Genomic DNA, 61,112 nt, shown 5'->3' with positions numbered 1-61,112 from the left:
GTCACATATAAATATATAATTTATATAAAAAATAAATTAAAAATTTTAATATATATATATATATATATATATTTATATAAAGAAATTTTAAAAATGATAATATTTATTTTTCATCCTTGATATTATTAAAATTAAATAACGAATAAATATAAATGTATTGATATTTTAAATTTTATAAATAAAAATACGTATAATATTCAAATATGAATAAATATATTAAAATAGAAGAAATTTTTTTTATTTATGTTTTATTTTACTTATATTACATTATTTTGTTTATATTAAAAAAGATTAAAATAATTATATTAATTTAACTTTGGTTTACAATTTTAAATTATTACAATCAATAATAAAGCGATCATGCCCTTAACATATGAGTTGAGGTTCCATGGTTCGAATCCACTCCCTCAGTTTTAGAGGTTTTTTAAAAATCATCCTTAATTCTCATCCCACATTGGAAGATGATAATGTCTAAATTTGCATTTCATAATTGGAAGTGCACGCAAGTGGGCCAAGGTTGGACCCTTTACTTGGGCTCAACAGTTGGGCTGGGCTTCTTCCCAACCTTTTGAGGTAAAAAAAAGGTGAATTGGTAGACCGACCTATCGGCTCAACGGTCCAGGTAAGGGCTCAACAGTGGGGCTAGGCTTCCTCCCAGCCTTTTGAGTTAAAAAAAAAAACCGGTTTAGGCTCCGGTTGACGGTGGCTATGGTCAATGGTTTGACTGATTTGACCGGTCGGTCTCATTCGATTTTCAAAACATTGCTAGGAACTAAAGAGAAAGAATTCATATCACTCCCCATTTATAATCATAGGCGGTGGGTTTGGTATATGATTAAGGCCACACTAATTCCTCCTTTGTGATTTAGAATAACTATTTTTTCATTGGAATGATACAAAATCCATTATTTCTCAGTAAAGGAGTATAAAGAATCTATTTGGCAACCAAACATAAGAAATATTTTTTTAAAATAACTTTTATATGTAATTTATTATTTTCAATTATTTTTTATATTTATATAATCATTTTTTAAAATAATCATATAAAATAATTGTAAACAGTTAAAATATATTATAAAAAATACTCTATTTTCAAAATAATTCTAAAAAATTTAGAGTATGTTTGGTCATGTGGTTTGAAAACAATTTTTAAAATTTCTTGATACTTTTTGATTGTTGTTATCTTAAAACAATTGGAAACAAAGTAAAATAAAAAATGGATTTTACAGAATAAATAGAAATTGTTTTTATAAGTTTTTAAAAATAAAAAAAAAGAGAAAATTTGAAAAATATGATATTCCTTTAAGTTACACATACTTTTTTAAATTTCTTTTAATTTCTCTAAAATTTTTCATCAAGTAAATAAGTTTCAAATCAAATTGTACTTGATACATACATTTTATTAATTTTAAAAAATAATTTGAAATTCAAATACCGATTTAATTAATAATAAAAAATCATGGAACTTTAGAAGGTCATAGACCAAAATTTATTTTAAATGTTTGGTTTAGTTTCTTTTTTATATAGATTACAATTTTTTATTGGGCAAATAAACTCCAAATTAAGTAGACTAAATGCTTTGGACTCGTTAATGAGTACAATAATTTTTAAAAGTAATTTTAAACTCAAATAATGAATCAATTAATATAAAACATTTATGGATAAAAATGGGTCTAAAACGACTTTATCTTTAAGTATCTATACCTCTTTGAGAGTTAGTCTTTCAATTTATACTTCTTTAGAGGCTGCTTGTACAATATATGCCTTTTCAAAGGCTATTTGTTTCATTTATACCTCTTCAGAGACTACTTAAGATTAATAAGTCATTTTATGGCCTCTTCAAGGTTGCCAAGGGCTTGTTTAGTTAGTGTTTTTGAAAACTGTTTAGGAATTTTTTTTTTAAGAACAATTTTAAGAATATATATATATATATTTGTGTTTTTAGAAACAAAATTATGTTTGGTAATTGAATTTTGAAAAACAATTTTTGTTCTTAAAAACAAAAGAAAATATGTTTGGTTGAGTTAATAAAAAATGTTTTTTAGAATAAGTAAAAAAAAAAAAGTTGTAATTTTCTTAATTTAGTTTTTTTTTTTCCAATAAATTTAAGAACTTTTGAGTATTCCTTAGGGGTGTCTCTCTTCATACTACCTTTCTTGGTCTAAAAAATAGAACACTTCTCCATATGCTTTTCATAATATCTCCAAATAGTCTCTATTTTTCTCTGTAAATATCAAGAACAGATCATCATCATCATTGACAATTGCGACAAACAAGTTCGCAACAATGTTGCATTGAAACACCAACAAGATCACACTTATTCTCATCTATGATGTTCTTGAATGGATTATGATCATTCTTCCTCTTCTTAACTCTCTTTCCTCTTATCTACTCGTGAAATTTGCCGACTACTTTAGACTTAAGAGACCTTGCATCTAGTGTTCTAGGCTCAATCACATTTTCAAACTTGAGAAGGGTAGGGTAAGACTTCTTACAGAGGACTTATCTGTGAAGCCAACACTATGGAGATTTTGAAACTAGGGTATTGTTCGAATCATGAAAAATTGGTTGAATTGCAAGATATGTGTGAGGATCGCTTATCTTTATCATGACCTGATTATTATGAATTATCAAAGAAGATTGTTTTCATTTCATGGGTGAAGTATGTTGGTATGATTTAAGGTCATGATGAGAAGATTGTGGAAAATGGGGAGGTAAATTCTACTCTCCTTATTTTTCGACCAAATCCTCTTAGAAGGTTTTGGATTGTACCTAGAAAGAGGATTTTGCAGCTAGTCGATGCGAGGAAGATGAAGGGACTGATGGCAACAAGAGAAATCATATACTTTCTAATATTGATGCAAATTCTGGACTAAGAGAAAATGAGGCAGATGAGGATTGATTCACACGTGACAACAGGGAAGGTGAGAATAGATTGGAAACACGGAGAACATGGATTCTTTTTCTGTTTTGTAAACAGTGAAAAAAGAAAAGGAAAACAAGGATTTTTTGTTATCCAAAAAAAGACATTTTGGAAACACGAAGAACAATGAAAACAATAAGTATGTCACTTTCCAAACAAGTTGTGTGTTTTTTGCTTTGAGAAACAAAAAACAGTTCTAAAAAACAACAACCAAACAGACTCCAAGTTTTCAAGTGTTTTCCTTTTTTGGGGAACTACATCATTCGAACTAATAGGTCTATCATACCTTCATTTATAACAACTGCTTGTTTTACTACGACATAAATTTATAACACTTTAGGTGTGTTTTAGATTTATTTGTTGTAGAACTAGTTAATTGACAATTGGTTAATTATGCTTCAAGGATATCAAATCATATTCTTTTTCTAGTGTCTAAAAAAATTATAAGGGAATCAATTACCCTTGAGCTTGCTCTATCATTCATTCTCTTGAACTTTTCTTATTTGATGTTGTTGTTCTTCTATTTGGTAGACGAGCCTAAAAAACCTTTAACTCCCATATGAGCACCCTTATGATATTTGATAATCCATTTAATCACCTCAAAGGAATTTTGGCTAGGTCTCTAAGATCATATAAACATTGGTGTTCATGATAGTCTTAATTAAGAGTAGCTTATTTAACTAACCTACCTTTATTATCAAATATCCCTGTAGACTAAAAAAAGAATATCAAAGACCATGATAATAAACATTCGTTGTTGTTGCAACACATTATCCAAAGACCAAAGTATGAGATACTTGGTCTTCTGATCCGTCTTATGCTACCTTTGATATACCACTCTTTTTGCAAGGTTCATTTATAAGGAATTATTAGTTCCACCTAAATTAGATTCTTTGCAATTAGTTACTATTTCTAGATTAATTTGTTCAGTCCAAATGATTAGTTGGGCTTGGTCTATTGTGAGAAAGACAATGATAATCAATTAGTAGACATGCTATCTATAACAAGGAAAAACAACCATGCATTTAGTAGTATTAAGCGTTCAAGGCAAACAATAGTTTGGTAAAAATGTAGTGTTCTTAGGACTACATATTTTTTTTGCAAAGTATCTTAGTATTATAAGAGTTAAGCATACGATGGGAAAGTTATGACCTTATTACTAGTTAGAGACCCTCTCAAATTGATTCTTTAGTATTAACTATAGAAGGTGCCTAAGGTAAGATCAACATACCTTATAAGTTTAGCCCTTGGCTTATGCAAGTGGGATCATGGTGGGTGATTCATTCATTGCATATCTAAGTTAAGTGTGTAACAATTATCCTTAACATCAATGCTACAAAGTGAACAACCTACTATTGGGTTAGTTGCTCCCACTACAAACATGTATGGTCTTGTTCATATGGAAAGTCCATATCCCTTGATTCCTAGGGCCTAATCCACCGTTAGGGTAGTGATGAACCAAAGTCACGATGAGATTGAGTTACAAACCCTCCTATTATGTGATCAATTGACACATTCTACCTCATAAAGGGTATATGTCAAATTTCACTTAAGGAATTATTGCGGCTACAAATTTCATGATCACATGTCCTTATGATCACCTAATGGAACACATTGTTTCAGTCCCATAAGATATCATAGTGCCTCTATCGAGAATACTTGATGCCACTTGCTTCTATTAATAGTAAACCAATTTGTAGGGAATATATGACTACTTTAGGGTCTTACTCATAAGCCAATGTCTCTTGTTGATTTTAGTACAAACTTAATATCTTTTTATGGTTGAAAGTCCATTTAATATAGTGGCTTGGTAAATCATGACTATTCAATAGTCAATGTCATGATTCACAATAAGTCTTGTCCAATATGTAACCATACACACTAGTACAATGACTATGAGAAATCCATGTCAATGACCAAGACTAGTCATCCCTCCAATTAGGAGATAATGCACTAAAACCTTTTATAGATTGCCTAAGTCCATGAACCAACCATGAACAACTCATCAATCATGCAAAGAACTCATGACTTGGATCTTTCATATAATTCCTAATATAATTAGGTCATGTACAATACAAGTGATACAAGTTTGAATGCTCAAATCAATATTAATGCAAACAATGGATAGATTACTAGAAAGTCAAGTTTAACTTTATTACATCATGTCTTACTTTTAAGAACTATATTCCAACAGATGCATATTGGAGGAGCGTATATGTTGGATGTATACGACCATGAGAGATGTTTATTATATGTATACTAAGTGAAACTTTAGAGAGTTTGTTGAAAAATAGAATCGAACACACAAATCAATATATTGACATTCAAACATCATATCGACATTCAAACATTATATTGGTAGACATTTTAATTGCCTTTTATTAGGCATTCAAACGTTAGTGTCTCCACTTAACTATTTCATGTTTTCTTTTATATTTTAAATAGTTTTTTTTTTGTTAATTTTAATTTAAGAAAATCTCTCCAAAAATTGCTCACCTAGGGCTTTGGTATAAATAGGAACATTTTCTAAATTAAAGAATACACATAAGAACATAACCATGCTCTCCAAGTTGACTTTGTTGGAATTAGCCTTGAAAAATTAGACACTTGAAGCATAATAAATGAAGTTGGTTCTTTAGTTCAATTTTGTTGTGCAAATTTAATGGATGTGTGATTTATTTTATGTATTGTCCTTATAAATATTCAACCTAATCAAACACACCATACATGGGTGTATGTGGATACACAAAGGACATAGATCATGGGATCCTTATGACTTCATAAGTGTGTTCATAGTAGTCCATGGATTTGGGTAATTCAATAGAAGCTATATAGTGTATCACGTTCCATGAAAATAGGATGATTTGTCTTGGTCGCCAAGGCAAGTCTCTAAGTGCTAGTGTGCATCCATAGCATATTGAACAAGATCTAAAGAAATCCATGTCATGTATATTGGAATATTTTTTATTTATTTAAAAAAAGCCTTTCTAAGCCTTGGATCATTAGGGTGCATGTAACTATCTTCACAAGGATACTAGATCTAGGCAACAGAAGCATTAAAAACAATAAGATTCAAAATATTGGTGCTAAAAAAACATTACCTATGATCTAGATGTTCCTAGATAAGTTCTAGTCAATGAAGAGGATGGTATGGATCTCAAAAACCTTGAGATCTTTCGCCTGATAACACTTTCCTGAATCTTAGCACTTGAGAATGGTGTAATTCTCTCTATAAGGATGAACATTGGGGATTTCTTTTTCTCGAAGACAAAGTGAATGGAATGTCTAACCTTAAACCCCTAAGGGGTTTATATAAACTTTCTTGTGGACTTAAGTGACTTGAACCTATCTTGGGCTCAGGACACTTAATGTAGTCCACTGGATCTTAATTAATTAATTAGAACTATTGGGTTGCAATAATTAATTAGCCCAATCTAGAAATATAATTCATAAGCTCTTGTGAAACCTTGCATATTTACTAAAATGTTTTTGTGCCCATGTATGAATAAAGAAACCAAATATCCTTAAAAAAAGTGCCACTAAGGAATGTGAGTTTGAGTAAGGACTACTAAAACCCCTAGGAAAATACCAATTCCCTCATAATCCAACTTTGAAGTTAACTCAACATCCTATTATATAGACTCAACTACACTCTAGTATTTTATAATATTGTATGCAAGCTCCCCATGAACTAGTGTTCGCAAACTAACGAGGTGAATGCTATCATTTTCTCAAGATTACCTCTACCATCCTTGAGTCTTAGATTCTCCTATTATATAATTAATTGACATATATACCTCTATAAGAGCATATGTCAAATCCTTAGGATCACCCAAGGATGCACACTATCTTAAACACATGAGATATCATGGTGCCTATCATGAGAATACTTGTTGCCACTTGCCTCAATCAATAATGACTCAATCTATGGAGAATATTTGACCATCTTAGGGTTTTACTCATAGGTCAAAGCCATTGAAAACCTTAGTACTAGATCAATATTCTATTAAGGTCGAGAGCTCATGCAACATAGTAACTTGGTGAAGTCATGATTATGTGATGACCCATGTCACAACTTACCATAGGTCATGTCCAAAGGGTAACCATATATATTGGTGTGTCCACCATGGGAAATCCATCTCGATGACCAAGATAAGTCTTTCCTCCAATTAGGAGGTAGTGCATTATAATCTTAGATAGATTACCTAAGTTTATGAACTAACTGTGAATATCTCATCAATGTACAATGAACCCATGACTTGGACCTTCCATGTAACTCTTAATGCTCTCAAGTCATATATAATACAAGTGATGCGGACTTGAATTCTCAACATAAATAATACATAAATAGGATAATGAATGGAAAAATGAAATCATAATATAAATGTTAGTTAAATCCATTTGTTATTACATCATATCATACTCTTAAGAGCTCTATCCTAACAATGTATGCTATTAATTGTACATGCATAATCTCCTAGTTACTATGTTTCATGTGCTCTCAATCTTGAAAAGTCATCAAGCAAGTGTAATTTTTGTGGTCACTTTGAGTTATGTATGAGTTAAATCCTAAAATGATAATATATCCTATTAACTTTAGTGATTATTTGATTCAATATGTAGTAAGATAGATATTTAATAGAGACACCAAAATATCCTTTATAGGACAATCATATCCACTCGAGAGACACCAAAATATCCTTCATAGGATAGTCATATCTACTTGAGTAATATTGAGGTTAATGATAACGTTTTAACCTATGATCATGGTAATTCTGTTAAATTGAAATATGATATTTATCCTAAGGGATATGGAAATATCAGTTGATTAGAGAAAAAGTGAATTTGTAACTTAATGGAATCAGGATATAATTTAATTTGTGGATAGCAAAATCCAAATTAAATTATGGATATTAGTTCATGGGAGCATGTGCAATGGCATCGAGGATAAGGATAAAACCTTTATTAATTTAATTTCTTCAAATTAATTTACATAACATATTGGAATGCATTTAGTTGTCTTTAATGGAGTGAAGATTAATTATAGAATATTATTCAATTAATTTTGTACTCGCCAATTGATTTATGGGTCTTGTGGTCCCACTCTAGTTATATCAATTTCAAGTTTACAATTGTTTAGTGAGTAATTAGGAAATTAGGGTGCACCATGTGTTTTGGGTGTACCATAGGAGTTAAGGATAAGGTTAGACTCATTAATAGTAAGATGGTAACTTTAGTCATCAAGGTGGAATGTTGTGGATTGCAACTTGACACAAGGTGCAGTTGAATACGGGGTATTCCTCAAAAGTGGACCAAGTTATGGTTGAGAGACCAAATGGACACTTCCATTATCATTAGTGGGGGTCTGTGAGAGGCCCATTAGACAATGTTCAATGCAACATTCATAGAATCCACTAACAAATGCGCAAAACGTGGAGATTTGCTTTTCTATGTTTTCTATTTTTTAAATAAAAAATAATAAATAATTTTTGTAATTTACAAAAACTCTAAAAAATTTGTATTGAAAAAGGTAATTGTTTTAAAATTTGTTTAAAATAATTGATGTATGAAAAAGTTCTTAAATTTTTGAACATGTTTTTCAAATAAGGTAAATCTATATATATATTTTTTATAAGATGCTTTATTTTTATATAGAAGTTTTTGATTTTGAAAACAAAAAAATAAAATATTAGATTTTTAAAAGTAAATTTGAATGATGTGAATGAAAATTTTAATGTGCATATTTAAAATTATATTACCTATTATTGGACCAGTCAAGAAAACTCTAAAAAAATATATGGAAGAAAAATGATTATCGAACTCTTTAAGAGTTCATTAGGTAATGATTTTAGAAAATATTTCTAATATTTTTAATACTTAAAATTTTTTATTTTTTAAGTATTAAAAAATTAAAATTTTTTTTTAAAATTAAAATCAAATACAGTCTAAATCTTTATAGAGGGGAGTTGCCACTAATGATAGGTTCAGTGGGCAGGCACACACTTAGCTACAGCCTCTCATTCTCATAGTTAAAAGAGGCTGCGGCAATAACCCCAGTTGTAAAGAGGTAACAGAAGATGAGGGTTGAAGCGAAGAAAGGTTGTGGAGTAGCATTAATACTGACTGCAATGATACTCCTCCATACAAATATGTGCAGAGCTGCTTCACTGAGAAAGGGCAACGCTAGCAGCGGGTGCCATGGCGGACTCCACGAATGCCTGGTGGCTGATGAGGTAGGGTGGGAGGAGTTCTTGATGGATTCCGAAATAAGCAGGGTGCTTAGGGAGGAAGCCAAGAGCATAAGCTCGCGCACCCTTATATCATGGGTAGCAGCTGTGCCTTGCGGACAAGGTGGAGCCTATATCAATTGCTTGCCTCCGAAAAATTAAGAAGTTCCGAAACACGAGCATTGCAACCGTGGCTGCACCTGATGCCGCAAAATAAATGAAATGCCGCTCCCTATTTCTCCTTTAACCCTGGTGGTGATTCATTAGGGGTCATTATTGTATCCTCTCTATCCCCATTATCTTTCTCTTGTAGGGATCCAATGTTCAAAAGTCTCTCAAATTCTATTTTAATTAATTGAAAAGTTATTGATAATTTCATCTTCTTTTAAAAATATTCATCTGACAATTATACAATTAGTTTTTTAGTATGAAATCTTCTTATATGGTTAGGAAAATGTATATGAAGAGATTTTGATGTCTTTAAATTTATAGTTCATGATCCTTTTAACGTCTTTTCTTTCTCTTGATTTAAAAAATATATATATACAGATCTATGTAATTTTATCATGGATAGTGATTTATTAGGTGTCGTTATTGTATTCTCTATATCCAATTATCTTTCTCTTGTGAGGATCTACTGTTCGAAAATATCTTAAATTCTATTTTGAGTAAATTGAAAAGTTATTGATAATTTCATCTTCTTTTAGAAATATGATAATTATATAATTAGTTTTTTTCTATGAAATCTTCCTGGTTAGAAAAATATATAAAAAGAGATTTTGATGTATCTTAATTTTTAGCTCATAATCCCTTTAACGTACTTTTTTCTTTATTATAAAAAATATAAATAAATAGACGTATATAATTTTATCATGGGTAATGCCAATAGAATGCAATTTCTCATAGTTGTGTGCTACTTTGTCACTATAAATGTCCTTTTATGTTCCCATGAGAAGTAACCCTCAAGTTAAGATAATTTATTTATTTATGAAAATGCAGTCGTTAGTTAGAGAAAATTGTTTTAAAAAATTGTTTGAATATTTTTATTTATTTGTTTATTAGATCTTATACACCTTTAGAAGAAATAAAAAGTTGAATAAATAAATAAATAAGAGAAATGTCCTTATATCAAAGACATCCATATCTTTATGGGTGAAATATGCCCTAAAAACTTCTTTTTTTTTTTTACAATAAAAAAACATAAAAATACTTTTGATTATTAGCTATTTTCAAAATAGGTTTTAAGAATCGTTTGGAAAATAAGATGGTTTTGAGAACATATTTTATTTTATTTTTTCATTCATTTTCACTTGCTTTTTAGAGTTGTTTAAAAAAAAAATTATATAAATATGTAGAATAATTTAAAATAAAATATTATAGATAAAAGTTATTATTAGAGCCTATTTGGGAATATGTTCAAAAACAACTTTCACAAATGGTTTATGAGAAAAATTAAAAAAAAAAGTTCTTTGGAAATAGTTCCCTGTATTTGTACAATTATTTTTATAACAATCTTTTAGAAAGTAAGTGAAAGAAATTAAAACAATTATAATATGTAATTTTTAGAAAGCATTATATTTTCACAAGTTCTCAAAAAGCCATTTTCCATATATGTATGTATATACGCATGTGTGTGTGTTTTAATATAATAGACTATTTAGTTTAAGTTGATCATGGACCTGTATTTTTTACGTGTGCCCTTACTCGACGCTAAGACTTGCTTTTATTATGAAAAATATATTAATTTTTGAAAAAGTTGGAGTTATCACTTATTTTTATTTATTTTAAAAAGAAAAAAAAAATAGAATCATATATAAATTAATGACTCATTTTTTTTATTTTTTTATTTTTTTTTATGGAAAAACATGTTTGCTAACAACCTAGTCTAAGTTCGAGGGCCAGGTTACAATAATGTAACACTTCTTTAAGCCCTAAAAAGATCACTATTAAATAAGTGAAGAAATCTATGATAATTGATTAATAGACTATAAATACTAAGAAATAAGAAAAACAAGGCATGGTGATGGGGAACAAGAAACCGATCTTGAATGACCCTTGATTAATAGACTATGATAATTGCAGTACACCCTTGTTTTCTCCTGTTGTCATTACTTATTTTTATATTATTTTTGCTTCTTATTTTTATTTTAGAAAATGACCAACATGCCTTAGATTGAAGGATGAGAAAAAAATTGAGTTGAACTAGAATTTGATATAGCAATGTTAAATTTAAGTGAGGTAATATAAACTTCTAAATAAATGTAACAATTTAACTTTTTATTAGTATGAAAATAATACACATTAAATTATATAATAGTTTTTATATTACAAAATAACAAAATATATGTTTTTTAACATATAGATAAAATTAAATGATAATTTTTTCCTTGGTTTTTAATACATCTTCAAACTTAAATATTTACTTGTTTTATTTAATAAAATTAAAAAAATTGATATATTTATATTTATCATCATCATATCACAATTGAATTTGATAATATGAAAAATAAAAAGTAAAATACTATTAATTTTTTTAATCATTTTTATATATTCTTAATTTTTTATAATTATTTTAAATTTTAATAATGTATGAATTATATATTTTAAAATTATGTTGAAATCATAGCCCAACAAAGATTAAATCATCCGTCCATCAATGAACCATGATCTAGTTTTTTTTTTTGATTCAATGAAGAGTTTGCTTCTAAAAATATTGGCTTTAACCTTTCAAGTTAGAACCATACCACCTTTATAATTTTCATGTATATATTATAGACCAATGGCGCACACAATGTAGTTTTGTAAATATATTAGCATTAATTTTCACTACCAACGTTACATTGTTGCATTTTAAAATTTTTTATCTCAATTTTCTCTAAGTGGAGGAACTTGCGCTAAGACATGAAAGCCAAGCGGACCGGCCCTTCCATTATTATGAGTGGGGATCTATGAGGAGACCACTGAATTAATCATTTTCAATTCAATATTCATGGAAGTCAGCACTAGGCAATTAATGTCCAAAGCAATGGCCTAAATTGATCATCACCAACTTAATTAGACAACATTTTCTTGTACAAAATCAAGATTTCTTTTGATCCTTGCCCAACTTACGAGAGGGTGCGAAGTCAAACACCATGGAAGTGAGCCATGGGTGGGAGTCATAGTGGGCAACCATGATTTTTTTTTCTTTAATTAATGAAGTAACAATAAGAAAATTCCCTTCTGGTTTTTTGAGAGAAAGAGAATGGCGTTGATTTTGAGAGGCCCACAGACAGAAAATAGAATTTGGAGCAGAAGTTAAATGGAACCCAAATTCAAATTTCTGATGAATCAATCAATTAATTAATGATTCTTTCCACTCATTTATAAATGTTGAGATGGACGAGTATTGCCACTTGTGAGTTGTGATATGAATGGACACGTCCTCTCTCAATTCCTCTCTCATTCTCGTATATAACTAAAAGAGGCTTGGTATTGGTGCCACAATCGACCAAGTTGTAAAGAGAAAGATCGAAATTAAGAAAAGTAAGAAAAGATAAGATGGGAATGGAAGTGAAGAAAGGTCCTGCATTGGCATTGATATTCCTTGCGATGATACTCCACACAAATACAAGCATAGGTAGGGCAGCTGCCACTTTAGTGATGATGAGGAGCAACCGCAGCAACGGTGGGTGCAAGGGGCGGCTGGAGGAGTGCCTGATTGGGGACATGGATTTGGATGAGGAGTTGTTGATCATGGATTCTGAAATCAGTAGGAGGATGGTGCTTAATTTTGGAAATGCTGTAACCGAGGGCACCAACAAGGCTACCCAGACAGCAGTGGCTTGTTTACCAGGTAAACCCTATAAAAATTGCTTGCCCCGAGAAACCATAAACCTCCTCACGAAAACTGTGGCACCTACAAGCGAGAGTGTTACCCCTGAAGAGATGTCATAAAATTGTTAATTGAGAAGGAGAGATATCATAGAATTGAAAATTGAGGGAGGGAGAAATACCAAATAGGGAAACAGGCATGTAAATGAGGTGTCTCGAATCATTACTTTCACTCAAACCGATATCATGTTAAACTATTAATTTTCCTAAAAATTTTAAGCTTGTAGGATTTGAATTTACCATGTATATCATGCTCCTTAATAGTGTTTTCCTATTATGGATTTCTCTTCTTGGATCTTCCATTTCATCTTCACCACCCTTTTAGGTACGTCCATAGTACTTTTCATGTGTGTTTTAAGTTACCTTTTTATTTTGATTAATTACTACGCAAATGATGTATGGCCTACAATTATGTAATTTTATGGAAGAGCAGTGCCATTACCCTCTCTCTCTCTCTCAATCAATTCTTTCTACTGCCTGCTCCTTTTTAAGTGTATATTCATTTTCTTCTATAAAAATGGTAATCAATGCAAAAGTATGTCCATAGACTATTTGACTTTGAGTAAAAGGTAAAAAGAGGAAATTAAAAAAAGAGAAGAAGACATCACTTGATGTTAATATATATATTTTTTCAATTGAAAGGAGTAAAAAGAAAAAAAAAGTTCTCTTGCTTGGAACACAAATTATTCTTTTACAAAGATTACGTATTATAAAAGTTAATATTTTTTAATAGCTTAAAATGATTTTTAAGTTGAATCCTACTTTAAGTTGTTAAGTTATAATAAGTCATTAAATTGATTTGTCAAAGTTTTTTTTTCTTTCTAAATTTAAGTTATCATATTGTTATTTTATCAAATATATTTAATATAATTAATAACTTAAATTAAGTCATGAAGTCATTTCAAATCATAACAAAGTCATTTTAAAATTTAAGTTATAATATTAAGTTATTCTACTAAATATATTTAATAATTTAAATTAAATCATTAAGTCATATTAAATCAATAAATTAATTAATAAAACACCCTCAAATTGATGACTTAATAACACAAACTTCACCTCCATTTTCAATATTTCTCAAAATGTGAGGGAAAATACAAGAGAAAGAAATTAAAAAGGAAAAGTAGAATGAAAGAAAAAATAAAAAAAATAATAAATTTAAAATCAATAAATTATTTTATATATTATTTCAAATTCATTTCATTTATTTTTAAACTTCTTCAATAGTTTGAAAATGCATGAGTTTCTATTTAATTTTAATTATATTTTATTTTCTTTAGTATTTTCCATAAGATAACTAAATATGTTTCTTTTCTTAGTGTTTTTTGAGATTCAAACATAACTTTAAAGTTAATAAATTATTTTTATTTTCTATTTCAAAATATTTTATATAAAAATTAAATAATTTAAAAATATTTAATTTTTATTATATTTATTTATTTTTATATTTTTCATAATAAAACTAAATATAAAAAAGTAGTTTTTTTAATATTTATATATATATTTTCTTTCTCTAGTATGTCCCGGATAAAAAGGAAATCAATGATCTCTATTCAATCCTCTTCAACCTGGAGGATGAGTAGTTTAGGCAACGTGTCTCAGGGCCCTCTTATTTTTACGAGTGGAATTTATGAGAAAGCCACTAGAGAATGTTCGGTGCGATAATCATGGAAGCCATTGGACAGGGCGGCTGTGTGCTAAGCGTTAACATTCCACTTTAGCTGTGGCAAGTCATAGTGGGAGTTCATCTTTAACTTCCCCACTACCCACCCTGTGGTTATAAGAACGCTCCCATACCACTACACAATAAATAAACAGATACAAGACTGGTTCTGGGTCTGTGTTGAATGAGTTGCTAGGCCTCCACACTGCTGAGTTACAGAGAGAAAGAGGGGAACAGAAGAATAAGATGAGGATTGGAGAGAAGTGGAGATGCTCTCTAGCGTTTGTTATCATGATATGGATAGTGGAGATACTACCAGACATGAACGTTTGTACAGCTGAATCAGTGAAGGGCAACAATAGTAGCTACCACTCAGAGCACTGCAGCGGCTCCCTCCATGACTGCCAATTCCCAGATATGGAGTGGCTGATGGATTCAGAAATAAATAGGATGCTTGCTGATCAGAAAAGTGGTATTTATATAAGTAAGGCGGCCGCCGGAAACGCTAAGGAACCGGCTGTTGCTTGTGGGCGTGGTAAAGCTTATAAAAGGTGCGTCCCCGATAAAAATCCAGTTCATCGTGATGAAGAAAATTGTGAAGGCCTCTACAATAAAAATCGTGCATGCTCCCACAGCTAACCACAGCAGTAATTTCTTCTTCTGCAGGTTTGTTATCATATTTTGTTCTGTGTTTACCCTTTTTTTTTTTCTATAAATTTTATTTGGTTTTTCCCTTCACTTTTCCCCGTTTTTGTGATAGGTGTAACTATTCTAAAAGATAATGTCCAATAAGAGAAAATCATGATTTTCTCCATTTTCTCCCTCTCACAATTTCACGAGGAGATGTGGCATCCACTAGATAATCTGAGCTGATTGATTATGTTTGTATCATGTCAAAGACTATACACTCAGCTAAATACATCAATTCAAACAAATATAAATAATTTTGTAGAAAACCAGAACATAATAATTTTTGAAATAATAAAATGATTATGTAATGCTTAAATAAAAGAATTTTTATTTATATTTTATAATAACTTTAAATTTTAATAATATATAAAATATATATTTATAATACTACACATTAGGATTTGATTGTGGTTGAACCATTGACATAATCAATAAATCATAACCTAATAATTTTTTCAGTTCAATAACCATCCAATTATGAAAATATTGATTAATATCATCCAATGAAAAAATAATTATTATTAAAAAAAAGAGTGATGGACATGTTATCCTAAGGCCTCACTGGTCAAAACATTTTAATTGGTTAAAACTTCTCTTCAATGCCTAAAATGCTTTAAACCATATTTAATAACAAGAAAAAAAAATAGAAGTGAGATATTAATAAGAAAATTTTTACTTGGTCTACTTTTTATTTTCTAACAATTTTTTTTTTTTTTTTTGTCCTTCTAGGTTACCCTCGAACCTTCCAACATCCGGATAGAGCTTTAAATTTTGTTGAACATAGATAGTTTAGGTGCTACTAGTACTCTCACACAAAGCGCAAACATTACTAGGGCAGGAGATGTGGTTGTGGCAAATGGAAACCCTGAGCCCTGCAGAATGGCTTAATCAAATAGGTGGCAGAAAAAAAGTTTGAGGAGAGTCGATCAGTATTTACATACTCCAGGCTGATACTTTATCTAGAAAGGCAAGCAACAAAATCAAAGGCATTGAGAGCTTAAATTAATCTTGAGAGTTATAGGAACCAAAGCTTTCATATATGATTGTTTCTTCATCTCTCATTAACTACAAAAAGGATGAATCTGAGATGAAATCCCAACTTAATCTGAATGGATAAATTGAAACAAACCCTCAGCAAATTAAGATTTGGAATTGAAATTTGGAAGGCTGTTTTTAAGATTTAAGTTCCAAGCTTGAATGATTTTGGGAACTATGGTGAGTGAACAAGTAATGAAAACCTTTGCCACTTCAGAACAACTTATTTAAAGCAACTCCATCAACAAATTTCAAGCCTGATGAAATACACTTACACTTTTTTCCAAGTTGAAATTTCAAAGGCATTAAACCCACTCTTAAATACCAAAACAACCAGCAGACTGACAGATTAAATGTCGAAAGGACGATAACTTTAATGGAGGCAGTTGATTTTGAAATCAAGACATCGATGACCCGTTTGGTTTCATCGGATACGAGATTTATTGCATTTCACCAACTACACATACAAGGCGACGAAGGCAAACGAGCTGCAAGACGAGAGAAAAGAAGAGGAGGAGATGGGAGTTGGAATGAAGAGAGGTTCTGCACTGACCCTTTTTGTTGTGATGATGCTCCTTCACACAAAAACATGTAGAGCTGCTACTTCACCGTTGAGGAAGAGCAACACCACCACCATTATCAATGGGTGCAGTGGCAATCTCCAAAAATGCCTCATAGGGGACGTAGACTCGGAGGAGTTGTTGCTGGACTTGGAAACGAGCAGCAGTCTGGTGCTTCTTAATGTGGGAAAATTTCTAGCTCTGAACACCAACGAGCCAAAGAAACCAGCTGTGCCTTGTGGCAATATAGAACTTGCTTCACCCAAAAAAATAAAGTCCGAAAACAGCAGCATTGTGGTATTTACACTCGTAGATGCTGATGCAGATGTTGATGCTGGGCGTTATGCCTCTCTCTCTCTCTGTTTCTAGCTAGCTTCCTTAGAAAATTATGAGTTCCTTGAAATGTTTGTTCTTCAGTTCAATGATATCTGATGTATTAATATTGTATAAAATTAGGGATGTTAGTAATTCCGCTAGTGCAAGATGACTCTAATTCTGTCTTCTTCCCTTACCAATGTGCCACAATTGATGATTGTTTCATTCCAAGGTCATGTATTGATGTTATATGATTATTCACTGAAAAGTTGTCTAGTTATTGGCCATTGCAGACCCACTCCTAACCATGTAGATATTGTTCGCTTTGAACCCAAAGGTGCTTTCGCGACTTTAAAATGTGTCTACAGGGTTACGAGGAGTGCATACTTATGTAGCGTCAGGAATTTTCCCCCTTATCCGATGTGGGATTTCATAAACACCCCTCCATACAGACATAATGTTCTCGTTGTTTCCCACGGGATTGTGGGGCTAAACAGACAAATACCCTTATGGGGCCAAACAAACGTCACATCGAGGTTGATGATCGACTTTGATACCTTTTGTAAAGACCCGCTCCCAACTATATAGATATTGTCTACTTTGAACTCAAAGAGGCTCTCATGGCTTTAAAACGCATGTATAGGGTTATGAGGAGTTCATTCTTACATAGTATTAGAAATTTTTCCTTCTATCCGATGTGGGGTGTCACATAACAACTGCATATCTTATATTGCTTTGTTCATAATTCTTGGAGTCAAACCCCCACTAAGCATACCCTGTATAGTAGATCTATTGGAAAAGAAATGGCATATAAATTTGTATTTAAAATTTAGGAGAAGGTTGTCTCTGTGTTTGATAGAATGTCCATGGCTTAATGCCCTATTGCATTCAATCACATTGTTTACTCGTTATTTTTAATTGAACATTTTTCTATAAGACATGTTTGGTTGTTATACATTTTGTTTTGTGACTTTAAAATTTAACAAGAATAATTTTGACATATGAGGAAGTGCATCGAAATGACATTGTAGCTTTTCTAGCATGAAAGCTTGATGTGGATCTTCAAAGGGTTGGATTCTGTTCAACTAATGGTTGACCCTGTTGGTTAGGGTAAGAGCCCAATAATGGTGAAATCCTACTTTTTAGGGTACAAGGATAATATTATTTCAATATCTATCAAAAGTATCACCTATGAACTAATGTTGTATATGCAATTCGAGTCTCATTACTCTATATCCAAGTCGAATTGCTTTATATCTTATATATGGTTTCATTATTTTGTATCTGGATCTTATTACTTTATATTTTATTTCTATTGTTTTGTACTTTGATCTCATTTATTTGTAATCTCATTTATTTATAATTTTATTTATTTGTATTATATATAGTTAATTTCATATGTCTGTATTTTCATTTATCTCTTTATTTTTATACTTTCATATATCTAACTATTAAAAATTTATTATTAAAATATGAGGACCAAAAACTATAAATTTCTAACTTATAAATTATTTAAAATAGGTACTAAATTTAATTCAATTACTTAATAAGAAAAAAAAAGTCTTAATAGTATTTTACAAGCTTATACCTTATGCATAAAGATTTTTAAAATATTTAATGAAAAAAAAAAAAAAACCATCTAGAGAGTTTCATAATATCCAACATGAAATTTGTAGCGAAAGAGAGTATTATACAATTTAAGGTTTTAGATCAAAGTCTATCATAAATCACATTGAATCTTAAAACCAATTCACACATAAAACTAGAATTTTAACTTTGGAAAACATATCTTTTAAAATTATTTAATATGTTGGTTAATTTTGTTTCTAGTTTTAAGCATTCATTACCCCATATATCCATCTTGTAGATTCAACCATTAAATTCATTAATACTAAGATCAAACTAAATTAACTAGTTATCAAAATATTCCCAAGTATTATTAGTACATTAATAAATTTTTATTTTTATTTTTATTTTATTATATATAAGAGAATTCACACAAAGGATTTACTCTTATTGATAGAAAAATAAAAACATAAAAAAAACTAATCTATACCTTATTGTGCTATTGCTACTCCTCATTTGGATTCTTCACCATTATGTTACCAATGTTTGGTTGCCAAGAAAATATAATAAAAAAAATGTAGAAATGAAAAAAAAAAAAATTAAAGAAAGAATTGAAAACAAGAGTTTTAGTCTCTCCCTTAAACCTACTTACGAAAAGAACCTTTAAACACCAAAACTAAACTGGTTTATGTAGTTTGATCAAAACCATATGATATGTGGCATATCCTAATTGGTCACTTTAATAAAAAAAAAAAAATTCCAAAATTAAAAGTTCTAAATCATAGAAGTTTCAAATTGAAAATGTTGATTTTGAAGTGAGAGAGTGTGAGTTTGAAATGAGAGTGCATTTTGAACTTATAACTACTCAAATACATTAAAATATCCCAAAAATACGAGTTCTAAATCATATAAGTCAATTTCAAACTAAAAATGCAGATTTCAAAGTGGGAGAGAGTGAGTTTAAAATGGGTTTGAAATGGGGGTGCATTTCGAACTCACAAACTGCCTAAAAATTGTTGCTTGCTCTTCCTAGTTTGAAATACATATGCACTTCAAAAACGTAGCCACTGGTCTGACTCTATTTTGCTTCTCCAACTTTGTTTTACCTCCTTTATTCCTTCCTTTGTTTATTTGACCTCCAAAGTGTCTCCAAACATGACTGAATCCTCCCTTCATGCTCTTCATTGCTTGCTCTGTTCATCCTTCTTGCTTGTGCCATGGTGCCTTTGCTCTGCTCATCTTCCACAAGATTCAACTCCTTTTTTTCATGCTTTATTGATTCCTCTTCCACCTTTGTTGATAAGTATGTCTAGACAACTAGGGTACCTAGCACAAATTCAAGCTAAGTTGGATGATTTAAGCTTTAAATATCATATAGAAGTCATGTCATTTATGTGCCTTTAGAGTGCCATATTTGGACTGCAATCATCACTCTTAATCTTTGCTAGTCCTTAGCAAGTAAAAGAGTAAAAGAATGGAAAAAAGTTTTATAAAATATATGTAGGCATAGAAACTTGATATATTCTCTCTTACACATAAGTTGCTCAAGTGTCCAATTTTCCTAGCAGAATTGAGAAAGATGAGACAAGATAGGTAATCTCCTAGTTTTCTCATCTTATTCCCCTTATACATAGGCATACATCTATGTTTAGTCTCTCCCTTAATACCCTTGGATTTCCTTTGGCTAGTTCTTTCTACTTAAGCTTTACATGTTTAAGTTAGGTGTCCCTTGACTATATGCTTCTTAAGATCCTTCCCCTTAACCTAAAACAGATTGTTCCTTAAAACAAGAAGAAAAACTTGTGTAAAGATCTATATTTTTTTTTGTTTTTTTTCCTAGGAAATTGATTGACACTAAATGGATCTAATTTAATTAACAAAATCATACCATTTTGTATTAGTTAAGCATAGAACTATATGTTTTCATTGCGTTATTTGCCACAAGGTACCTAGACTTTTGCTGTGCAAGTCTTATAGGAAAATACGTGCAAAAAGTGGAAAAAAGATGCAAAATCAGCTCTTCTATCGGTGTTCGCAACCCTAAGTGAACTTCTAATTTCACAACACATGGGTTGTGATGTAGTGAACCTATCCCATTTCACAACCCCCTTCACACTAAGGAAATTATTCTCAATTGGGTTACCATAAGGATATATTATGTTCTATAGGTGTTATCAGTCTGGAGTAGAAAATAATTATCAAAGAAAAATCTAAGATATCCTAAAGTATCAACTTTAACTATTTTTACAATCCTTAGCATACAAAGATAAGGTAAAAAAACTAGTACTCTTACTCTATATGTATCTCTTCTCAAAATCTAAGGAAAACATCCCACTTAAGGTCAATCTCTTGTAAAAGAGTAATATTAGTTGCTATGACTATACATAAATTCCATTAACTAACCAAGATATAATGAAAATTTTTGGAAACTTATAAGTAGATTTTCTTTTTAAAATTTAATTAGACTACATCAACATAAGAAATTAGAGTGAAAATATTTTCAAACAAAACATTTTGAGTGACCTATAAGCTACCATCATTTGGATTCTATCATCAACAATCACTATCAAAAGAGGCCTTTGGTAATATCTCTATTTAACTTATTAGGTTTAGGTTTGGTTATGGTTAAGGTTCAAATCTATGCATAATTCTAAGTTTAAGTCTTAGAGATTAGTCACCACCAATAGACCAACTTCAAGGCTTAGAGTAGTGTGTTAACTTAAACCTTTATGTTCTATTATGATCATTGTTTTTCAACTTTAATTCTATACCAAATTTTATTCATTTTCTCAATGATTTTTCTATTTATTTTTAAAGATTATATCTCAATTTTGAGAATGTAAATAGGGAGTCTATATCTCTAGCTAGGATTCTAGCACTAAATCTTGGTCTTTGGACAATTGGACTTGTAATAATGATTCCACTTTCTTTGCTCCTTTGATGGGAGGAATTGATGCTCTCAAAGCCCAATATTTTTTCTTCGCTATTTGATTCCACATCATATCTAACAAAACTATTTTCTTCAACAAGGACTTAAGGGATCAAGTCTAAATATTGGTATTCTATTCATGCATGCTATAAAGTTTTTGATGGATGAAGTTTATATTTTTATCATTATTAGATATTATGAGATAAGTCTTGATGGATCAACCATTATCCTTGATTTTTATTTTTAAGAGAAATTTTATTTTTTTTTAATAGGGTTTATTTTACTTGCTTCTTTTGAGGTTTGATCTAAATACATCTAGCCCCTGTTAGTTTGATTTTTTTTTTTGTTAAAAATCTCACTTACCCTTAATTTCATTCACCTCCCATTTGACTTAAAGTGAGGGAGGTTTTTGATGAAATTTCAAACTATGGGGGGCTAGGTGTATAGCCCAAACCTCAAGAGAGGTAAGTGAAATTAACCATTTTTTCCTATAATTTTGTTAATGTACTAAATAAGAAGTACCAAAAAGAAGATTTATATAATCAAGTTTATAATTTTCTTATCTAATTTATCTAATTGAAATCAAGATGATAAAGTAAGGGTAGTGTAAATTATGTTTTTTGTTGAAGGAATTAATACACTTTTAGAAACTCTATACAAGACTCCATTGTTGACCATGGTTGGAGGTTCATATTTTTTCAGTCTCTATTATCTCATAGTTCATCCTGGATGAAAATCTTTGATCCTTATTAGGTTAATTAGTTTAATTGTATTAAATATTTTTCTTGTCTGGGTTATACCCACCTTCTGTGTTCTAGCCCATGTGAGACTCATTTATTGCAATTGGAAGCCTAATTTAAAGCCCAAATGTTTATATTGTGCATGGGCTATACCCAACTTTTACGTTCTAGTCCATGTGCGACTCTTTTGCAGTAGTTGAAAGCCCAGTTTGAAGCATAGTGTAGGCCTTTTACCTAGTTCATAGGCAACACTTTGTGTAATGACTCACCTATTCCCATATAGATATTGTCTATTTAGGCTTAATAAGTCCTTATGCGTAGACATGGTTAAGAGAAATCAATACATATGTAGTGTTATGAACTTTTTCCTTTATTCGATAAGAGATATCACAATTACCCATTTAACCTAATATAAACACGACGTCTTTGTTGTTTCCCATAAAATTACAGGGATATCAGAAAGACAAAGACTCACATCAAGGTTGAGAATTGACTTTGATACCATTTGTAACGACCTACTCATTCCTATGTAGATATTGTCCGTTTTTAGCTCAATGAGCCTTTACAACTTTTACATGCGTCTATATGGTTAAGAGAAGCACACACACACACACACACACACACATATATACAAGAACCTTTTCCTATATCCAATGTAAGATATCTTAATCACCCCTTATGCAGATATAATGTCCTCATTGTGTCTTATGGGATTCTGGGGTTAGACATATAAACACCCTTTAAGAGGTTAGATAGATAGAATCTTACACTAGGATCAAGAATTAACTTTGATACCATTTGTAATGATCCATTCTCTCTAATTTAGATATTCTTTGCTTTAGGCCCAATGAGCTCTCACGACTTTAAAACACATCTACATGGTTAAGAAGAACTCATACATATATAATGTTGAGAACTTTTTCTCCCATCTAATGTGGGATATCATAATCCCCCTCCAATGTAAATACGACATCCTCTTTGTGTTTTATAAGATTGTCTCATCTAACAAACAAACATTTCTTATGGGGTATGATAGAAAAAGGCTCACATTAAGGTCGATGATTGAATCTAGTACCATTTATAACAAACTACTCTCTTCTATATAGATATTGTCCGCTCTACTCCCAATAGGCCCTTACGGTTTTAAAGTGTGTCTACATGGTTAAGAGGGGTTTATACATGTCTCCTAGCACGTGCGCGCACACACACACACATACTCCTCTTAACCATGCATAGATGCATTTTAAAGTTTTGGGGGTATATTAGGTCAAAAGTAGACAATACCTACATGAGAAAGAGTAGGACATTATAAATGGTATTAGTGTTGATCATTAATCTCAATGTGGGCCTTTGTTTATTTGGTCCTAGAAGAAATGTCTACCTATTTGGACTCATAATCTTATAGGACATGATGAAGATGTCGTGTTTGGATAGGGCATGTTTGTGATATCCCATATTAGATAAGAGAAAAAGTTTCAAACATTATATATGTATTGACTTTTCTTAACCATGTAAATGCAATTTAAAGTTGTGAGGCCCCATGACCATAAATCTATGTTATAATTAAAATATTAAAGCCTAAAGACGTAGTAAGTCTGACAAAGAAAAATAAGAGATATAGTTGGCATAACTTTATAGTATTCCGGTTTGTCGTCCTCTCAGATTAGCTCTAATGTGTTTATTTGTTTTTAAGTTAAAATGATTAATTATTTGCTAAAGTTAATGAAACCATAATTTAAATAAATAAGAATAAAATATGGATAAATATTTTCTAAAATATTTAATAAAATAAATTAAACAAAAGAAAATGTATTGGAGAGTTTCACAATCCAATGTCAAATTCTTAGAGAGAGAGAGAGAGCATTATAAACTCTAGGGTTTAGGATCAAAGTTTGTTTGTGATCAAATTGAATCTTAAGACTAATATTGCATCAAGAACTTATTTATATATATTTGATTCATGCCCAGTCGGTGTATCAGCTGATTTATGTCCAGTTGGTGCTCCTTGGCTAAGGGAGTAATCAACAAAATTTATAACCTATTACACCATGAACTAGGGTAGCAAAGACAAAGCTACTATAGTGTAGTGGCTCTAGGATCGTTCACTGGGAAGGGTTTTCAATTCATAAATGATACCAATTCAAAGCTAAATTAGTGCCTTTTCATTTCAAGGTTAGCTTCAAAAGAAAACATAAACTTTGATTGAAAAAGGTTTGGTGTAATCTAACGGCAAAGAAAGTAATAGAAATTACTTATAAAGAAAAGCATTCCTTGGAGGTTTAGGTTCACAAGGTAGGTTCCTCGTGCAAAAAAAAAAAAAAACAGAACTCAGGTCATTTGGTTCATTTCCTCACATTAGAGAATTAACATATAGTCAATTCTCTAACCGGTGCTGTACAGATGCTTCCCCTTAATGGGTTCAAACATTAAATCCCTCTCACTGATGCACCTTGCAATGGTTTGTGCCTCTCACCTAGCATTTTCCATTCAAGGTGATCCTTAACCTTGGATTACCCGTCAAAAGCTCGCAAGAGATAACTAATGGATGTCTCCGTGGAGTCCAAAAGCTTACCAAGTGTTGGCTATTCTAGAAAAATCCTACCTTCAAACTACCTTCCAAAGGCTCGCAAGAGATAAACTAGTGCATCTCAATGGAAGGAGATCACTTGCCTTATCAAGTGTTGGCCCAGGTGATTTAAAGGCGTTTTAAGTTAACTAAAAAGATAGAAATCATTAACGAGTCACACTTTCTCTTCATTAATGGCTAAAACCACAAAGCTACTAATTCTTGCATTTGGAACCTTTCCCGGCAACCTTAACTCCAAGGAACTAAAAGTCTAGCCACTCATTCTCTGAAGAAACTTCCTCAGAGCTTGTTTGGCTAGAAATAAAAAGAACGAGAAAACACAAATATATTTGTATGAAAAACAGAGCAAGTGCTCTGTGTATATATTACTTATTCAAAGGGTTGTCTCTAAGAACAAGCTCCTCCAGATCCCCTTTATCGAAAAGATTACAAACTATATATATGGGTTTATTTACCCTTTGTTCTTACTTAAAGACTAAGGAATCCTATGATAGGTGGGTTACAAGGAGACTTTGGGAATTTAGACATCAAATATCTAAAGTAAAATATCCCAGAAGATCTCAAAATGTCGGTCGCAAATATCAGGAAGCTTCAGGAGAACACTGCAGCTGTGCAACATTCTGCTTTCAGCTTGGAGTGATCCGGGTAAACGCCATGGAGGATCCGGACATGGCTGATCGAGGAAGTTGAAACGCCTCCTTTCCCATCCGGATATGTCTGCCGGATGAAGTTGAAATGCCTCCTTTCCCATCCGGATCCTGAATTCCGGATGTCATCCGGGGGTGGATGCGGCGCCGGATGTAAGTGGCGGTAGCCTGATTCCGGATGTGATACATCCGGATGGAAATGGCGGCAGCCAGATGGAATTTCTACCCGGATGGAAATCCTACCCGGATGGAATTTCTACCCTGATGGAATTCCTACCCGGATGGAAATGAGATGGATGTAGTTGTCTTGAGAAGGCCATATCTTCCTCATTTCAGCTCCAATTCGTACACCGTTTGAAGAGTTGGATTCTTGACTTCCTAAGCTTTGAAATGGTATATAGAATGTAGAAAATGGACTTCGGGAAGTGCTCCAAAAGTGTGAAAGAAGACTGCATCTGCTGTCCTCTATTTTCTTCACTCTGTTTTTCCTCTCTCCGTTGTTCTTTCCTTGCATACTTTGAACGACTTTGGCAAAGGGCTATGGAGCTCCAAAGCTTGGTTCTTCATTAATTTGAGCTTCCAAAAGCTTTGCCATGAACTATATACAGCTCTCCCTCATTCTTGGATTGCTTTGGTGTAGCTAAAAGCTATCAAAAACACCAAAACTTAACACAATTTGATTAGAAACGATTGCAAGGGTCCTTAACATGTCAATTGAGTTAAAAGGTAATAATTACTACTCAAGAGTGTTTAAAAGAGTTAATTACAATCTACAAAATAGCACTTTTTGAGTAGTAATCAATATTTTTAAAATAGATTCTTAAAATTATCAAGTGAATGAGATTGGTTATGGGTTTAAGGTTTGGCTTCTTAACCTTTCCTACTCCTTATAGCTATGTTTTGGGGCAGATAATGTTAGAGAAAACCAGAATAACTAATGATTAAGAGTTACCAAAAATCACTAATATTGAGTAATAATCTACCATATCATTCCCTAACATAACTCACAAGGATAGAACTAAAGGGACATAATCTATAACCCAACCATTCATTAATCTCAATAAATTTTTATATTTGAAACAAAAATCTCTTAAACCAATTAAAATATGAAATTTAAATTTGATTTTCAATTTTATTCAATCAAAAGCCTATATCCAACTATGTAGATTCGACTTTTAGATTCATTAACATGAGAATTAAATTATAATAACTAGTGATCAAGGTCTTCTCAAGAATCACTAGTATCTTGATAAGAATCCATTGTAATTTATCTAGGGTAATATAACATAAAGGGTTAATTCCTACCAAGTAAAACTTGAAAATATAATCAAACCATTCAATACATTACTGTTTCTTGTTGCTTTTCTTGGGATTCTTCATCTTCATGTTAGCATCTTTAGGTCAATTAACTTATTAAACATGATGGGGGATTTCTCCTCATAATCCTTGTTTGGTTGCCAAGAAAATAAAATATAAAGATGGAAGAAAGAGAAAATAAAAGAAAAGAAACCTAAAACTTTATTAAGAATTTCAAGAGGAGAGCTCAACTCCTTCTCTCTTTATTTCTCCTATCATCTATTCGTTTCTTCTTAAAAAAACTAAAACTAAAAGAGTTCATATAATAAATTTAATAACCTAACACGTGACACACTTCCACTGACTAATTATTATAAAGAAAAGTCATAGACAACCTAAAAGACTTAAACTATTACGAGTTCTAAATCAATAACATGCATTTTGACTTGGATGAAGGCATTTGCAACTCGTTTTGACTTTTTTGAGAGCTTAAAATTCGATCACTAGTGGTTGCGTTCGAAATTAGGGTGAATTCCAAATCATTTTTGAACTAATAAGTGGAGAAAAAATGACCAATTTGAAATCACCATGGTGAATTCGAAATTCACTATTAATTTTGATCTCATTCACTACCTATTCATGATTACCATGTTTTTAGTGTGCCTTTTATCGAAAATAGGTAAGGAAATTCAGACTCAGCCTTTGCCAAAAGTAACCTCGCATTCCTTTGAGTTATAAATTTTCAAAAACTATTTCAAATTCAAGGTATCACTTTCAAACTCAACATTCTTCTATGCCCAATTTGCTTCAAATCCGCATAACTTTCTCATTTCAACTTCTATTTGAACATTATTTGAAGCATTAGACTCTTGATTTCCTGAGTTTTGAAATGATATAGCTTGCCCAAAATTGATCTTGAGAAATGCTTTAGATTTAACCTCAGAGTCAACATATGTGCTACTACTAGGTTTTGAGTTCCAAATTTCCATATGAACTTGATTGCATTTGCTTTAAACCTCCTCCATTATGGTTGCTTGCCCTTTATATCACTCCATAATGTTCATTGCTAGTATTTCATGCCCAAAACTTGGACAATACACCCTTACTTAGACTTTTCATGGTTCATAAGTCTCGAATATCTCAATTATGCATGTTTAACCCTCTTTTACTTCCTTGGTTGATAATGACTTTTGCATTTATCAATTTTTTCATCCATGAAACCTAGAATTAGGCTCAAAATAGAAGTTGGATCCATAACTAGGGTCTTAGCATCAATTTAAGTTAATTTGGATGATTTGAGCTTTTAATATTTCATAAATCATGATATATATATATATATGTGTGTGTGTGTGTGTGTGCGTGTGTGTGTGCACCATTGGAGAACATATTTTGGCTCAAATCAGAGAGCCCATTGGGCTCAGAGTATATAGTATTTACATTGGTAATAACAAATGATATTAAAGTGGATCCTCAATCCTAGTATGAGACTTTATTTTTTTGACCCCGTAAAAGGTGTTTATATGTCTAACCCTATTTTTTCTTCAATTCCATGGGACATAATGAAGATTTGTCTAAATGGGGGTGTGATTGCGATATCTCATATTGGATACGGGAAAAAGTTCTTAACATTATATATGTAAAAATTTCTTTTAACCATGTAAACATGTTAAGTTGTGAGAGCCCATTGGGTTTAGAGCAAACAATATGTACAAGGGAAAGTGGGTTGTTATTGATGGTATCGAAATTGATCCTTGATGTTGATGTGAATCCTTGCTTATTTGGCTTAACAATAGGTGTCTATTTGTTTGGCCTTACAATTATATGAGACATGATGAACGAATTGTCTTTACATAAGGAGAGAATGATTATGATATCCCATATTAGAAAGGAGAAAAAGTTATTGATACCATATATGTATCAGATTCTCTTACCAATGTTAGACTTGCTTTTATTTAAGTTCTATTAAGTTCTTCTATTTAAGGTTCCATATTTGAAAATGAAGGACCTATTCTTCTATATCAGGTGAGTAGGTTGGTTATTTGTTATTCCATGCAGTATGTTACACAAAAAAAAAAAAAAAAAAAAACCCTTCCATTCTCAAGTGCCCATAAAGGTTGTTAGAAAAATTGGGTTAATTTAACCTAAGGTAATCATTCTAAAGGGGGAGAGGAGAATAGGGTGATGGTCTCTTTTTGAAAATTTAAATTTTGTGAATGCAAGAGGTAATTATATGCAAATATATAATAAAATAAAATAAAGACAATTGCATATAGAGTAAAAGAGTAGGAAAAAGAGAATGCAAACACAAGATTTTTAAAGTAGTTCAGTGCAACCCAGCCTATGTCCACTCTCCTTTAACTTCAATCCCAAGCTTGAGGTTCCACTAATTCAAGGCTTCCAAACTAAGCTTTCAAACAATACAATTGAATTATGGTTCCAATTCACCCTTTTAGACTTTTGAATCCAAGCACCCTTTACAATCTTCAAGAGATATCTCACTCTTAAATAACCTTCAAGTGATACCTCACACTTGAGAATCCCTAAGTGATACCTCACACTTAGATTCTTCCTCTCAAAGATTGACAAATGAAGATAAGAAATAATTTCACAAAATTCTAGTACAAAACTTTAGGCTCAAATGTACAAGAAAAACTAGGATTGAAAGGTGCACTAATGATATGCAAGTTTTAGAACAATGGTGCACTAAAAAGCACTCTCCCAAGGCTCAAATATATTCAAGAAATGTTTATGAAAGTTAAACTCTTGAAACAATGAAGATTGAAGCCTTTTTATAGAAAAAAATTCCAAATTAGCCATTGGGGGTTTGTTCGATCGAGCTCCAGTTCAACTGGTTAACTAGCCGTTAGCATTTAATGCATGACAGGTGACTATTGGACCTCGATCGCCCCTTGACCAATTGAACAAGCGTTCTGGAAGAAAGAAAAGCTTTTTGCACTCTTTGATCGATTGAGCTAAACAGGTCAACCGATTCCTCATCTGGTGCAACCGGTTGAGCCCTTTTTGGCTCAATAACCATTTTTTTTTTTCATAACTTAAAACCCCTTTAAACAAGTTTGGAAAGCATTTGACAGAAAGTTTTAGTTGAAAACATGAAATTATCCATTTTTAAGGATTTAAAACAAAATAACTCTTGGATGATTTTAGTGCATAAATAAAGAATATAATATATGAAAAACTTAGCACACCAACAACCTTACAAAGAGATCCTATGAAGTTTAGGTCTTGAAAAACACTTCTCTTTGAGGTCTTCTTTTTCTTATTGATTTTCCTTTGGCTTGATTTTGTCTTTGAGATTGCCACTTTGAAAATCTTTTTGCCTAATTACACTTGAAATATAATCATTAGTTTTAAACATTGTTTTGTTATCATCAAAACCGAGATTAACCAAACCTTAGTTTCACAAAGGTGACAAGAACTTAATGATATGTTCATTCATCTATGCCTCTAAGATGATGTGATTGAGTTTGATCATATGAACAAGGCATTCTTACTTTGACACTGTGTGATTTCGACATCTTATTCTTTGCATAAAATTCCTAATATATGTATATTTAAGTGCCTTGCTCTCTTTCCTTTTTGGCATTTGTCTAATTTCAATTGAAGGGTCTCTTTCCTAAATCTTCGTTAAGCCACTTCATTTATATCAAAGAGAAAATTGGACATCTATATTAGTCTTACATACATAACAATATAAAGGATAATATGTTGTAATTAATTTAGAGACTCCTTAAATTACACAAGTTCCTTAAGTCATTGGTGTTAGTGAAAAGTTGCCACCTTCATAGAACGAAAAAGAAAAGTGGACTGGATAGATCCCTTCAATACTATGAATAGGTTGTCATTTTCATAGCTTTTCTTTAGTTAACTAGGAATTTAATCTTAAATGTTGAATAGAGATGGGTTCTTTTGTGAATATAAATTATGTATTTTTCTTTTTTAATTGGGATAATTTGTTTGACCTTAGAAAGCATTTGTAATTATGGGATGCAACATTTGTAGTTAAGTACTTATTCATATGTATCCATCATTCCCATATTGCTCTTCACATCAATTCTCCTCCAAAGTTCTCTACATTATGTTTGTTTTGATCGTCAAATTTAGCCCAATGCTAGTTTCAGGTTCAATAAAACTACTTACTAGCCTTTTAGTCTTTCATTGGAGAAGTAACCACCACATAAAAGTAGCATTGCAGGCTAGAACAACATATGCTGACTGGGGATATGAACAAACTATACTAAGCCAGTATTTTGAATAATCTACGTCTGTTGACCCGTTTGAAGTTTAGAAAGATAATTGCCAATCTGATTCCATTTATGATTACTTATTTACAAGTTTGGTTGCACATTTTTTTAAGTTTCTATTTCATGTTAAACTCTAATCTTTCATTTATTTACTCTTTTGCTACCATGCTAGAGTGGGTGATACATTTGTGGCCATCCCTTTACAGCAACATGTACAGACAACTGAAGCATCCGTTGTGGAAGAGCCCAATACACCTAAAGTACCTCCCACGGAAGAGCCCAATGCTGCCACTCAGCTAGTCACCAAGCATTCCAAGGCCCAGTCCAACTCAGGCCCACGCAGGCCCAGAAAACCACCAACTTGGATGAACGACTACGTCGTGTAAGGAAAGGGACGTGAAGCTTCGGTTTTATCTTTTGGTTTGTTTTTTTTATTTTTCCTGCAATTTACTATTTCTGGTTGTAACCAATTCTGTTAGACGGTTGTGTCGCTTTGGTTTTGATTTTCCCAAGAGAAGGCATAAAACTCTCGGGAGAGGTCTGCATGAATTATGCTATGAGATTTTGGGATCTGAACTTTTTTTTTTTCTTTTCCTTATTCTTCATTTTTCTGCTCAACCTTTTCTCTGTTTTCTCCCTTCTTTGTTCTGGAGATATTGGAGCTGACACTCGCTCGAAGAGTTCTCTTGTGCTAATTGGTCAATTTGCAGGAAGAATGTATCAATTAGTGCTTTCATCGACTCCTTTGATGGCGGACTCGGATGTGCTTTCAGCGGTTAAGGCATTGCAGGATCAATTTGAAGCTCAATTTGAGAGCCAAACGGTGTCGTTTCATCAAATACTCCAACAATATATGTCTACTGTGGATTCGTGACTGGAGGAGTTTCGTTCTCAGTTTCGTGGATCGTCGGGATCGTCTGCGGGTCTTCTGGGTCCTCCACCGGCCTCGCCGCTTGTTACTGAGATGGGTGCTGGAGGTAATGAGTTAGCCACTGCCTTACTTTTTATGAAAATGGAGATTCCGAAGTTTAACGGAACCGATCCACATGGGTGGGTATTTCGCGTTGAGGAATTTTTTGATTTTCATGGAACACCTGAGCCGCTCTGATTGCGGATTGTCTCCTTCCATATGGAAGGTCCGGCAGCAGGTTGGTATCAATGGATGAAGGCCAATAATCTGTTGTCTTCGTGGAAGGCATTTTTACTCAGTCTGAAGCACCGTTTCAGAGCTTCCCTCTATGAAGACCATCAAGGTAATCTCTCTAAGCTCACTCAGACTTCGACTGTGGCGGAATTTCAGTCGGCCTTCGAGGACCTGATGAATAAAGTCACGGGAATTTCTGGGCCGTTGTTGATTAGTTTTTTCATTACCGGCTTGAAATCGGATATTCGTCGTGAGCTACTTTTCTCACGGCCGTCCACGTTGATGGAGGCTTTTGCCTTAGCTCGAGCCTATGAAACTCGTTGTGAGGAGATCAAGCAGGGCGCTCGCCCTTGGCATAAGTGGTCCTCTTCCAATGCTGCCAACACGTCCACGGTGAGTTCCATTAGACAACATGCTGTAACGGCCTTTCCGACGAGCCTGTTTCAAACAACCACCCCCGCTTTGGCCTCACCACCGACAACGGTCGGGCATAAGCAAACACCACCCATAGCTCCGACCCCTGCTTTACCTATTCGTCGCCTCACCCCTACTGAGTTACGAGAAAAGCGCGAAAAGGGATTATGCTATAATTGTGACAAAAAATATTCTGCTAATCATCGTTGTCGCAGCAAATTTTTGCTTCTTTTGGGAACGGATGATATTGATGAGGATACAGATGATGATGGCGTGGCGACCGAACCGGCCGAGGACTTGGTCACGGGTGACATTTCCAGCCTCAATGCCTTGGCAGGCCAAAGTAATCCTCGCTCCCTGCGTGTAGTTGGTGAGTTTGGGTCTCATCGCTTCCATGTGCTCATCGACAGTGGTAGTACTCACAATTTTATTAAACCGGCTCTGGTGGAGCATTTGGGCCTCCCTATTCAGCCAACTCCTAAATTTCGAGTTTACATTGGCAATGGAGATTATTTAATTTGCCAGCACACTTGCCCCCAAGTTGCTTTGACGTTGCAAGGGAATGTGTTTCCCTTAGATCTTTTTATCCTACCAATTGAAGGACCTAACGTCGTTCTTGGTATTCAATGGCTGCAACAATTGGGTCGTGTTGCCCATGATTATGCAGCTCTGTCAATGGAGTTTTGTTGGGAAGGGCGTCCGATCATTCTCCATGGGGATTTGCACCAGTCCTCTAGCTTGATTACTTTTAATCAATTTCAGGCACTGATCCACAGTTCAAATGTCCACAGCATGTTTGCCTTGCAGCCACTAGCGACAGAAGAGTTGGAAACTGTCTCTTTGGTTACCAAAGAGAATACACTTATTTTTCCCAATACCTTGCCCGTGGCTATCTCTACTACTTTGTAGAAATTTCGTGACCTGTTCCTTCCGCTAACAGGCCTTCCCCCGTACCGCACCATTGACCACAAGATCCATCTCATTCCTAATTCAAAGCCAGTGAATGTTCGTCCTTATCGATATCCACACTTCCAAAAAAATGAGATGGAAAAATTAATTCGAGAGATGCTTGATCAAGGTATAATTCGGCCAAGTCAAAGTCCTTTCTCCTCTCCGGTGTTATTAGTTAAAAAAAAAGGACGGTACCTATCGCTTTTGTGTCGATTACCGCGTTCTCAATGCAGTAACGATCAAAGATAAATTCCCGATTCCAACCATTGACGAGCTTCTAGACGAACTAGGAGGCGCTACTATTTTTAGCAAACTGGACCTCCGGGCTGGTTACCACCAAATCAGGGTACATAATAGGAACGTCTATAAAACAGCGTTTCGGACTCATGAGGGCCACTACGAATTTCTTGTCATGCCTTTTGGGCTGTCGAATGCCCCATTCACTTTTCAAGCCACAATGAACCAGTTGTTTGCTACATTCTTGCGCAAGTTTGTAATCGTTTTTTTTTTACGATATTCTGGTTTACAACACTATTATTTCTGAGCATGTTACTCATCTGGAGCAGGTTTTGACTTGCCTTCACAAGGGTAGTTTTTACGTCAAGCTCTCCAAATGCCACTTTTGCTATGAGACAATTGAGTATCTGGGACACATAGTTTCTGCTGGCGGGGTACGTGCCGATCCGCAAAAACTCGATGCCATGATGAAGTGGCCCATACCCCGCACCTTGAAGCACCTTCGAGGTTTCCTCGGCCTTACGGGCTATTATCGGCAGTTCATTCACGGTTATGCTTCAATCGCGGCTTCGCTCACGGATTTGTTACGCAAAGACGCTTTTAATTGGACTCCAGAGGTTACCGTGGCTTTTGATGCCCTGAAAAGTGCAATGGTTGCAGCGCCAGTTTTACGGTTGCCAGATTTCAATGAGACCTTCGTGATCGAAACTGACGCGTCTAATGTGGGAATAGGCGCCGTTCTCATGCAAGCAGGTAACCCAATCTCTTATTTCACCAAGAAATTAGGTCCGCGCCTACAAGCTTCATCAACATACCTCAAGGAACTTCACGCCATTGCTGAGGCAGTACACAAATGGCACCAATACCTATTGGGCAGGTTTTTCATTATCCTAACGGATCACAAAAGCATCAAAGAATTATTGCAGCAGGTAGTACAAACTCCAAATCAATAGATTTATATCCGGAAGTTGTTGGGCTACCATTTTCGGATCGAATATAAGCCGAGGCGTGCTAATCAAGCAGCGGACGCTTTGTCTCGGGTCCATGAAGAGGAATTAGAATAGCCTGCGCTATTTGCGCCTTCATGTCTGCCGTTCTCGAGCCACCCCTCCTTAGAGTTTTTGACCACCCTTCGTCACGAAAACTCTACACTCCCGGACTTAGTCTCCCTTCATCAACAGTTCACGACGGGTTCCCTCTCTTCGGACTATTCCCTTCATGATGGCTTGTTGTTCTTCAAGCATAGATACTACATCAGCCCCAACTCTTCCTTAAAGGCCCTACTGTTGCATGAGTTTCATGCTACCCCATTCGCGGGTCATGGTGGAGTAAAACGTACCTTGGTTCGCTTGGCTACTCTTTTTTATTGGCCATGCATGTGGGCAGATGTGGAGCAATATGTTTCAGCATGCTTAGTTTGTCAACAGACAAAGTATTCAACCCAAGCCCCAACTGGACTCCTCCAGCCACTCCCAGTTCCTTCGTTGGTATGGGACGAAGTCACCATGGACTTCATTACCAACCTGCCCCCTTCCCGCAATTTTATAGTTATCATGGTAGTGGTTGACCGTCTCACCAAGTCAGCGCACTTCGGGGCTTTGCCAACTCAGTTCATAGCCGCCAAATCAGCGGAAGTTTTTGTGGCAATTGTGGTCAAGATTCATGGGTTTCCGAGTTCAATCATATCCGATCGTGACCCCGTCTTCATGAGTAAATTTTGGCAGACACTCTTTCAGCTTAGCGGTACATCCTTGCGCCATAGTACGACTTACAACCCACAAACGGACGGGCAGTCCGAAGTCGTCAATCGGGGACTAGAGTAGTACTTACGTGCATTCACGAATGAGAAGCCACACTCGTGGATCTCTTTTCTCGGATGGGCTGAATTTTGTTATAATTCCAGTTATCATAGTGGACTCAAAATGACTCCTTTTCAGGCCTTATTTGGACGTCCCCCTCCGATCATTCCGGCTTATACCCAGGGCTCTACTTCAATCCAAGCCCTCGATGAGGCACTTGTGGAGCGCGATGCCTTGCTCCGTACTTTGAAGGAGAATCTATGTCAAGCTCAACACCGGATGACGCAAAAGGCCAATGCACATCGGCACGACCTGCAGCTTGAAGTAAGAGATATGGTTCTTGTTCGCTTACAACCGTATCGGCAAACTACCGCAGCTCATCGTCCCTACCAAAAATTGGCCTAACGGTATTATGGACCGTACCAAGTGCTTGAGCGGATTGGGGCCGTCGCTTATCGTTTAGCATTACCCAGTGGCTGCAAGATCCATCCCGTGTTTCACATATCTGCCCTTAAGCCTTTTCGAGGACCCGTTCCTGAAGAAGTCTATCCACTCCCGACCGAAACTATGGGCATCCATCCTCTATTAGTACCAGCGGCTATTTGTGTTGTTCGAACGATTCTCCGACAGGGAAAAGAAGTCCAACAAATTCTGGTGCAGTGGACCGCCAGTGACCCTGAGAAAGCAACCTGGGAAGATTTTGTTGCATTCTGCACACTTTACCCTGATTACCACCTTGAGGACAAGGTCGATTTTCATGGAGTGGGGAATGATACATTCGTGGCCATCCCTTTACAGCAACATGTACAAACAACTGAAGCATCCGTTGTGGAAGAGCCCAATACACCTAAAGTACCTCCCATGGAAGAGCCCAATGCTGCCACTCAGCTAGTCACCAAGCATTCCAAGGCCCAGTCCAACTCAGGCCCATGCAGGCCCAGAAAACCGCCAACTTGGATGAACGACTACGTCGTGTAAGGAAAGGGACGTGAAGCTCCGGTTTTATCTTTTGGTTTGTTTTTTTTATTTTTCCTACAATTTACTATTTCTGGTTGTAACCAATTCTGTTAGACAGTTGTGTCGCTTTGGTTTTGATTTTCCCAAGAGAAGGCATAAAACTCTTGGGAGAGGTCTGCATGAATTATGCTATGAGATTTTGGGATCTGAACTTTTTTTTTCTCTTTTCCTTATTCTTCCTTTTTCTGCTCAACCTTTTCTCTGTTTTCTCCCTTCTTCGTTCTGGAGATATTGGAGCTGACACTCGCTCGAAGAGTTCCCTTGTGCTAACCGGTCAATTTGTAGGCAGAACGTATCAGTGGGTGTGCCAGTTGCTTCTAGTCACATGTGAAGAAACTAAACTATTACATTTAAGCCTAGAATCAATCAAGCAATTGATTGATGTTTTCTTTCTTTCACTCTTAATTATGATAGAGGTGAAATTTATACCGAGAAAGGTTTTTTCGTCTTTTTATTTGCATTTCATTTTAACTGGCACTAACTATCAAGGATTGGCCCTATGCCATTCTTATTTGCAGAACAAGATTTTTAATCGGCTTCTTGCAAGGACTGCTTGATGAGGGAAGCCACCTAAAGAAGCTATTATGTTGGAAAGCTTCCAAATGATGAAAAGCAATGTACGGATGAACATATCTTGCTGGTTGACTTGCAATAAGATAGTCGATTTAGTAGGTCACTTTAATTGTGATTTTCAGACCTGTTTCTTGTATTTATACTGTTATTAATTTATGTATAATTATTTTCTGTTGGTATATAGTATTAATTAGCTCACGACATGGCATGTGAAACTTATTAATATCATAAAAAGAGAGAAAAACATAGCCGGCCACCCACATAATGGATTGCAGAGAAATCAGTTGGGGAATAACTTAAGACTATAATTGTACAGCCTCATGAATTATTATTATTATTATTATTATTTTCACAAAAAAAGTGGCAAATCAATGGAGTAACGAGAAAATGAATGTCTTGTTGTGCCGACAATTGGCTCATCTGCACGGTAGCATAGCAAGTAGGGCTGTAATTGCTTTAAATATCTCTTGAAACTATTTTTTTTTCCTCTGCAACAGGCCAATGCAGCTGGCAGAAAAGATGGGAATCAAAGTCAGGAGAGGTCCTTCGCTGGCATCCATATTCATTCTGATGATCCTGCTCCACGCAAATATATGTAGAGCCACGTCAAGTACGAAGAACAATCCTAGCAACAGCAGCTGCGATGGCGACCAAGATGATTGCCTCATTGGAGACATAAATTTGGAAGAGGAGTTTATGATGGCGTCTGAAACAAGCAGGAGGATGCTGCTTAATCCTGCAGAAGCTGTAACTGGGGGAGCTTCCGACCCTAAGTCAGCAGCTGTGCCTTGTGGACAAGTTCAGGCATATAGAGATTGCCTCCCAGAAGGGAATAACCAAAATGGTAAACCGAAAGAACCATGTGATAGATACAAGCGTACTTGCACCTGATGCTTCATATGAGATGACATTTACCTCTCGCTTTAATTGCTTCCCATCAGCGATTCCTTGGGAGATTAGGGTTTCTTGGTTTGATGATATCAGTTTGTTTATTGTTAAAACAATGTTGTTTGACATGTGCAATTTCAATGTTCTTTTATCGAGTAAAATAATCCTGGAATCACTTTCATAAATTGTTTTAGAGTGCATGAAGTATTTATAGTCTTCGCAAGTTGCAACACTTAGAAATTTTTATTTTTTAAGTAATAGAAATATTATAAACACTTTCTAAAATCATCATAGTTTGAAATGTAAATCAATTTTTTTTAAAAAAAGATGAAAAAATAAAATATCAATTAAAAAGATATCATTTTTTGAAAAGAACATTTTCAAATTTAAAATAATTTTTTTCAAGCATCGATTTAAAAGTGTTGTATATATTTTTATAAGGGTTTCATAAAATATTGTTTTAAAAAAATAATATTATTTAAGTAAAAATCCTAGTTTTAATAAGGGAGAATTATGTTTTGGGGGTAGATGGACCCTCAAATTAACAAAAGGTCCATGTAACTCTTCAAATTGAGTTGAAGGATATGAAATAGTAACGGACAAATATACCCTTTAAGAACACATATAAAATATTTTATAAAATTAAGTTAAATAATTTTTTTTCAATAATTTTTTTTTCAAAAATACTAAATTAAATAAAAGTAGTTTTCAAAAATATTAAATTAAATATTTTATTTTCAAAATATTAAATTAAATGAAAGTATTTAAAAAAATATTAAATTAAATATTTTTTTAAAATATTAAATTAAATAAATTTATTTTAAAAAAATATTAAATTAAATAAAAGTATTTTAAAAAATATTAAATTACATAAAAGTATTTTTTTTAAATATTAAATTAAATAAAAGTATTTTTCAAAAATATTAATTTTTTTTTCTCAAAATCAACAAAGGGCATTTTTGAAAATACTGAAGGATAATATCCTTCAACTCAATTTCCATACTTTCATTGGGTCTTGGGATCAATTTGAAGAGTTACATGAACCTTTTGTTAATTTAGGGGCCCATCTACCCAAAAAATATAATTCTCCCTTTTAATAACAACTAACCAAATTCCAAGAATTGAGATGACTAAGCCTTCTTTGATCATAGGGTATAATTATACGTATTCATCAATTCTGATGATGTTTAAGTAGTATACTATAAGTTCCTTTTTCAATGAAATTTATTTTAAATTAAAGATATTGAATGTTACAATAATTTAATTTAAAGAGGAAAAAATTTAATTTGTAAAATGTTTTCTTGCTTTTGGTCTTTTAAATGCTTTATCATATTAATTGTTTTTCAAAAGTAAAATTTAAATCTAAGTGACTTGCCATTTGTATTGTAAAACACGCTTGGAATATGAAAATTCATCCACATAGTCTTTGAAGCCTCCTAGAGGCTTTGTGGACACTATAAGAAATTTTATTTTTCCTGATTGATATACACTATTGGAATAAATATTTAACAACGGATAATCTCAACACATGGTAATCGAGGAGAGGTGTGTTGGAGAAATCTATCGAAAGTTTTCGACGACAGACCATCCAATGGATTTAAACCGCTATTACCAATGAATCAAGTTGGTTGGAAACACTAATTTGCTGGATTTGAATATTGACTTGGTTGTTGGTTAACCACAACACTCTTTGCTAGTTTTAAATATTGGCTTGGATGTTGTTTATAGGGATTGAACTCATGACCTCAAGTTTGAAAGGAATCAATGTGACCTGGACAACTTTGTTATTTGCAATATAAAAGATATATATAAGATTTATAAATATAAATACATATTATAAATTATACATGCATAAATTAATATATATTTTTTATATATATCATAAATTATTTAAAATAAAATGATTATAAATGAATTAATTTCAATTCTTGTGTATTTTGTATAATAATTAAATATAAAATAAATATAAATTTATAAATAAAATTATCACATTTTAGAATAAAAAATATTTATATATGTGTTACCATTTTTTTATGTTATTGAATACATTAAAATTAGATAAATCTCTATAAAATGTATTTTTAAATTTTAAATATTATTATTGGATGTTGCAAATTATATTATACATATACAAATTTCTTTAATAAAACAACCTTAAAATTTATATTATTACTTTTATATCATTTATTTAGATTTTTTTTCTCAACATTTTCATAATTTTTTATTAATTCTCATCTCACCGATTTTTGTATTAGACTATCCACCGATATCTCCCAATATATCTACAAAAACCAATATTTTCATCATTGATATATATATATATATATATATATATATATATATATATATATATATATATATATTTCATTAATTTCTTTATAAAATGGACAATAAAAAAAGTAGTTTAAAAAATATTAAAATGTTAAAACTATTATGATTAAAAAAAATGTTCTCTATAAATATTGTATGAAGCTAAAAATATAATCATAAAATTGTTTTGTTACTGGCTAGGTCATATTTATCATACAACTATATATAGTGAAAAGATTTCATATTTATAAGACAATAATTACTTTTGGAACAAATTATGTGTGATATTATTATCCACTATAATAACATTTTTTTAGTGAGTAATAATTTTCATAGAAAAAAATGTTTATGAAAGTTTACTTTTTTTTTTTCTTTTATAGGTAAATTGCTTTTGTAACAAAGTATATTAGTTGACCATTTGCAATGGTTTAAATCAATCGCAATAATAGTTTCGTCGATGGATATTTGTTGTTGCAATTATATTCAATAAATAATTACATATAAACAACTAACAATTCAATTTGCGACCGAATAAGTATGTTAAAAATTTGTGATAGCTTAAATAAATAAATTTTCCAACCATTAATTTCAAGAAAAAAATAAAGAGGACAACAATTTGGGGGCCATGCATCAAGCCCCAATATGGTTTTAAAGTGATCCAGTAAGGAGCACATGGAAGTAATGCACCATGAATGTAAAGAAGATACATAGTGCTCATTGTTCTAAGATTCATGAGGTAGTAACTTTTGATTTAGATAAACACTCAATTTTAATTCTCACACTGTGTCAAGGGTATATTGTTGATTGAGTGTTTTTCAAGTAGCAAATTCATGCAAAGAAAGAAAGAAGATTAACAAAGTTGTCTTATTTACTTTTGTTCAATGATAATTAGGACCAAGTTAAATGAGATTTTAGGATCTTAGTTCGAAAGTGTTAAGGGTTCCTACTATAATTTTATTTTTTTATTCCAAAATCTTCAAAGAGGGAGATTATTAGTGTATTAGTTTCAATTAATAATTTTACTCCAATTATTATTTGTTCACAACTACTTTGCCATCACTAAATTTTATACTGACATATTTGAATTGAAGACACAAAATATATCAATGCTCAAATTATTATGTTTCAAGTTTGAAATTGGAATAAAATAATAGTATTCCAAAATACATGTTTTAGTTGTAATTGTACATTATAGGTGAATTTTGGATACTTGAATGCAACTAGTATAAAAAGAGGGAAAATGGGTTAGATGTTAGACGTTTTGAACATCTAACAAGGGATGCTCAAATAAGACTATAGAGGGCACTCAATAGCCTCTAGTATATTTTTACAAAACACTTTTTTTTTTTTTTTCAAATTTTAATAAAAAGTTTCCTAACTTTTATAAAATTCATTTGCTTAGTCTGATACACTAAAACATAGGATTTTGTCATAAGAAAGTTTAAAAGAACTTTTTGTGTGTGTGTGTGTTTGTATAAGAAAGAAAGCCATAAAATTCTAGAGGATATCATTATTATTTCCTAAGTTCCAAAAACTTCTAAAATCAAGATTTTATTAAATAATTTGTCACATCTCAAATTTTAAAATTATGGTTTAATTATAACAAATGGGCTAATTGACAAATCTAGACATTAAAATATGAATTGAAAGATAATGATATCATGTGTTTAGAAATTTTAATTCTGATGTACAAGTAACAAACAAATTTCTTTGTTTGTTATTATTCAATATATTTCCAATTAATGATATTAGTGTAATACTTTATTTTATAATTTCAAATTTTAAAGTTTTATTTCTTTTAAAGTTTAGATAACATGCTCCAAAAGAGAGTTATATGCTCTATTTGATGTCTGTCTTGTGCAAAAATTTCACTAAGAATGAGAAACATATCATTTTAAAAGTTGTAAAATTTAAGATAAAAAATGACATATTTTTTTTTTTTTTTTTTTGTTTTTATGATGGTGATACTCAAAATAATTCTTTTTTAGAATTTTATCTTTGATAATTTTACTTGGGTGAAATTTTTTTTTAATAAAAGCTGTCAATTTATAACTAAAACTCAAAAATAAAATTTTGATTGACTTAGAATTAGGTTTTGAAAGTATTTTTATTGGATTCAAATGAGGCATATTCCATTATTCACATTAAAATTAAAGTGAATAGAGATATAGATGACAAAAGAATAGTGCCTAACATACGCACTATTTGTGACACATAACCCCACCTTTTTTTTAAAGCAACATAGCGGTTAAAAGCAAGCAACTAATTGTCCTCAAGAAGCTTTTATGGCGTGTTCAATTTTAGAATACTCAAGTGTCCCACAATTTACCGATTTCTCATACCTATTTTAACCATTTTTAAATTAAATTTTAAGGTGGAAAATGACTTATGTGCCACCAAGTAAACTAACACCACTTTGCTAATTTCTTAGCCACTCATTTAAGAAAGCAGCTAACTAATTGTCAACTTACTAACCACCAAGAACAATTTGCAGAGAAACACCACTTACTCTTAATCATATTTCAATTAGTTTAATAAGCTTACTAACAAACTAACTAACTTTTGTAATTGATTAATCAATTAATTAACTAACCAACTCATTAATCTTCATTAAGGGATTGAGGAAACTTAAGTTAACCCTTAATTAAATTCAGATCATTATGAATTTTGTTAGCAATTTCAGGTAGGAAAGGAAAAGGTTGAGAATTCTAGTCATGCATTGAGTCTCAATATGGTTTTCAAGGTAATCAACTAAGGAGACCATGGAAGCACTACATCATGTACGTGAATAAGATGCCTATATAAGTGCCAACCGATCTCAAATTTGATATTGTTAACTTTTCAATCTAGATAATTACTCACTTTTCATTCTCACCCACTATGTGTCATAAGTCTATTATTGATTGATTGTGTTTCAAGTGATAAATTCATGCAAAAAAGAAGGAAGATTAATAAGATTATGTTATTCTTGTTGAATAATTTTAGTCAAGGTTGGGTTGAGTAAGATCTTAGGATCTTAGTTTGAGAGTTTTAGGGGATTCTATTGTAATTTTATTATTTTGTTCCAAATTGGCGAACAGGAGATTATTAGTCTATTAGTTTAAGTTGACAATTTTACTCTAATTATTATTAGTTCACAACTACTTAATGACTTTATAATCACTGATTTTTATAACAACATATTCAAATTGAAGACATAAAAATGAAGCTCAAGTTAGTATTTCAAGTTTGAAATTATAACAAAATAATGGTGTTCCAAAATACATGTTTTAGTTGTAATTGTACATTATAGGTGAGCTAGATGCTTGAAAGCAACTGGAAGTGCAAGAGGACAAAAGTATACAAAAATAAGGAAAATGGGTTGGCTATTGGATATTTAGAACATCTAAAAAGGGATGCTAAATTGAGACCATGGATGACACTCAAGTACCTCAAGTATTTTTTTCCAAATGTAGACCCAAAATTTGTCTTAACCTATTTTGTTAGAGTTTTTTAGGTCCAATTCCATCTTAATTTTCAACCCACTTTTTTAGGCCCAACCCATTAAGAACCATACATAAAGAAAATTTTAGGGTTTCGTTTCTCTTTTCTTTCTTCCTCTTTGCAGTAGTTACCCACCCCTTGGCTTATTGTCATGGACTTGGTCTTTTCCTAAGTTTGTGCGACACTTAGACAAGTCAAGACACTTGATCTTGCTAAGTCAGCCTTACTCCCAATACTTAGCTTGTCAGGCTAAGACGCTCACGACTTGGAAGCTTTAGAAGGCATAGTAGACGACTCTTAAAGAATGAAAGCTTTTATTACTCAAGGAAGCCTTTACAAGTGCTTTGGGGAACTCACTTGCTTGGTTGGTTAGGTACTTGGGTGGTCTTGGGGTGGTGCCTTGGCCAAATGAGGCCCTTGCCTATTTATAGGCACTAATGGAACTCTCTAGAACCTTGGAGGGTTCCTTACAATTCAAGAATATTCTAGAACACCCTACACCATTCTATGTACAAGTCTTATGTACAAAAGATCTCTAGATTTCTCTATAAAGCCTTGAACTTCTCTCATGCCTTCCACCTTAGTGTAGAGATGTGTGGACATCTCTAGGCATCTCTAGAACCTTCCACACTCTTCCCACCAATGGCTTAGTGTAGATGGCTCCGGGAGTCTCCAGAAGCTTCCTGGGCTCTATATAAACTCATGGGGAGGCCCATTTGAAGTATCCTGTGACATTATGCTCTTCTTTTTCCTTTTTTTTTGTCTATTATTTTTATTTTCTTTTCTCACAATTTTCTCTCTCACTCATTCCTCAATAGCTGCCACAATCCACATCTCCACCATTACGGCTTGTTGCACACCATCCATTGTAACAGTTGCTACCGGCCACCAGTCATTGCCATGACGGGGTGGTTGGTCCCTCATTTCCCTCTTTCTCTCTCTTTTTCTCTCACACACTCTCTCTCTCACCTCATCCATACCCTTTTTTCATTATTATCGTCGCCTATCTTACCCACATTGATAGCACCGATGGTATTGCTACACAATGAACATGTCATTGGTAAGAAGTTTGCTTCAAACCATAAAAACACTTCCTCAATCTACATACAAGGTCCTTTTTTACTAGTTCCATAAAACCTTTAGATTGTTGCATATAAATTTCCTTCTCTAAATTGCACTTTGTTAGAAAGCTGTTTTTACATTTAATTGGTCCAACTCCATGTCTAATGTAGCAACCATAGCAAAATTTTAAAAAACTCAAATTGAAGTGTATTTTACAACAAAAGAAAAAGTTTATTGTAGTCAATTCATGCCTTCTATTGAAATTCTTTTGCTAGCAATTGAGCTTGTACTTTTTCCCTTTCATTTGCATAAAATGGTTTCCATTTAATTTCATGTTCCTAACCCCTAAACTTAGACTCGATTTTTCGCAAACAAACTTTTTTGTCAAAAAAGAGTCACTATAGGGTTTTATTTTTTATTTTGTTTTATTTTAAAAAAAAAATAGTGGCGATCCCAACATTAAAAAAAAAGAAGTTATTCACAAATAAAAAGAAAGTCTTGTTGTCTAGTAGGAATGCATATGAAAAAAGGAGTCCACAACTGGATTTTATTTTCATAAAATTATACACCCACGTTATTGATTGTGTGTTAAACAAAGGAATTATAATTGTGTCTGCCAACAAAGAGGATAGCAGAAGGATCAACATACTCATATGGAGGAAATCACTAAAAGGAAATATATAATTAAAAAAAGGCTTAATTTAATCTACATACAGTAATTTATTGATAAATATATAATTTATTAATTTATTGATAAATAAATAATTATTAATGTATAGAGAGTATTATGTTTAAACCAAACACTACTTATACATGTATAGCTTATAAATCCAAAAGTAATGGATCCAATCAAAACTTAATATATAAAAGCATAAGAGACTCTAATCAAATGATTATTAATTGTAGAAAATAGAAAAACTCTTAAAAGGAAGAGATGTAGTATCAAAACTTAATGTCTTAAAAGTTGCAGAGGTTTTAAGTATACGATAATTTGAGAAAGAGTTGAATTGGGAAAAATTGGAGTTATAAAAAGTTAATATTATATTATAATTTTTTATTTTTTATTTTCATATGTACTTCATTAATTATTAATTGATATTTCCTTAGACCCCTAAAGATCTTTAAAATTATTAGGGTCCATTTGGTCATGTTGTTTGAAGCTTGTTTTTAAAAATTGTTTTAAGTTTAAGAACAAAAAAACAATTTTTTAGTGTTTTATAAAAATAAGAATGTTTGACATATTTTTTTTAAATAAAAAATAAAAAACTTGTTTGAATAAGCAATTTTTAAAAATAATTTTCTGTTTTGATTTTGTTAATATATTTTAATTTCAATTTATATAATATTCATTAAATTTAATTCAAATCTTATTAAAATAAAAATAATTTTATAATTATAAATAAATTAAAAAATAAATAGTTTTAGTAAAACTAGAGCGGTAATATTATAATAGAATCATAACTTATATTTTTTATATAAAAAAAATACTCTTTCAATATATGTTAGAAAGATAAGGGTATTAACATCTACAAATTTTTTTTAATAATAATAATAATAATAATAATAATTATTATTATTATTAATATTAGTATTTTATTTAAAATGAATAAAAAAATAAATTTTAACCTTTTAACATGTAAATGAATCAAGTTTTTCATCATATGCATACATCTAATACTCAATTATATATAGACATAATATTTTAAGATGTTTTGATTTAGTGTGTAATTAATTGGATTTATGTTTTGAATTCTAAATTATTCTTTAAAATTAAAAGGTTCATTAAATAATTTTAATTATTAATCATGTCTTACTCAATTTATAATCCATTTACCTAGTGAGAAATTCAAAAAATATAGTTGAGTGTAGAAACAATAAAATTATTACTCATAATATATTAGTTTTGATCTATTTTTTCTTTTTTCAGTGATTAGTTCTATTTTTTGAATTCCAAATTATTTTAAATTTTTTTTAAACTTATTAATAAATCCAATACCAAGTGCCTCTTGATTTGAAGTTTATTTTTCAAATGAGAAAATTTATAAAAATATAATTATGCGTAAAAAAAAAACAATAGAGTCATTGTAAATCAATTTTAATCCATAATTTTTTGTTATTAATGAGTTCATTATTTGAGTTCCAAATTAATTATTTTTAAAATTTATTAAAATTGTTAATAAATCTAATGTATTAAGTCTTGTTTATTTATAATTTATTTGTCTAGTGAAAAAAAAATAAAAAATAATGATTTGATATAGAAAAGAAAAATAGAGTCGTTGTACGCCAATTTTTGTTCATAGATTTAAGGTATTAATTGATTCATTATTTCATCTTTTAATTTATTTTAAAAATGATCATTAGACTCATTAGTAAATTCAATACATCAATTATTCTGTAATTAAAAGTTTATTTGTTTAGTTAAAAAAATTGGAAAATAATAAGTTTATGTAGAAAAGAAAAAAAAATAGAGTCATTCTAAACCAATTTTTATTCATAAATTTCTAGTGTTAATTGATTCATTATTTTAGTTTTAATTTATTTTTAAAAATTATTGGACTCACTTATTTAATTTGAAGTTCATTTGCCTAGTGAAAAAATATAGAAAAATAATGATTATATACAAAAAAAAAAGAAAAAAAGAAAAAATAGAGTCATTCTAGACCAATTTTTGTTCATAAATTTTTTGTATAAATTAGGTCACTATTTGAGTGTTAATTTTTTTATTTATATAAAAATACTAGACTCATTAATAAATCCAACACATTAAGTCTTATTTAATTTATATTTCATTTGTCTAGTGAAAAAAATAGAAAATAATGATTCTATATATATATATAAAAGTGGTTCTAAACCAATTTTTGTTTATAAATTTATGATATTAATTGGTTCACTATTCGAACTTTAAGTTATTTTTAAAAAATAGAAGACTTCTTGATAAATTCAATACATTAAGTTTTTTGCTTATTTTGGAATTTATTTGCTTAGTGAAAAAAAAAATTGTAAAAATATGTTATATGTAAAGAAGAAACCAATCAAATCATTTAAAATAAATTTTGATTTATGATTTTCTAATATTGTTGAGTTGCATGATTTTTTAGTATTAATTAATTAATTGGTTTTTGAGTTTCAAATTATTTTTTAGAATTAATAAATTTTATGTATGAAACATAGTTTGATTTGGAATTCATTTACTTCATAAAATATTTTAGAAAAGTTAAAAGAAATTTATTTTTAAAGAAATTTAGAAAACCATGAGTAATTTAAAAGAATATTATATTTGAAATTTTTTTGTATTAGTATTAGATCATGGAGGAAGAAAAAGAATAATATCATATTCAATTTTATTTGTTTTTTTATAGCTTTTAAAAGTTCTCTGTGTTTTTCTTTTGTTTTTAAAAAATTAATAAAAACAACTTCTAATTGTTATAAAAAAACTGTTTTATATTTTACTTTTTTTTGAAAATTTGAATATTGAGAATAATTGTAGTGTTAACCAAACACCATACACACGAGCAGAGAATAAAAAATAAAAAAAATATTTTTTATATATAATAAGTGTAAATAACATTTTTTTTTTTGAAAATTGAATACAAATAAAATTGAGAAAATAAATTGACACTTTTTTTTTGTAAATAAATAAATAAAAATCATTAATTCAAAATCATTTTTTATAAAATTTGAGAAACCAAGGTTTGGTTAATCTTGATTTTGATGATAACAAAATAAAGTTTAGAACTAATGATTACATTTTAAGTGTGATTAGGCAAGACGACTTCCAAAGTGGCAATCCAAAGACAAATCAAGCCAAGGAGAAATCATGAAAAAGAAGACCACCTCAAAGAGAAGAGTTTTTCAAGACCAAAGCTTATTAAGATCTCTTTGTAAGGTTGTTGGTGCACTAGGACTTTCATGCATTTCATTCTTTATTTATACACCAAAATCATCCAAGAGTAATATTGTTTTAAATATCTTAAGAATTGGATGATTTCATGTTTTCAACTAAAACCTTGTATTAAATGATTTTCAAACTTGTGTTAAAAGGTTTTAAGTTGAAAAAGGTTGAGTGTTGAGTAAAAAAAATGGCTCAACTGGTTCAATCGATCGACCGGCTGTACTCGTCCTGTCGAGGACCGGTTGAGGGAGGCAAAAAAGTTTCTCTCTCTCCCAGTGGCCTTCTCTTCCAGGTCAAGGTTGAACCTCAACCGGTTGAGGTCCGGTCGAGGTTCGGTTGAAGTCCGGTTGAGACCCAACGGTCACTTTTCCTAACGGCTAGTCAACCGGTCGACCCCTAACTTGACCGGTCGAACCCCCAACGGCTAGTTTGACTTTTTTCTTCTATAAAAAGGCTTCAATCTTCGTTGTTTCATGAGCTTAACCTTCCCAAATCATTCTTGAATATATTTGAGCCTTGGAAGAGTGTTTTTGAGTGCACCATTATTTCATAACTTGCATATCTTTAGTGCACCATTTAATCCTAGTTTTTCTTGTATCTTTGAGCCTAAAGTTCTATTACTAGGATTTTTGTAAGATCATTATTTGTATATCTTTGTGAGGAATTTTCTTAAGTGAGGGGTATCACTTGAAAGGTTGTTTAAGAGAGGGATATCTCTTGAAGAAGTGTAAAAGGTGCTTGGAGCCAAAAGTCCAATAGGGTGAATTGGAACCATAATCCAATTGTAAAGAGATTGGAAACTTGGTTGAAGCTTCAAGATAGTGGAACCCTCACTCGGTTAGGAGGTTGAGGAGAGTAGACATAGGCAAGGAAGTGCCGAACCACTATAAACTCTCGTGTTTGCACTCTCTCTTCCCTAACTCTTTTAAATTATATGCAATTGTCTTTATTTTGTTTATTATATACTTGCATATAATTGTCTCTTATTTTTGCATAGTTTAAATTTGTGAAAAAGAGACCATCACCCTATTTACCTCTCCCCCCCCCCCCCTAGGGTGATTACCATAGTTTGGAGTAGCCTCAAATTCCTAACAAAATCCTTTGAAATTTCTTGAAAATGATTTTTTTAATATCTTTTTTTATTTAGTTCAATAAATTATTTTGCATAATTCTCTTATTATTTATTTTGTGTATTCTTATAATTAGATTTCATCATTATTTGTGTGTATTGATTTTCACTATGACTTGTACATACTCATTGCATGATTATTTTTCTTGGTATTCATAATTAATTAATTAATTATTACAATTCCCTCAATTTGTTTAGTAAAGATCGTATGTATACAGGATTAGAGGGGTATTACGGCTCATCACCGTACTTTACCAACAAGTAACTTGACCCCCGAACCCAGATTCGGTCTTTCACAGACCTGTTTTTCTTCAGGAGTCACACTTAGGGTTTTTCTTTCTTATTTTGTTTTTCCCTTAAAAATTAAAACAAAAATAAGTGGTGACTCCAAGTCTTTTTTTAAAAAATTAAATTTTCATTAAACAAATAAATAAAAGGCGAGTTTCGCCATCGAGTGAGAACGCATCGTGTGAAATATAGGGTCCACAGATCCCTACATCCATGGAGTGTACCACACTCAACAATCCATTAATTAGAATGAAAGAGAAGAGTTCTAATAATAAAACTCTTGAAAAATCCCCTAAGTGTAGTTGTACTCTCAGGAAAACAAATCCTTAAGTATAAAAGGGTTAAATATATAATAGAAACAAACTCGTCAGCTCATTGGGAAGCTCAACCCCCGACATCCTGAACAAACTACAATAAAACTAATTTAGACTTCACACTTCAATAGGCAGCATTATGTATTTTTAAAAACAAATTTCTATTTTTTAATCACCCGGCCAAAAGAGCTCTTATTATCTCCCAAAATCAAATAATTTTATTATTTGAGCGAGGTTGTTAATTTATCAAATATTTTATTTGGAGGTTTTATTGTATTACGACTCTTTTACACCCATTACAAAGATATACACATCATAAAAGGTAAAAGGGTTAATAGATATGCATGGTTAAATACAACTCCTCAAGATTTCACTGGGGGCATTCACGATTGTAAATTCCACAATTTTGCCCATCTGAAGGGGATCCGTTTGGATTGGGTAGGCATGCATCGTACCTTGCATTCCCACAGGGCACAGCTGGTTGATTAGCGTTGCTGGTGCGTCCAGTTACAGCTTGCCCTGAGTTTACTTGCAGCAACCTTCTACTTATTTCAGAATCCACGGAATACTCCTCCGAGTCCATGTCTCCAATCAGGCATTCCTCAGGCTGATCGCTGCAGCGGTGGGTGTGAGTGTCATTGCTCTTTGCTGAAGTAGCTCTGCAAACATTTTTGGTGAGGAGCATCACCATTAGAATTAGCGCTACTGAAAAACCTTTCTTCATCTCGCCTCCCATCGTTTCTTCCCCTCTCTCACATGCCTGGAGCTGAGGAGAAAACAAGGCCATATATATTCAAAGAAACTCAATATATTATAGCTGGATTGGTTAATTAAATTATAATATTATGCACCGACATGCCATGTTGCTGACCAAATGGACAAAGACTTCCTCATTAGTTTCTTTTCTTTGAGGGTCCATTATGGCAGGCCAAGTATAATTTTTGTTATTGTAATTAAGTAATCAATGAAATATATTTCTAATTAAGTTATTTAAATCTAAAAAACTGAGATTAAGTAGTAGATAGTTACATTTCAACTAATCAAGTCGTTGTAGGTTGCATGATTGACCTTCCTATCGAGACAATGACCATTGATTTCTACCTAATGCTCCCATCAATGGTTTACATTTTTCAAATACGAGCCTTTTTGTTCCCCATCTGCCTCGTCAAGAGACCCCCCAAGAGACCCCTTGCTTGTTTTCTTTCTTAATCACATAAAAAAAAAAAAAAAATTATGCATCTTCGTTGATTGATGAGTGGTTGTTTGGTAAACCAATTTAATAATAAATTTAATTTAAATTATTAAATAAATTAAATATATTTGATAAAATAATTTACTGATATTATTTAAAGTGAAACTATCTTTAAATAAAAAATAAAAAATAATTAACTTATTTTAAAATTTATATTTTCATTTTACATTTTTATCCCTTATTTACCTTATTTATCTCCATCATTTTCTTTATTACTTTATAACTTTTATTGTTACTCGATCTATTTTGCCTTAATTATAATTTATAAAGGTAAATATATCAATTTGATAATTTAAAATAAGTTTTAAGTTAATTTTATTAAACAACCTTAATATTTAAACTAAAAATTAAGTCAATAACTTAAATATACTTTAACTTAAAACTAACTTAAGTTATTAAATAATAAGTATTAAGTTTTATGAAATACCCCTTAATATATTACTTTTATTTATTTGACGGGTTTATTAAAAATCGAATGATTAATTCTAACATGTAGGATAATACTACAAGCTCCCACAAATTTTTGGCTTTTTCCTACATTGGTTTGTTGTCCTAATTAATTGAAAGATCTATATTTAGTTGAACCTTTGAAATTGAGGTTAGTACTAGAGACTTAAAATTGATCATGCTTACTTCTCAGCTACCCTTTTCTTTAATTTATGATTTTAACCGGTCCAATATAATTCAGACGTCCACCTCTTGATAATACGTCGGACCAAACATTGAAATTTCTGCCAAACATTACGTAATACATTAAGAGTCTGATAAAAAATGACTTGATTGATTACAAGGACGACACCACAAATTAATACACTGTGAGTCAATTTATGCGGCCATTAATGGGGCCCTGTGGTGGGATATTTTTTTTAAAAATTTCAAAGTAGCAGTAGGATCATAGTATTAAAAAGTCTGAAAATTCAGCAGAGGAAAGCAACGATTTTTCTGTTTGGGACAATGGTCCATTAATAGCATGAGTGTCTATTATTTACAATGTCTTTTACAATTTATTTAAAAAGATGATTTTTTTTTTCAATTTTATTTTAAATAAAAAAAATGTTGCTTAACTTTTTATTTTATTTTTTACTTAAAAATAATTTGCCTTTTTATAAAAAGATTTTTTTAAATTTTATCTAAAAAAGAATTTTGCTTAAGTTTGATTAATAATAGGTTTTTTTTTATTTTATTTTGATTTTTATTTTTTTTTACAATTTTTATTTTTTAAAAGGAGAATTTGGCCTTTTTCTAAAAGCTTAAATTTTATTTTATTTTATTTTTACAATTTTACTTTTAAAAGGAGAATTTTGTCCTTTTTAAAAAAAAAATATTTGTACAAGTTTATCCAAAAAAGAATTTTGCTTAAATTTTATTTAAAAAAATTTACAATTTTTTTTTTAAAAAAGAGAGAATTTTTCTTTTTTATATAAAAAAAAATTTACGAGTTTATCTAAAAAAGAATTTTACTTAACTTTTATATATATATATATATATATATATAATTTTACTTGAAAAAAAAATATTTTTTGCTATTTACAAAATATAACAATCCAAATTTTTTTTTTTAAATTACAATTTAATTTATAAAAGGGTTCCCATAAAAAATTATTCTTATAAGGAAAAAGTTTTTTTTTTAATAATTATTTACAAAAGATGTTTTAATCACCTTTTTTTTATTTACCAAAAGCGATTTTTTTTATTTGATTTTATTTAGAAATATTATTTATTCAAAAAACTTAATTTTATATTTTGAGAAAATGATTACAGATTTGATTTATTTTATTTTATTTTAAATTTAGTTTTTAATATAAACTACTATGGATTGATTTAAAAAAAATCCATTTATCAAAAGGGGGGTTTCAGATTTTATTTTACTGAAGCAAAAATTCAAATTTTATTTTATTTAAAAAATTGATAATGAAAAAAAAACTGAAAATATACAAATAAACATAAATCAAATAAATAAAATAAATAGAGGAGGTGGGAAGTATGCTCTTAGCACATATGAGTCTACATCAGTAGAGACTCTCCTTGATGTCGAAACAAACTCTACACAGGTGTCAAAATAGTACAAATAAATGGCATCACTCTCTCACCAAAAGAAATAAAATCCAGAAAATACAAAGAAAGCAGAGCCAGAGAGTAGTTGTTTTCCCTCTCCAAAATGTTGTCCACCACCTCTGCAAACTTAGGGTCTTCTACACTTTTATAGGTCTTCAACTTGGTCATCAAGCCACATGGAGGGCATCTAGGCTTAGCTAAGAGAACCAAAATGGGAGAAACATGTGAGTGTTTAGCTAGGTTGGCAATTCCGGACAAAATTCCTAAGTGTCCCCTAACTCAGCTTTTCTATTCCTATTCGGACTACTTGACTTTGAAGACTAAGACTTTGTTAAGAGGCCGAGGTATGTAGCTGAGTGTGTGGTGATTGGATGTGAATCAACCCGGTTTTTAATCTTTAAATGTGTTAGAAAGTTGGGAAAAATGGTTTTTGGTGCAAGGCTTTTATTACTCTGTTTCTGGATCGATCCAGGTGTAGGGGTGGATCTATCCAACTAATGTTTTTTTGATCAAATCTCAGCCATTAGATTAAGGGTTTCTTTTTACACTTTAAAACCCAATCTTCTCTCATTTTCTGAGAGGAGAGACTGCTGAAAACGTGGGGAGAGCAGCCACACTCCCAAGTGTTCTTCATTTCTCATTTTTGCTTTCCTAAGTTGTTTTTTTTTTATTGCAAAGAAAATCCACTTCTCTTAATGTTTTCAAAACTAGTTTTCAATGGATTTTTTTGAGCAATAAATGGGTTGATTCATTCTTTCATTCACATCTAAATCTCTCATTCTATTTGGGTTGTGCAAAAACCCATTTTCTTCTTGTGTGGATTCAAGAAGAGGCCGAGATTGAGCTTGGTGCGGACTCCAAGTGTGCTCCAAAAGGAGAAGCTGAAAATGAAGGTACTAGTCAAGTATTCCGGGAAGGATTGGTTGGCTTGAGTTAGGTAAAACCTTGTACTCAGTTTTTATTCTTCATAGTGGAGTTTTCAATCGGTGATAGGCCCGTGGTTTTTGATCTCTTCGGAGGTTTTCCACGTTAAAAATCTGGTGTTCATTGTCTCTTTCTCTCACTCTATATTTTGATTTATTTTTGAGGAGTGTTGAAGCATTTGCATGTGTTTTGCATTTATAAATTGTTGGGAAAGTGTTGATGCATACATTATTGCTTGTGGATGTTTTGCTTTGTTGAAAAGTTATTGGAAGAAAAATTTCTTGACATTAAAATAGTCTAAGGTTAGGTAATCTTTGTTGGGAGAATTTTTAAATTGTTCTACAACACCTATTCACCCCCCCTCTAGGTGTAGTTCATTATTGAGATTCACATTTTCAAAACAAATTGGACCATGCACAAAATCGAAATACGGGAAAATGAGAACAAATCAATAATATACAAGCCTAAAACAAATTCCAAACACACATATATTAACAACTTAAGCCTAAATCCATACCAATAATCAATAGCAACTAAGGGCTCTTTCAAATCAAAGCTTAAAGCAATCAATGCCCAAAGCAATAAATCAAATGCCAAAATACATGAGTGGTCCAAGTAACATAAACAAACCAACCACAAGCCCAAGTTAACTCCAATCAAGCCCGAAACAATTGAAGTCCAAGATCTTTAATGCCCACAAGCAATCTAAAATTAAGCTTAATTGATCAAATAAGCTTAAAACTAATATGCAAAGCCCCCGCTCCCACAATAAAAAATAAAAAAAACAAAGCTAAAACAATCACTCTGCAAATCAATAAGGAGAAAGGCTTACCTCTGTTTGAAGAACACTTGACTACTAAGTGGCAGTGGTGAGGAAAATGCAGGCAATGATGTTTAGATGTGGATGGTGACAACATGGTGGTGTGGCAATGGGTGGCGACTATAGATAGTAAGGGATGAGGGTGTGGCAGCATGGAGTGTAGGGCGACAAAGATAGAGAGGTAGTGTGGACCATGGGTGATATGGGGAAGGAAAGAGAGAAAAAGAAAAATAAGGTGAGAGAGAGAGAGAATGAAAGAAAGATGAGATGGGATCGTTAGTGGTGGGGGAGACACCGACAATGTTGTCGATCAAGATTGACGAATCTTTGATTTTTCTTATTTTATATGTTGATGATATGCTAATTGATACTAAAATTACATAAAAAATTGAACATTTTAAGTGTATATTAAGTAGTGAGTTTGATAAGAAGGATTTTCTTTGCTAAGAAAATTCTTAGCATTGAAATACAAAAAGGCAAAAAAAAAAATGAAAATCATGAATATCTTAAAAGGAAATATCATAAAATTAGGGAATGAAATTCATTAGGACATATATTGTTATCGAAAATCCACACATAAGAGAATAAAATCGATACATTGGCCAAAGTTTTTCTTAAGGATAAGTTCAAGCATTGTTTGGACATTATTCATTTTCCAATTTGTTGAAGATGGAAGATCAAGTAATCCTACGTTGGAAAGATACATGTGAAGATGTTTATAAGTTTGAGAATTCCAGTAAATGTTCTACATGTTTAATATTTTGTATTTCAATAACATTGTGTAAATAACTTTTCTTTGTCACACAACAATAAGTTTATTTATGCATAGAATATTCTTACAAAACAAGGAAAGAAAATAGGAAAAGACTTTTGCCTCCAATGGTGCGTGGTCTTGGATATGATTGAGACTTTTAGAGTTTTGAGGGTTTTAGGAATTGTAATTATTCCTTCAAGAACATTGAAGTAATTTCTTCTTTCTTTATGGATACCGCCACATTGTTGAATCATATTAAATTTTGTATTTTCATGTGATTGCTTAAGCATTTATTTTCATATTCTTGTTTATTGTTCACTTACATCTATGTAACAATAACAAAAACATTGAAAGTTATGTTAAAGTCAATCTTTAGTATTGGAAAACACTTTCAAGTATCATACCAAATACCCTCAACGAATATAATTGGATGCTAAAATAAAAATTTGAATGTAAGAGTTAGAACTCGTTCGATAATGGTTAATTTTAAGAAACGTTTTTAATTTTTTTTAACACTGTAAATTTTTTGTTATTTAAGTATTAAAAGTATTTTCTAAAATTTCTTCTAAAAGCATTCTTAATCTTTGATGTTGAAAAACACTTTTTAAGTACATACTCAATACGTACCCCATCTAGTCCAACTTGCATATATGAAAAAAAAAAGGAATATAATAGGTATAGGATGTTACCAAGTATATATATAACTCTCATATGGCTGTTGGTTCTAGCCTGCCCCTTTATTCAATGATTGGAATAAGTTGCAAAAGAGTTGAAAAGTGGGTTGACTCAAAATTTTCCTATAAAAGTGAGTTGAAGATGTAATTTTTTTATTATCAGTTTTTTTAAAAGTTTAAACTTATAAGATTTGAACTCATACCTACATATCGATAGACAGAGCTCATATCTACACATGGACACACAAAGAATTTGAATTCATATTCAATATAGAGAAGAAGACATGTAATAAATATGCAAATTATGGAAAGGTAGCTCCAACCCCATCAAACCAAGTTCTTATACTATATTGAACTTTCAATTTTCTTAAAAACTTAAACTTATAAAATTTGAGTTCAATATGTATTTTATACTCTTTAACAATAACTAAATAGCAATAAAGTATTTTTCCAAATATAAATTTATGCTAAATTGTTTTATTTTAAAAAAATTGATTTTTTTTTTTTAAAATTTAAAAAAATAATGTAATTTGCAAATTATTAAAAATTTTATGAAAAAAAATTATCAAATGAAACTTGTTCCTTGAAAAGATAAATTCTATATAAAAAATCGAAATTTATGCTAAACTTGTTTTTTTTTAAAATGATTTTACTTTTTTATTAAACTTATTAAACTTTGATTGTTTTTTTAGTGTTTATAGAATGAATTATTTTTACATTAAATTTATGTTTTAAAAGGATAAAAAAATTATTCTAAACAAAAATAGTCACCTAAAGAGAGTTTCTTAAAAAAAAGTTTTATTTTAAGAAAAGTTCAAAGCAAAATCATGATTTCTTAAGAAAAAAAAACTTAAAAACAAAAGTTGTCATTTGAAGAGAAAATTTTAAGTTATTTAATTATTTTTCTACATTTTTAATCTTTGTACTAAAAAATGGTTTTCACATTATGATTAAAATGGTTAAATTTTAAATTATTTAAAATTTATCTCATAAATTAATTAAAAAATTAAAGCAAAATAAAAATTATTCATTTAAAGAAAATTAATTCAATTCATAATTTTATTTTTTAAAACTTAAATAAAATAAAATCCATAATGGTTTTATAAAAAAAACCAAAAAGAATATAAAAATAAATTAGTTTTTAATTTTAAAAATCATTAATTAAATTAATTTAAAGACCAACATATTTTTTTAATCAATAACTAATTGAATGTAAAATAAGCTATTTTAATAGGACATTGTGTAATTTATATTTTTATAAATATTATTATTTAAAAATAATATATAAATGTAATTAATTGACATTTTTATTATTTATAAATATTATATCCACAATAAAAGATAATTAGTTTTATATATTGAATTTAGTACATAAAAAGAATTAAATTTATAATATATTAAATATTTTTATTATTATAAAATATCTTATTAGTTAAAAATTATTATTAAAAATAAGAAAACGTGACTTTAGGATAATTTTTATTTTTCTCAATTTTTTTAGAAAATTGAAACTTCAAGGAAGATTTTATTTTATTTTATTTTAAGAAATAGTCCTTATAAGAGACTATTTTTGTTTGAAAGGATGTTTTAGAAATAGTCTCTTTACGGGAAGATTTTTGTTTTTAAAGAATTTTTTTGTTTTCAAGAAATCATCTCTTCGAGGGTGAATAATACATATAAGGGTAGTTTTGTAAATATCTTCTCCATCATCTTCCTCTACATCATATCGCTGCCTTACAATTAATTATCCAGGGATCCCGGAGTACGGGCATCACGGGTGTGAAGCTGTGGTTCAACAGTAAAAGATAAGAACATCAAATCAACCAATCTGCTTTAGAAGCGTCGTGTCACGGGCCTAGAGTTCCGGCCGTTGCGACAATCGGCCCTCTAAAATACCTGTTACCCCATTCTTTTCTGTGATGCGAAAAACACCAGTAGAATTACAGGAAGTAGAGAGAGGAGAAACGCAGGTACGAGAATTAAAATGACGAGAGGCCCCTCTTCATTGCTGTTGATCTACACAGTGATGATACTCTTCCACGCAAACATATGTAAAGCCGCCACTTCACTGACGAACAACACCTCCACCACAATCATGGGATGCAATGGCGACCAGGGAGAATGCCTGGTAGTGGATCTGGACTTTGAGGAGCAGTTCTTCATGGGCTCTGAGACAAGCGACAGCAAGGCGAGTGGATCTACTGAATTCAACATTTACAGACTCATCGAAAACCGCGGTAAAGCTATTCCTTGTGGAGTACGACCGTATGCTGCGTGCTTGTCCACGAAAAACATCATCCGTAGAAACCCAGAAAAATGTGGTTTGTACAAGCGCCGCTGCTGATGCTGAAATGGAATAGGCGTAAAGTCATCGTCCCATTTCTCTCCAGTAATGTCCTGCGCATATCTATCTCCAGTCCCTTTATGTTTATGTGTATCATTCTCTCCTGTCATCATTGTGTTTGAATTCTCCATCGTGTAACCGCAAGTGGTGTAGTGTGTTTATGCAATTTCAATGATCATCATCGGAGAATGATGTTCCGACGCGATGAGTTTCTTAAATTATTTTTATAAATATTATTATTTAGAAACGATGTATTAAATGTAATTAATTCACAATATTAATATTTATAAATATTATATCCATAATAATAAATGATTAGTTTTATATATTAAATCTAGTACATAAAATGAATTAATTTTATAATATATATTAAATATTTTAATTATCGTAAAAATATATTATTAGTTAAAAATATTATTAAAAATAAGAAAATGTCACTTTAGCGAAATTGTATTTTTCTTAATTTTTTTCTTTTTAGAAAATTGAAACTTCAAGGGATGAATTTTGTTTTGGAAGAACTTTTGTTTCAAGAAATAGTCAGAGGCTATTTTTGTTTTCAAGGAATCATCTGACGAATAATACATATAAGGGTAGTTTTGTAAATATCTTAACCATCATCTTATTGTGTTGACCTGCCTTACAATTATCCAACACCCCCAGAGTGCGGGCATCACGGGTGTGAAGTTGTGTTTCAACAGTAAATGGATAGCCCCCCGGGTGAGGGCATCACGGGTGTGAAGTTGCTGTTCAACAGTGAAGGAAAAGCCCCCCGAGTGAGGGCATCACCGGTGTGAAGTTGTGGTTCAACAGTAAAGGAAAAGCCCCCGGGTGAGGGCATCACGGGTGTGAAGTTGCTGTTCAACAGTAGAGGAAAAGCCCCCCGAGTGCGGGTGTGAAGTTGTGGTTCAACAGTAAAGGACGGGAACATCAAATCAACCAATCTGCTTCTGTAGCCTCGGCCCTCTTATGATCTTATCCCATTCTTTTATGTGGTGCGAAAAACACCGACATAATTATTAAATGGCAAGTAGAGAGAGGAGAAACGCAGATATGAAAAGTTAAGAGAGATTTTTAAATAAAATTTGAAAAATATAGTCGAGGTTGTTGAGTACACTCTACAATCTTATTTGAGCATCCCTTGTTAGATGTTCTAAACTTTTAACATCCAACCCATTTTCCATATTTTTACACTTACTACATCACTTTAAAACCATATTGAGGCTCGATGCATGGCTAGAATTGTCATCCTCTTTATTCTCTTTTCAAAATAGCTAGCAAAGTTATTTGATAAAATCTTGCTTTGAGGGATTTTAGAACTTAGAACATAATAATGATATTCTTTAGATTTTTAGGGCTTGCTTTCTCCGACATGAAAAATAAGTTTTTTTAAAGCTTTTATCTATATATATGTAGAAATCTTATGATAAAAGTTAGGAAGATTTTCAATAAAATTTGAAAAAAAAAAAAAAAAAACT

At 31.5% G+C, this 61,112-nt stretch overlaps 2 protein-coding genes and 1 long non-coding RNA gene across 3 annotated transcripts; 2 read left to right on the top strand and 1 right to left on the bottom strand.

Annotated features, from left to right (window-relative positions):
* The first annotated feature begins 14,796 nt into the window (after positions 1 to 14,796).
* On the top strand, positions 14,797 to 17,573 carry LOC132255112 (uncharacterized). Its single transcript, XR_009467708.1, has 2 exons — positions 14,797 to 15,352; positions 16,106 to 17,573. It is a non-coding gene; the product is annotated as an uncharacterized LOC132255112 (long non-coding RNA).
* A 14,869-nt stretch (positions 17,574 to 32,442) lies between these two features.
* Positions 32,443 to 36,263, top strand: LOC132255080 (uncharacterized). The gene is made up of 6 exons (XM_059742727.1): positions 32,443 to 33,705; positions 33,781 to 33,949; positions 34,056 to 34,315; positions 34,389 to 34,988; positions 35,301 to 35,878; positions 35,963 to 36,263. Exons 1-6 carry the CDS (start codon positions 32,443 to 32,445, stop codon positions 36,261 to 36,263), a joined length of 3,171 nt encoding a protein of 1,056 aa, XP_059598710.1.
* Positions 36,264 to 51,052: 14,789 nt separating this feature from the next.
* Positions 51,053 to 51,698, bottom strand: LOC100854073 (hypothetical protein). Its single transcript, XM_003633712.4, has one exon. It carries the CDS (start codon positions 51,599 to 51,601, stop codon positions 51,185 to 51,187), a length of 417 nt encoding a protein of 138 aa, XP_003633760.2. The 5' UTR covers positions 51,602 to 51,698; the 3' UTR covers positions 51,053 to 51,184.
* Positions 51,699 to 61,112: the final 9,414 nt, after the last annotated feature.

Source organism: Vitis vinifera, chromosome 14 (genome assembly GCF_030704535.1).
Source record: "Vitis vinifera cultivar Pinot Noir 40024 chromosome 14, ASM3070453v1".
Classification (NCBI taxonomy): Eukaryota; Viridiplantae; Streptophyta; class Magnoliopsida; order Vitales; family Vitaceae; genus Vitis; species Vitis vinifera.
The sequence above is the reverse complement of the archived record's forward strand: the minus strand, read 5'-3'. Positions and strand labels throughout refer to the sequence as shown.

What these genes read in the sequence shown, in the direction of transcription:
- LOC132255080 (XM_059742727.1), top strand. Translation starts at nt 32,443, where the DNA reads ATGGAAGGTCCGGCAGCAGGTTGGTATCAATGGATGAAGGCCAATAAT. An exon ending in CGACAGAAGAGTTGGAAACT is followed by an intron (nt 33,706 to 33,780) that starts GTCTCTTTGGTT and finishes ACTACTTTGTAG; the next exon opens with AAATTTCGTGACCTGTTCCT. An exon ending in GTCGTCAATCGGGGACTAGA is followed by an intron (nt 35,879 to 35,962) that starts GTAGTACTTACG and finishes TTATAATTCCAG; the next exon opens with TTATCATAGTGGACTCAAAA.
- LOC100854073 (XM_003633712.4), bottom strand. Translation starts at nt 51,601, where the DNA reads ATGGCCTTGTTTTCTCCTCAGCTCCAGGCATGTGAGAGAGGGGAAGAA.